This window comes from Martes martes (genome assembly GCF_963455335.1).
Source record: "Martes martes genome assembly, chromosome: 5".
NCBI lineage: Eukaryota > Metazoa > Chordata > Mammalia > Carnivora > Mustelidae > Martes > Martes martes.
The window spans coordinates 165,094,412-165,161,835 of NC_137892.1; the positions used below are offsets into that span (position 1 = coordinate 165,094,412).

Sequence of the window (67,424 nt, forward strand, 5' to 3'; positions counted from 1 at the left end):
GCCGGGGGTGGGGGGGCGGTGGGGGCAGAACCACGTGGAGGGGCTCTGCGGGCCCTGGACGGCCGGGCCGGCTCTCTCAGCCCCTGGTTGGGGGTGGCCTCTGCTCCAGCCTCAGCCTTCGGCCCCGTGGCCTTGCTTTGCCGGGTCAGAGGGGCGCACGGGCCGCGAGGCTTTAATCATTTACGTGGAGGGTCCTTCTGCCTCTGTTCCCAAGGTCAGCTGCCAGGGGCGTGGCGGCTGGTGGGTGGGGGGCGGCCAGGGCCCACCCTGAGGGGCGGGACCCGGCGGGGCCCCTCCCCCCTGGCGTCGGATCAGTCCCCCCACCCTCCCCCACAGGGCCTGCAGAAGCCCTGGGCAGGTCCCCACCTTCCTGGGCTGGTTGATGTGACCTTGAGAGAGGCCGTGGGTCCCCTTATCTGTGCTGCGGATAATAATAGGATAGAAATCGCTGCCTGGGGCGCGGGAGTGTGACCTGCTTATCTCTGGGCAGCAGCTGTTTAATTGAAATGATAGTGAAGTATTTTTGTCCGGGCGCGTGGGCTTTGGCCACCGAAGCAAAAGGTCCCGGGAGCATGTCTGTCCGTCCCGTCTCCTCCTGGCCGGCTCGCGTGGTGTGTGGCCCGTACCTCCGATGTGTCTGTGCCTCCTTAGGTGTGTTCCCTGGACGCGGTCCGCCTCGCTCCATGCAGGGACATCATTTAGTGAGACAAACAGTATTCACGCAGCCGAAAGGTAGCAACAGCCCCAGAGCCCACCCCGGACGACTAGATGAACAAAACCCGGCCCGGCCTCACGCTGGAGTGTCATTCAGCCTTACGGAGAAGGACACGGACACCCGCTGTGGCGTGGCTGGGCCTCGGTGAAACCGGTGGTCACCTGGACAAACGCCACGCGATTTCGCGTCTGTGACGTGCTCAGTCACCATGGTCAGACACAGAAGGAGGCCGTGGTTTCCGGGGGCTGGGGCCGGGGCTTAGTGTCCCTGGGGACAGAGTTCATCTTGCAAGACAGTGAGCATTCTGGAGACGGACCGTGGTGGCAGTTTGCAGAACCATGTGTTCAAAGGTAAACTGAGGCACGTTCCTATGTTTTAAATGTTTTTAGGAGTTCATCTGAGCAAACCTCAATGGGGCAGAAGTGGCTAGGAGTTTCCCCAGGAGCGAGATGGGTTTTTAGAAATGACAAAGCAAGGAGAGGGCCTGACTGGCCATAGCCTGAGCGGCTGGCTCGTCCGGGACGGCCTCGGGCTGTTCGCAGGTCCGGTCTCCTCCCGGCATCAGGGCCACGCCAGCCAGCGGCCTCCTCGAATGTGCTAACACTTGTGAGCCTCCCTAATGCCACCAAGCTACACAGTTAAATATGGTTAAAATGGCCAATTTAACATTCTGTATGTTTTACCACAATTAAACAAAAACAGTTTTGTTTTGTTTTTTTATTTGACAGAGAGAAATCACAGGTAGGCAGAGAAGCAGGCAGAGAGAGAGGGGGAATTCTCCCCACTGAGCAGAGCACCCGATGCGGGGCTCGATCCCAGGACCCTGGGATCATGACCTGAGCCAAAGGCAGAGGCTTAACCCACTGAGCCACGCAGGCGCCCCACAAAGACAGATTTTTAGAAAAGGAAAGAAAAGTCAAAACCAGTGACATTTTTGTCAAGGACCCAAGGTTGAGTGGAGGCCCAGCACCCACGGCACCAGGACTCAGAACCCCTGTGACCACGGGGCTGGGCGTCCCACACACGGTCACGGTGCTGCGGGGACGGCTTCCACCCCCAGTGACTGTGTCTGAGGTCCCAATGCCAGGTGTGGTGCGAGGCTGCCCCTTTCCCGAGAACGCCTCACCCCCTTGTCACCACAGTGCGTGGGGATCCTGTCCTCAGAGGGGACGTTGGTATGGTCCCGGGGACTCCAGGATGACCCAGTGACCTTCCCCCATGGGACTTGGGGACCGCAGGGGTCACCACGGGCTCCTATGGACGATAGCCGGAGGCTGGCACAGCCCCGCCCAGGAGCTTGGCGGCGCCGCCCCACCCTTGGCGTTCCGGAAGACCCTTCGGGAGCCTCGGGAGGGCCGGGCTCGCGGGAACGGGGTGCCCTCACCGTGGGCCTGAGGGCCAAGCTGCGGTACCAGAGCAGTCTCCAAAGTGACGGCCCCGCCCGGGGCTGCCTGGAGACCCCGGGGCAGTTTGGCCCTCGCGGTGGCCCTCCCGGTGTACAGCCCGAACAAGGGACGGGCCGGGGGTGGGGCGGCAGGGCTCCTCCTTCGGCCGGCGGTGGGGGTGGGGGTGGGGTCCTTGGACGGCGCCCTGGGGGTGGTTGTGCGAGGACTTCCGGGCCGTACTCGGCCTCCCTGGGATGAGGGTCCTGGGAACAGACCCCCGAGGGACCAGGTCCTCTAGGACCTCCTCTAGGGCCTGGTGTGCCCCATCCACCCGCCTCCCTGCATTCCCGGTGGCCTCCTGTCTAGCTCCTTATGCCATTGTCTGGTCAGGGAGACCTTGAAGTCGGCTCCACTTGGGCCTGGTCCCCAAGCCGGCACCCCTGCAGGCCTGTGGCCAGGGCCTCATTCCCCTATGGGGCCGCCCCCCGAAGCCCTAGATACCGTCCACCTCCCTCCTCAAGGCCTGCGGACCTCGCCTCCTGCGCAGACAGAGCCTGGGATGCGGGCCCACTTGCCCACTTTGTGGGTCCGGGTGTGGCCACAGGGCCTGGCACGGCGGTTCTCAGGAATGGAGCCTTGAGCCCGTGGAGGGACTGGTCAGCCAAGGAGTTGGCCTGCCCTGGGGGCCACCTGACCCTTACCCTCGCCCGCCTGTCGGGACACCACCACCCTTTCCTGGGAGAGCCCGCCCGGCTTCTGAGGGTGGCCTGTGGACGGGCATCCGGGGCTCCGCGCCTCGGGGCCTGGGCTGGGCGTGGGTGGGCAGGGGGCTCGAGTCCCGGGAAAGGCAGAGCTCAGTCTGGGCCGGCGCTCACTGCCTGCCGGGCTGTGGATACACCAGCTTTTGCTGCCTCCTCTGGTCGGGGCCCCGCTGGGTGCTGGGTGATGTCTAGCCTGCCGAGGGGCTTCTCTGGGATCCCTGGAACGGAGGTCGTTATCGTGCCCACAGATGGTTGTCTTTTTCTTTCTCCGTGACTAATTGGGGCCACCCAGAAAAAGTGGTGCCTGATATACGGTGAGTATTGGGCGAGTCCCCACGCGGGGCTTGGGGTCAGGATGAGGGAAATGAGCACCCGGGGTCCGGACGTCGGCCTCCCCTCCCCCACGAGGCTCTAAGCCACTTGAGGGGCAGGTGCCTGGCTGTCCTCTTGGCCTCGGTGCTGGCCCCCGTCCGGGCCGACCATCCGTGGGGCTCCGAGCCCACCATCCGTGGGGCTCCGATCCCATCGCCTGCGCCCGCAGGATTCCCACCAGGGATCTCCAGGCCTTGGGACCGTGTGGGGCCAGACGGAGCTTTTTGGAGATGTGCTGGTGGTTGAACAGTTGTTTCCGCTGGCCCTCGTTGGCAGAGGTGGTGGGAGGCATGGCCTGGGCAGACCCCTGCGTGGGGAAATGAGGGACTCGGGCAGGGGAAGGTGCGCCGGGGGGCCCGGGGCTCAGGTGCTGCTGCCCCGTCCCTCATGGAGTGGAGCCGCGTCCCCGGGCATCAGGAAGGGTGGTTCTCTCTCCCACGAGGCGTGGCCTGCACTGCGGTGCCCTCCTGGTGTTGCACTGGTGAGCTCTGTGCCCCACGCCCGAGCAGGCGCCCCGGGGCTGTCGTCCTGACGCAGGCCTGCACTGGCCCTGCCTGCCCCGAGCTGCCAGCGCCACAGGTCACACAGCCTCCTTTCACCAAAACGTGGTCGGCCCCTGTTGTGGACACTCTCGTCCCTCCTCCCATCGTGTGGACGGGCTCGTGGTCCGCCTCCACCGTGGCCGACAGGAGCGCGCTGCTCCGAGCACCCCAGCACGTGTCCTTGGTGCCTGTAACTCCCTGCGGGGCGGAGGACCGGGGGTCCTCGCCAAGGCATGTGGGGGGTCTCCCAACATGGCTGCACGCTTCCCATGTGCACGCTTGGGCTGGTGCGTGGCCGTGGGCCGACATCCTTGCACGTGGCAGTGGCTGCCCTCTGCGCCTTCTTACTGATCTGTGGGGTGTCCTTACGTGATCTGGACACGCCTGGCCGGCCGCCTGGATGATGGTCTGGGCGCCGTGGGGTCCACGTTTCTGCTCTGTGAGGATCAGAAACCACTTTGGCACTTTCTTCAGGAAGGGTGCCTTCGAGGCCACGAGGGAACGCCTCAGCCACCATTTTTAGGGTAAATCTGTCTCGCGGCCCCTGACTCGAGGCTGTGCTCCCGCAAGCTTGGGGTTTCCCTGATGGCGTCCCCACGTACCCAGACCCAGCCCAGCGCAGGGGTCCCCTGGCGTGTCCTGCAGGACTGCAGGGGGCTCTGTGGCAGCCTGAGGGGTGAACCCCGGCCAGCCCCATCAGATCCCGATGGACCTGGGAGTCACTCCGGAACCTGGGGGTCGCGTGGGAGGCCTTCAGAGGGAGCAGTGGCTGGGAACTGCCCGCATGTGGACCTTGGGGGGACAACGAGGCGTTTGTGCCTTGAGGGAAGTCAGAGCGCCAAAAGCCCAAAGCCAGACCCTCTTGTCCCCACCTTGCCCATTCCCAGGAACTCCCTGGGGGACGTCCAGGGGAACGGGGCGCTCCTGGCTCCTTGACAGTCCCCGAAGCAGGAGCCATTCGGGAGCCACGCGGGAGCCACGCGGCAGGGCCCAGGAGCGTGGGCGTAGGGCCCCGGGGAGCAGGGTCTGGGGGAGGGGCGGACAAGAGAGTCCTGGTACGAAGCCCTGGTGTTGAGGGTTTCCGCGGCTCCTGACCACCGTCCGTGACCCTGCTCCCGCGGGAGGGGCTGAGGCCAGCACACTGGGCCTCGTGGGCCCCAGGACATTTGTCGTGGGGAGACGGGCAGGAATGGATACAGAGGTCCTGCAGAGGCTATGCGGCTTCAGACATTTCTGCCGGACATGGGTGGGTGAGGGGGGGTGAGGGGTGGGGGGGTGAGTGGGCTGCTTGCACCGCCCAGCCGACGGCCCTCAGGGGCCTGGGGAGTGCCATGTGGGTGCCGGGAGGCCTGAAGGTCCTTGCCTGGGCCTGGTGCTGGCTTAGGGCTGTGGGTGCCCTGCGTCCAGGCCGCGGTGGGGGGGTATGGGGAGGAGGTGGCCGCGGCCGTCAGGGGCCAGCATCTCAACTCGGTTGTCCACAGGCTTTCAAACCCCACCTGTGTTGCGAGAGGCTTCTCGAGTTTCCACCAAGATTTATCTGAAAAGAAGTGACACGTATTTGAAAAGAAGTGACGTGCGAAACCAGAACAGGGTGTGAGGCCAAAGCCGTGTTTTGGCGTCTCTCGCTCTCAAGAGTGGGAAGGAAGCCTTTGTTCTGTGAACAGCGAGGTGGGAAGAGGGGCACAGGGTTCCCAGCAGCTCCCAGCAGAGGGGGGCCCTGGGCGCGGTAGGAAGGCCCCCCGCCAGCCAGCCATGGTGGGGTGCCCGCGGCTGCGGCTCAAGGGGAATCGTGCTCTGTGAAAGGCTTGTAAAGCCTGGTTCGCGCTTCCTAACTCCCAGGGCCTCTGGCCGTTACTGGCTTATCTCACAAAACACAGCCCAGCACGGTCTCCGGAGCTCAGGAGGTGGGATGGCGGCTTCCTGGCTGCGGGTTCCAGGCTGCAGGCCCTCCCTCAGCACCGCCTGGGCCGGTGGCCCCCGAGTCCCCCGCAGGACGTCCTGAGGTGGGGACGGCTGGCAGCGGCCATGAGAACCTTCCAGGGGGCCGTGGAGGTCATGCAGAGCTTAGTGTTGTTAACATACAGCCGTTTGTCTCTTGAAAACCAGGAGATTTTCCTAGAGCTGCAAAATTACCTTATTTTTTAAAAAGATTTTATTTATTTACTTGACAGAGAGACAGAGATCACAAGTAGGCAGAGAGGCGGGCAGAGAGAGAGGAAGGGAAGCAGGCTCCCCGCTGAGCAGAGAGCCCCCCCCCATGTGGGGCCCGATCCCAGGACTCTGAGATCATGACCCGTGCCGAAGGCAGAGGCTTTAACCCACTGAGCCACCCAGGCGCCCCTAAAATTATCTTATTTTGAAAGATTTCCAAGCGACAGAAAAGTGCAAGACTAGTGTGAGGGCCGTCACACCGCCCAGACGATCCCATAACGTCCCTCACAGCTGTCCCTGGTCTGGCCCGGCCGGTTCTTGCTTCAGTGTCCTCAGGTGACAATGACGTGTTGGAGGAGTCAGGCCATTGTTTGCAGAACCCCAGACCGGTTCAGTGCTCGGGACAGAGAGCCTGCCCCGCCCCCCTCAGGGCCGGAGTCGTGTCCCCGGGGCAGGCTGCAGGGCTTTTGAGCCAGGAAGCCACCCAGATGCGGGCGGTCACAGGGCTGGTCACAGGGTGTGCGCTTGGGGCCGAGGGCTCCTGCGGCAGCCGGGGCGGGGGAGGGGCAGACGCCGGGCTCCGGCCTGCCCCTGTCCGCCCCCCTGCCACGGCCTGCGCCCGCCCTGCACTGCCGCAGCCCCCTTCCGGAGCCTCAGCAGGCGGGCCTGGGTGGCGCCGCAGGGAGAATGCTGCCCGCCCTGCCAGCCGGGAGAGTCCAGTAGCCCCAGAGCCATGAAAGCCTCCTGAAGTGACCTCTCCCGTCCCGGACTTCTGTCTCCTGCTGTCCTTACACTGTCCCGGCCAGGGAAGAAGACGCTTGGTTTTAAGTGAAGGGATCTGCCTCCCCTCCTCCCGCCTCTTGAGCCTCTCAGGTTCCTTCTGCTCGTCCCTCCTTCCTGCTGCCTCCCCCCTCCCCTCCTTTCTTCCCTGCCCTCCTGGTGGGCTTGGCAATCAGTCCAGGAGTGTCGTGGGGCATCTTCCCCCTTTGGGGCAAGAGGTAGCCTTTTCCTCAGGACTGGCCCAGGCCCACACTTCCTGGGAGAGGTGGTCTCAGCCTCCCAGGGCTGCTGTCTGCCCTGGACCCCGGGGCAGTCAGCACCCCGTCCCTCGCCCATCCTCCCTGGTGGGTCCTAACAGCACGCTCCCAGCTCCCAGCCGGGAAAGATGAGTGAACTCTGGGGCCGTGAAAGCTGGAGGATCTGCCATAGGCTATGAACAAGAGAGGAGAGAGTCCCCCCACCCCCCTGAGAATGACCCTGCACCTCTGGGCCTCATGTCTGCATTCTGAAGTGAAGGCTGGGCCCCTCTGGGGCGCTCCTGCAGTCACCGGGGCTCAGGGCCAGGCAAACCTCCATTCGCACACGCCTGCCCTTAAGCACTGAGCTCTGCAGTCTTGCTGACGGACCCCAGGCTTCTTCAACAAAGCTGGCCTTCCCCGAGCAGGACACCTGCAGACCCTTCTGTACTTTGGGGGGGGTGGCGTTCTCCCCAGCTTTCTTGCTGCTACCCCAGGAGGGCAGCTGAGGGCACCTCTGCCATCTGACACTCCCAACCCCTGCCACGGGACCGTATCTCTCCGTGGAGGCTGGGGCAGGAGGGTTTCCGAGTGCAGTCCCGCTGGCCTGGGCGCCCTGGGGAAGCTGGTGCTGGTGCCGGCTGGGGCGGGAGCCTGGGACAGAGCGGGAGCGCGGCCACCTAACCGGCTTCTTTTGTCTTTGATTGAGGATGGACTTTCTGAATTTGGCTTTATAGGGTTTGTTGTGAATACGAAACAAATGCAGAGAGAACCCAGGCCTCCGTAACCCGTAACCCCGAGGCCCAGAGCCCCCAGCCTTCCTGCTGGCTGTTCCAGGCACATTTTCCAGCTGTGGTCGGCCCCTCCTGGTCATCGGGTTACTGGTGTGGTGGGGCCTTGCTTGCCCTCCCACGTCTCTGCTTTCTGGCTGGGAAACCCTAACCCTGACCTGCGTTTTGGGCTCACTGCACCTGGGCGCCATCGCGGCCCAGCTGGGCCGCCAGCTGACTTGCACTTTGATGGACGTGGTATTATTCCCTCCTTTCCATGTGTCCTTCGCTCAGGGGCGCGCCAGGTGTTCTGGGGGTGCGCGGTGCCTGGCTGGGGTCCGCAGCCCTCCCTCGCCTGGCCTCCCTTCCCTTCCATGGCTGCCCCAGCCTGGCCACGACGAAGGAAAGGGAGGGCTCCCCAGGAGAGAGGCTGGGAAGCACTCCCTTGAGCGGAGGGGAAAGGCCTGGGGTCCTCTGTGGGCCAGGACCCGTCTCAGACCCTTGGTAACTTGTCTGGCTTATGTCTCTTGAGGACGGAACCCCCACAGCAGCCCCGACGGCCGCCCGCACAGTGGCCTCCGCTCCCCACCCCCGGCCCCCGCGAAGCACGGCTCCCTCGGGTTGGAAACCCCCGCGTCGGGGGCGCCTGAGCCAGGCGCGGAGGGAGAGGGGAGACCCGATCCCCGCTTGGTTGGGTGGGGGGTACCCTGCGGGCAGGGGCCAGCGCGGGGGGCCGCGGTGCTGGAGAGCGCCGGGCGGGCGAGGGCCTGCTCCGGGCGGGGCCACGCCGGGGCAGGGGGCACCCTGGGGGCGCGGGCGGTCCCGGAGCGCAGGCGGGGGGAGGGGACCTCTGCGGGAGGCGCCCGCCCCACCCCGCCCCGCCGCGCGCTAACTTTTCCGGAGGCCGAGGGGCCGGCAGGTGAGGTCACGTGGCCGGGGGCGGAGCGAGCCGGGCCGGGGGCGGACCGCGCGGACCCCGCCCCTGCGCCCAAGTCCCGCGGCGCGTCGGCGGAGCGCGGGCCGGAGCGGGGCGCGAGCGGGCAGCGGGGCGCGAGCGGGCAGCGGGCGCCATGCCCACCAACTTCACTGTGGTGCCGGTGGACGCGAGGGCGGACGGCGGCCCGGACGAGGCGGCCGCGGCGGCCGAAGGGGCCGAGGGGGCCCAGGGGGCCGAGGGGAGCGAGGCGCCGGGCCCCCCCGAGGGCGAGCCCGACTGCCAGAGCCCGGGTGAGCGCGGCCGCACCTGCCCGCGGGACAAAGGCGGGGCCGGGCTTCGCGGGGCCGGGGGACGGCCGGGAGGAGGGGCGGCCCGGGCGGGGTCTGGGCAGGGTCTGGGCAGGGGGCGGCCCGGGCAGGGGGCGGCCCGGGCGCGCTGCTTTCCACGCACCGTCCGCACCCCGTTCCGTCGGGGTCCCCCGGCGGCCCCCTCCCTCCCCCCGACGTCTCAGCCCCGCGAGCCCGCGCTCGACCCCGCACCCCCGCGGCGGCCTGTACAGCCGCGTCCCCGGGCTCGTCCTGGGGCTCCCGGGGCGGCGGGTCCGAGCGCCGCTCCCGCTGGGCCGCCGGGTCCTTCCTCCTCGCTGGCCGGGTGGGACGCGAGCGGGGCCGGGACGCCCGGGGTAGCTATGGAGACGGGGAGGGGCCTCGCCCTGCGTGAGAACGTCCGGGCCCCCCGGGTCCCGGGCGGCCGCGGCCAGGGCGGCCCCGGTGCCTTCCTGCTTCCTTCCTGTTGCCTTTGCTCTGCTCTTGCGCGCTGGGGCAAAGGCCTCCGGCCCGATAAGCGCCGGCCGCGCGCCCAGCTGTGGGCACCGCCTGACTGCCCGCGGACCCGCTCTTCGCGGGGTCATCGCGCGAAGGTCGGCCGGTCCCGGCGGGGCTGGGGGAGGGGCCGCCCTTCCCAGCGGAGCTGTGTTCTGGCCCAGGGTCCTTCTGCCCGCCTTTGTTTCTGGACCCGGGAGGTGCCCGGCGCTTTCACTTTCTCTTGGGGGGATCCCCCAGGTCCGCTACTTCTGTCCTCCAGGCTCCAAATCCTTGGGTCCCCTCCGGTACCTACTCTCTAGAACTGGGTCGTGGGAGAGCAGTCCACAGCCACGGGTCTCCGCTGTGTCTGGGCAGAGGCTCCCCGTTCCCATGGCCCAGACCCCTGCAGGCCCCCTGTCTTGGCTGGCAAGGCCAGCCCTTCTGAGAGCACCCACCGCCAGGTGCACCCCTCTCCCTCCGTGTCCCTTCCTGCCTGTGGGGTGAGGCCCCCATCCAGCTCTCTGTGTGTGTCCTGGGGCCTGGGACAGGTGGTGGCCGAGGCCTGGCTTGAGGGCTCCTGACCGGAGGCAGGTGAAGGCGGGAGGGTCTGTGCGCGTGGCCTCTCCTTGGTTCTGAGCGCGCCCTGACATCGTCCTCCGGATGAGCCGTGTGCTAGCGGCCTCCAGATGTGCGTCGTGTTTCCAGAGGAGGCTCCCTGTTGGCCTGCCCCGTTCCCCGTCCATGGCCCCTTCTTGGGCGGACTGTGTTCTTTCTCTCCAGATCCGGAGCGCGGCTTGTTTGATGCCGGGTCGTTTTCGTCTTGCTCGTTTCCTTGTCCGTCCACTTAGGAGCTCTGTGCCGGGCTCTGGGCCTGTGGGCTTGGAGCCAGGCGCTGCGGCTGCCGGGAGGACTGGGCGGCTTGCCCATCCGGGCTGGTGGGCGGCCGGGCTCTGAGCCCCCGGCTGGCCTCGCTGAGTGCCGCCCGCTCTCTCAGGCTTTGCCCCTTCCCTTCCTGCTGAGGGCTCTCCTGGGATCTCGTGGCCCCGCGTGATGTCTGGCCCAGAGCGCGGGCACATGCGGACGGGGGCTTCACGCCAACCCCCCTCCTCCCGTCATGAAGCCTGCCCTGTGAGCCGCACCTGCACAGAGGTCATCTGGGTTTGACTTTTTGTGCACTACGATCTTGTTCCTCGGACAGGGGTGGGGGGGGGTGGTGTCCTCTGCGTGTCACTGCATTCGTCTTTTGGGGCCTCTTCTAGGGTGAGCATCGCTGTTTCCCCTAAGGTCCCGGAGTGTAGTTGGGGCTCAGAGGGACCCTGTGACTGGCACCGAGTCACCAGCATGACTGGGGTCTGGGGAGGCCAGGCCGGAGCCCGTCCGTGCACCCTGGGGTCTCCCCAGCGGCCACATCTGGCCCCGTCGCAGGATCGGCCAGTACCCGGGGAAGGTCCTGGCTTTTCCGGGTGGGCCTCCTGGAGTTGGTGAGAGTGAAGTAAAGTTCAGGAGGCCTTCCTGGGGTGTTTCTGGAAGCCCTGTGTTGTCTGGAAAGAGGAGTCCTGACACCCTGGAGAGTGAGGGCCCAGGGTGTGCTGAGAGTGACTGGCCAGTCGGGAGGAGCGGCACTGCCCTCGGTAGCCTGACAGAGCTGTGCGGGACCGTGGGGTCTGCCCTGCCTCGGTGAGGACTGGTGAACCATGGACCAGAGCTGGAAGGAGCCCGAACGCCGCCCCCGCCCCCGCCCCCAGGCTCCTGCTCCACACACCCCAGGCGAGCGCTGTGTGTCAGGCGCAGGGTGAGGCCCGGTCCTGTCTTCTGGCCGTGGGAGGCTCCCCCAGCTACAGGCCTTCAGTGCCGAGGCAGGAGGAAGCCGAGCACTGACCTGACTGGCCCTCTGCAAGCCTGTGGCTGGTGCTTCAGAGCCGGGAAGATGGGAAGCACAACCCGTGGGGCTTCGTGGAGGCCTGGGCGGAGGGAGGCTGGGCACGCGTGGGAGGTGGAGGCAGGATCCGCAACGGCTTCCCCACCCTGGGCCAGTGGGGTGGGGGCGTGTTCCGGAATGACAGCTTTGCCTTCCTGGGGTCCCGCGGGTCGTCGGGGACATTCGTCCTGCGTTTGCTTGTGATCAGTGATCGCAAGTGGGATGGGTTCTGCGACCCTCTGTGCTGTGTTTCTTGGAGAAACGCCTTTTGGAGCGGGGGTGGTGAGGAGTAGGTTGTCTTCCTAAGTCCCACGCGTGGGGTTTTTAGCCGTGTGACCGGTGGGCCTGGGCGGAGGCCCTTCTGGGCCTTGTGGGTGGGGCCCTGGAGCTGGCAGGTGTGCAGTGAGCCGTGGCCACAGGCTGTGGGCCTGGGTGGAGGTCGGGGGCTCAGCCTGTGGAGGCTGGACTGGCTGCCCTGTGTCCGCCGTCCCCAGCCGAGACTCTGTCCAGCCTCCTTATCCTGTTGGTGACTTCTCTGTGGCTCGGCTCCTCTCGGGCACCCAGGGGTCTCTCCCCGACTCTCTGAAGGGGGCAGGACCCGTGCTTCCCGGAGGCACTGACCCAGAGGGTCCCCGGGAGTGTCGCCCATGCGCTGCCGGGGTGTGTGGCAGGCGGCCATCGTCAGTGCGGGCCGCACTCTGAGGTCCCGGCCCCGGACCTCACGCTGTGGTTCTGTGAGTGTGTGGCCGCTGACGGACTGGGCAGGGGCGTGTGCGAACAGCGCGGTGGGGGAGTGAGGACCGCGGACCGCATGGCTTCCTCACGGTGTGGTCGTGCTGGGCGAGGACGCCGGGTTTCCGGAAGGGAGGGAGGTGTCCCAGCGGCCGTGGGAGCAGAAAGGACCGTGTTCCTGCCATTCCATTGACAGAGCCTCGGGTGCTGGAGGGAAGGCAGCGCCGGCTGCGGGGCACAAGCTGTTGTGGTCCCCGGGCTGTGTGGGGAGATGTCGGTGATGCCCGCGGGTGGGTCGGGGCCGCCACAGCGGCGTTCTGTGTACCAGATGCGGTTGTCAGTGGCAGCGGAGCAGGGAGTGGAAACCCCGAGCAGAGCGTGCGGCCGAGCGCTCGTTCCCCTGTTCTCCATGCACCAGGCGGTCCCCGGGGACAGGCGCTCCTCTTGAATAATTCCCCCCCTCAGAGCCCACGGGTGTGTGCCTGTGTGTGTTTACGTGTGTCACACACGGGTCTTTGGGGTGCATGCCTATGTCTGCTGCGTACACACGTGGGTCTGTGTGTGAACGTGTGCGTGTGTGTGCATGTCCATGGAGGTGGGTACAGGGGCTTGGTGGTCCCATGGTGTTGGGCTGTTGCCCGCAGTGGACCCGTCCTGCGGAGTGGCTGGAGGTGCGCCTCGGGGGGATCTGGTCGGGCTTCGGAAGCAGTGGTGTGTCTGTGCCTCTGATCTGAGATCTGTTCCCAGGACCTGGACGAGGAGCCTTGCTACATAGATCTGGGTCTGTGTTGTTCTGGAAAGTTCTCCAGATCTTCTGAGTTTGATACCTGCTGTGCTGGAGCAGGTAGCTGAGCTGTGGACACCAGTGGTGGTGGTCACTGCTGGGCGGGGGCAGTGTCTGCCCTGAGTGTGGGCACGAGGGACGCCTCCGAGGGTCTGGCTCCCAGGACAGCCACGCACCTGGGGGGTCTGCTGGGCGCTGGTTACGGCCATTGCCGTTTGTTCTTTGAGCCCGTGGAGTCTGCAGCCCGACAGGTCCCCCATGGCCTTGGGTGCATCAGTGAGCCGAGCAGTCTGTGCTCGCCTGGGGGCACAGAGGCTGCAGGGACCGACACGTGATCTACGGTGCACTGGGAAGACGGAGCGCCATGAGGTGCTGTGCATGGGGGTGCCCCAGTGAGGGTGGCCGGAGGCAGGGCCAGGCCCCTCGGGAGACCATGCGCTCTGGGGCCTCTGTGGCACCTGGCTGTGTGGCTTCCGGCCTTCGGGGGCGTCTCTGGGCTGCAGCCCGCCCGTCGGGTCGGATGTTCTGGAGCCTGGAACTGGGCCGTCCTGGGGATCCCACCACCACCCGTTGCTGCTCTCGGTGAGGGGAGCTGTGGCCGAGAGCGGGAAGCGGCTGACCCCACCGGCGGAGCCTCTTCTCCCTCAGGTTCTCTGGTGACGTGGGCGCGGGGGGGGGTGGCTGTCCCCACATTCAGGAGTCAGACGGTGGGATGGTGACGGGACCAGCAGCCTGCCCCCTAGCGCCAGTCGGTGGGGTGAGCCTGGCCCCAGACGGGCGCGATGAGTCGGGCGCTGCAGCCACGCGACACTGAGGTGGCCCAGGGGAATTCCGTGGAGGGGCCAGCGGGGGTGGGGCCTCACCGCCTCATGAGGGGCGCGGGGTGTGCAGCTCCCAGGCCTCTGAGGCCACTCACGCCTGTTTCCAGGGAGGAGCAGGCTCTGGAGCGACAGGGCTTGGGTGTGGAGGGGCTGCCGTGCTGTGTGTCCTCCGACGCCCTCCCCTGCCTCTCTGCGCTGGCCAGACCGGTGGGGCCGGGTGGGCCTGGGGAGCCCTCTGGCGGGGTGTCTTGGGTCTTGTCGGGGCAGGAGCCCCTCCTCGCCCTTGTGGAGGGTCTGGGAGCCACGTGGCGTGGCTCATGCCCCTCTCCACGGTGGAGGAGCTCGTGAATTTCAGGGAATTTCTTTCAAGTAAATGGCCCCAGACGTTTCCTTCGTAGAGGTGTGGGGCAGGCTCCCCGCGGGTCTCGGGGTTGCGGACGGGTTCTTGGGGGCGTTGCAGGGGCTGGTGCCTTGTGTGAGCGCAGAGCTGGTCAGGGCTGAAGCCACCGGGAGCGGGCAGGGCGACTGGCCCAGGAGTCTGTACAGCAGGCCAGTGAGGCACGCGGTGGCTGCACCGGGTGCGATGGTGCGGTGCCGGGTTGGACCGTGCAGGTGGCCATCCTCCGCTCCCAGCCCAGTGGAGTCCCCTCTGTCAGGGTCACTGCAGGGTGGCTCTCAGGTTGGCCCAGGCTCCTGCATCGGGGACAGGTGACCTTGGGCCAGGGATGCCTTCCAGGGCCACCGTCCTCACCACGGCCCCCGTGGGGGGCGGCAGCAGGGCCGGGCTCGGCGAGTGGGGAGGACGTGGGACGTTGGGCGCACGTCCTGTTGGTCGTGTACGTGCTGCCGGCCTGTGTCGGGGCCTCCTGCTGTCCCCCAAGTTGGGACATGAATTCTGCCATCAGCTGCTGCAGACAACGTGCCCAGAGAGCAACATTGGACGTTAGGTATTAACTCCTGATCCCGGGGCCAGGCGCTTTCCGTCTCCGCTGGCTTTGCGAGCTGAGCCCTCCTTGGGTCGTGTCCACTGCTCCCGTGGCCCCAGCTGAGCTGGGCAGGGCAGGTGTGTCCACACGGCTCCGGGAGCACAAGCCTGCGGGGACGATGACAGGGGTGGGGAGCCTTTGACGAGAGCCCAGGGGGGCACGTGTCCCGAGCCTGGGAGTTCGGGCCTGGGGCCGTGCAGGCTGTCAGGCAGCTATTTGTGGGCACCCAGGGGGGACCCTAGGCCAGTGCTGTCGCTGAACAGGAGAGCACAGAGGGTTAATGTCTTCCCCTTATGAGAAAGAGGGAAGTTCCCTCTTCAGAGCAGAGGTCTGGGCTGTGCAGATAAAACAGGCAGCTTCAGCAGGACCGAGATCGGGGACGGACGAAGCCGGGCCCCCTGGCCACCTGTCCTGTTTGCACCCCTGCTACTGCCATGATGTGGGTCCTTGAACCTGCCAGGAGTCCTGGTGAGCAGGCCCCTGTGGTGGGGCCCAAGAGGTGGCCCTGTGTCCTGGGGGGACCGGGGGGGCCTGCGAGGCCGCATCTGCGCTGGGAGGGGAGGTGTTAGGGCTGGAGCCTTGGCGTGGGTCTCTGGCAGGCCCTGGAGCCCTGGCGTGCCTGGAGCTTGTTTCCTTTTCTGCTCTTGGGTGGTTTCTTGAACGGTTGGAGGCGGCGGAGGTGCTGTCCTGAGCCCTGCGTGGTCTGGGCTGGGTCACCGAGCGGCGCGTCCCGGGGTGTGGCCCCCCCTCGCCCGGTGTGGCTCACGGCCCACGGCTCTGTGTTGGGGAGGAGAGCACAACGGCCGTCTCGGCCTGTTCGCCACTTAGAGCTGCTTTCGCTTCTGCGAAGCCGGAGGCTGCTGTGGGCTGTGTGCACAGCTGGGAGCTGAGCCCGTGTCTGCTCAGTGGCCGTGGCCTGGCGCCGCCCGCGAGGTGGGGGTAGCTGGGCGCTGGCACGAGTGGGGACTTCCCTTATGGGCACTGGCTGTCCCACGCCCTGTGTGCACCAGCCTGTGCTCCTGGGGGCCCTGAGGAGTGCCCCTTGTGCCTCAGTTTCCCTGTCCAGGAGCGGGCTTGTCCCCGAGGTGGCTGTGACCTCTCCGCTCCCTCTGCCTGCGGCGCCCCCGGGCCAGCTGCTTCCCAGGGAGCCCGGATGGTCACTGGGGAGGGATCGAGTGGGGCCGAGATCCGGAGGAGCCGCAGGCCAGTCTCGGGTTTCCTCCTCCCTCTGCCGTAGGGGCCCAGCTTGGCGGCCGCCAGACAGGAGCCGGCGTGCGTAACGGGAGCTGCCCCAGGGGCAGGGGGAGGGCTCAGTGCCCCTGGCAGACTCGCCACCGCCTCCTTCGGGCTCAGCGCACCAACGGCGGGTCCCGATGTAGGAAAAGTCACGGGAGAGGTCATGGGAGAGGTTGGACCAGAATCGGTGCAGACGGGGGACTGATTGGGGAGTGGGGTCCCCCGTTTCCGGCGCGGGGGACACACCCTTTGGGGGAGAGTCTGGTGAGGCCTTCAGGGTGCGGGTCCCCAGAGAGGCCCCACATCCACGTGTATGAGAACATGTGTGCGAGGAAACGTGCGAGTGTGTGTACATGTGCAGTGTGAATGCACGCGCGTGTGTCCAGCCCGCGCGATCTTCCGGGCCCGGTGTTTCTGCGCTACCGCCTCTCAGTAACTGAGCCTGTCCTGGGACGCCCCCTCTTCTCTGGACCGAGTCACATGTAAAGGAAACGTGTTGCCCATGGGGCCACTGGCTGGTCTTGGGGACCGAGGGCTCTGTAAGTGGCAGTAGTGAGTTGCCGTGGTGGCCTTGGTTTGTGTGGGAAGGTGGCTGTGTTCCTCCAGTGTTTGGAACCTTCCCAACCCCTTCTCCCAGAGGTCCCCAAGCTGTTTCCCAAGGGAGCCTCCCCCCGGAGTGGGGGACGGTGGGGAATGACGGGAGGCCCCTGGACGCAGTGGGCCTGGAACCCGCGGCCACGCTGCTCTTTGGCCATGAGGCTGCTGGCGGGTGGAGGTTTTGGGTCACTCCTGCCGTCACAAGTGTGCTGGGTCAGGAAGCTCTTCATGCTTTGCAGGTGAGGCTGTGTCCCTGCGGGGAGGCCTCTCGGAGCAGCACACAGGCCCAGCTGCCCCTGCGGGCTGGACGTGCCCCTGTGGGGTGCTGGGCTCCGCGAGATGCTGTGCACACGTGGACATCCCTTACACGTGGGTGGACCCTGGCGTCATGGCAAGCCGTGCCTCCGTCCCGCATCAGGGACCCCAGAGCAGAAGCGCGACAGGGCCTTACGTAAAGGGCCTTGTGTTGGGGGAAGCGTGTGGGGTGTGGGGCGTGGGGCACAGGAGACCAGGTTTAATGTGCTGACGTGACACCGTTGCACGGAACTTGGGGAAGAGCGACTCTAGCGTCCTTCCCTTCCCTGTGGCCCCAGGGGTGGCCGTGCAGGCCCCGCGCACCAAGGAGGCCCTGGGATGGGCTGGTGCTGGGCTGGCAGGAAGGGCGTCCCCTTTCCCGTCAGCCCGAGTTCCTCTCTGCTTCCTCGCTGGCCAGGCACACTCCCAGGGACGTCCGTCCTTCTGCTTTCCCAGAGCCCCGGCATGGGAAAGGCTTGTCCGTCCTCCCCGAAGAGGGGGCCGTGCGGTGTCCGCGCAGTCTGTGCCGTGGGCGCTCTGAGGGCTCTTTGCTCATGATACTTGCTCTGATTTTGACACAGTACTTCTGTTCTAGCCATAAATCTGCCATGAAAGTCATGGGGACTCTGACCTTGAGCCTGGCAGTGGTTTCCTGGCCTGAAGGCAGACGTCGTTCTGCCCCGCAGGGGGGTCCCGCTGGCCCGGATTTCAGCTTCTAGCAGTGGTCCTGGATGTGGAGCGTGGTGCGGTGGGGGTGTCAGAGCCCACTGTTGGGGTCGTGGAACCTAGAAACGCTTCATTCTGGCTGGAACCACTTCAAAGACGTCTGGCCATTGGATGCACCAGGGGGTCACCTGATGGGACTCCATCCTGGGGGGGGCAGGAGGGCGGGTGGATGCTGTCCCGCCGAGGTCCCTTCTGCCGCTGCCTTGAGAGCCGTCCTGCGGGAGAGGTGGGGGACATCCCATTTACACACGCAGAAGCGGAAGGAGCCGGGGAGTGATGTCTGGCTCACTCCAGAGGAGGCGGGGTGGGTGGACAGGCGGACGGAGGCTGTAACCTGAGAACGGCCCTGAGAACAGGCCCGAGATGGGAGCCCTTGGTGCTGCTTGGGGCCGTAGCCATCCGTGGGAACGTGGGCTCTGCACAGGCCTCAGTAGCAGACTGCCAGGGCCACGGTCGCTTCCCTGCCTCTGCGAGCCCCCCGCTCTGCCCCGGGGCCTTGCCTCCCTCCCGCCATCGGACTCGCTGTGTTTGCTTGGGAACGGGAGGAATGCACATGCTGCTTTCAGGGACGGGGCGCTGGGCTGTGCAGCGGGCAAGTCTGGAGTTTGGGGTGTGCCCAGAGTCAGGCTTGGGGGAGGGGGGGCGCAGTTGGCCAGGATGACCTCGCCCCTGGTCATGCCCAGTGTTCACGGCCCTCACGGTGAAGTTTACATTTCGTGGAGTCAGAGATGGGTGTCAGAACTGACGGGGGGCTCCCCGGGCTCTCTGTCCCTGCGGGGTCAGGGACACGGGGCACTGGTCCCTGCTGTGAGCTCAGATGGGCGTCAGGATGTGTGTCCACGCTCGGGGTGCCGGGGCTCTCATGGCCCGTGTGGTGCACGTTCTGTAACGAGACAGCAAGGGGAGGCCGTGGTGGTTCACCCAGGCCCTCGCACCCTGTGCCCACCGGTGCCCCTTCCAGGCTCCAGCTCCTTCCTGACACCTTGCTTTTGGCCCAGCAGATGTCACGTCTGGTCTGTTCCTGGGAGAGCCTGTCTGTGGTCTCTGGGTCCCGGGCCTGGAACAAGTGCGGAAGGTGTGCCGCTGGCCTTCCCTGAGAACCCGGGGAGACCGGCAGCCATGCGTGGTCCCTGTGGTCTCTTCAGGGTACAGGGAGGAGTGCTGCGGGAGGCAGTGGCTTTCCACAGAGGTCTCCAGGCTGAGGGGCTTTGAAAGGCCGATCCTACACGCTGTGAGGTGGGCAGAGATCACTACCGAGGCTGGGGACGTGGCGGGGCCGGCAGAGAAAGGATGGCCGCTTTCCTGCTTTGTGGCCACACGAAAACAGCTGTGTGCTGAGAACCTGCTCCGCTCCCGGGCTCTGCAAGCCAAGGCTTGGCTCTTTGTGTTTGTCAATAAAGTTTTATTAGCACACGGCCCTGCTGTTGGGCATGTTCACACAGTCTTTGGTGCTCCACGTGCTTGTGGATGGCAATGTGGCCTTTTACAGTGGAAGCTTGCTGGCCTGTGTCTAGAACCTTCTGCCACGTGCTGTCCTGCTGTCAGCACACTTGAGCCATGTGGGTCAGGAGCCTTGTAGAGTACCATAGAATTTCTACGTGGCCGTTTTTGTGGGTATAAATTCATGAGTATACATTTCATGGGTATAAATTGCAGGAGAAATGCTTTGTGGTGTTGCTTTCTCATGAGGCTGTGGGCTGAGGACCCAAGTGCTCAGAGGGTGGTGGCCGTGGGGCAGTGGGGGAACGTGGGCTGTGGCTGCTGTGGGGCGCTACAGCGTCCCCTCTGGGAAGGTGCTGTCAGGTCGCGGAAAAGCAGGTCTGACGTGGGACCACCTCCGAGTCCTTGCGGCGAGAGCCCCCGCAGCCGCAAACCCACTGCCCACCGGGACGGGTGCTGGCTTCTGGAATTCGGCACACGAGCCCTGCCCCTCCTGGTGCCGCTGCTCGGGCGCATGCTCCCTGGCCCGGTTCTGTGGGTGGCTCCCCACTTCTCGCCCTCTTAAAGGGAGCTCCCTCTGTTCTGCCAGCGTCCTGGGCACCTCCTGTGCGCCGTTCCCACAGCTCTGCCCTGCCCGCCCTGGTCCCCATCCCGGTCTGTGGTCGAGCTTGTGGGAAGCAGCCCACGCGGGGCCGGGTGCATTTGTTTCCCACGGGAGGTGTGGGCCAAACGACCGGTAAACCCAGTCTGTCCTTGGTGAGCAGAGAAGTGGCAGTGGCGGGCGCTGGGGGATGGCCCTGGGGCTCGCCCTCCCGCCCCGAGACCCGTGCTCCATGGAGGACCGTGCACTCCTGTGGCTTTGGGGTGCTGCAGGTCGCTGTGCGTCGCTCTGAGGGGATCTCGGGGCTCAGCAGTGTTGGGAGTTCAGTGCCACAAGCAGGCGGGTACAAGGAGCAGGTTCTCAACGGATTTCTGTGAACAGGATTCAGTCCTTAGGGTGCAGGCGAGCCCCACGTGGGCTCCCCGCAGCAGGAAGGGAGAGGAGCCTGCCGTGGGCGGTGTGGGGACCGGTCCTGTGACTTTGCGCGGCGGCCGGCCTGGCGGGCTGTGTGCGCTGCTGTCCCTCCGCGGGGTCCTGGCAGGACGTGGGGCCGGGCTGCCGTCTGCCCAGGCTTTTCCCCAGGCCCCTGTCCTTGGGCACACGGTCTTGGGCGCGCCCGACGCCCAGGGACGACGCGGCGTACTCAGGCCGCACCTGCGGGGTTGCTGAGGGGGCGGCAGGCCCCGTGCGGTTGTCAGTTTGGGGGGATGCGCGGGGGGTCTTGAGCCGTCGGCCCAAACGGCTGGGCTTCCCCTTCGGGGAGGGCCCTTCTAGAAGCAGTTTCCTTTCCGTTTGAACAGTTGTCTTTAAGCTTGACTTTTGCCTCGAACGCGAGTTGGGAGGCGTGGGGAGCACTCGGAGGATCCCCGCGTACCCGTTGGCCCGGGTTGCCCGAATGCCGACACTTGCGGCGTCTCTCTGTCCCCTTCTGCCCCGAAGGGTGTCCCGAGCCGCCGGGAGGCGAGACCGCTCTTCCTCCGGCCTCACCAGCCGGCCCAGCGCTGTCCTTTATCAGAGGAACCCGGGCACATGCTGCTCTCCCCCTTCCCGACACTGGTCTTCCGGCTTCCAGAACCTTCCGCGCCTGTCTTTGTCTGCCAGGGTGCGGCGTACCTGAGGTGCAGCTTCTCTGGGGGTCCCTGTCCGGGTCGCCTCCGGCTTCCTGGAGTCTTTGCTGTCTTTTCGCTTCCGGGTGTTGGCTGGCTTGTGACCCTGGTGTTGACCTTGGCCTCACCCTGACCTTGGTTAGGTGGGTGTGCCTGCCCGGTGACGGGGAGCCGGTGCCGCGGCCCGCACCTCCTGTCTGCTTGTGGGTCTGGTGCACGCGGTGCCGCCGTCTACCGGACCGCCATCCTCGGCCGGTGTGCCTGCCCCTGTCCTGCCGCGGGGGGTTTTGGGTGTGTGCCGGGACCTTTCACTCCGACGCTGCTCGGGGGTTTGGGAGACGCCGGCCCTCTTGGCAGGGGGTGTGGGTGGCGGAAGAGCCCCCCGCCAGGCAGGGAGCCGCGGCCGCACCTGGGGCGCTCGCTCGCGCACAGGCTGGTCTTGGGCGAGCTCACCCCGGTCTCTGCCGGGGCACCCCCGCGGGCCCCTGGTGTTCCGGGGTGGTTACTGCAGGGTTTCGCCTGCGATCAGAGCGTGGGGCCGTTTCCTTGACCCCGCGTGCGGTGGTGATGGCGTTCGGTTGGAATAGGGTGGTTTGTACTCCGCTTGGTGTTTTGTCCGTCCTCCTGGTCTCTTCTCGGTGTGGGAAACGGGTGCAGTTTAGGAGCCGTGCAGGGGCCGAGGTCCGGAAGAGGCCGTGTGGCGCTTACCAGGCAGGCAGCCATGGTTGTGGGGGTGTGGGGGGCGGGTGTCACGGCTGGGACCCTGAGGGTCTGGGGGGCTTTGGGCGGCTGGGTATGCCGTTCAGGGATGGGGTATGCCTGGATTTCGGGGACCGCTCGGCTGGGGAGGGTGGGGGGTTCTCTCCTGTGCCCAGCATGGCGGCCCGCGCTCACTAACCCTTGTCACCTTGAGCTGCTGTGAGGACGCACTGGGGACCTCCCCGGCCCCACCCCCGAGTGTCTGGGGAGGACGGTGACCAGATCCTGGCGGCTGACAGGTCTTAACAGTGACCCTTGAGCCCGGACACCGTGCAGCCCAGACACAAGCACAGTGCCCACACGTGACCCTTGAGGACCGGCTGTCCCTACGGCGGGCCCTCACAGGACCCCTGATGCCGGCCTACCTGCTTGTGAGGCCCTTGTGGGAATTCTGTCGGGAAGTTGGAGCGACGGTCCTCGCCCAGCGCCGGGGGGGGGGGGTGTCCCGGGGCCTGAGAACGCTGGTTGTGGAGACTCGCCCCTCGCTGGGGAGCCTTCCAGATGGCATCAGTGGCCACAGGTCAGAGCCCCAGGTGGCCCGAGCCGGTGCTGTGGGCTGGAGGGTCTCTTGCCTCACTGAGGACTGGACCCCAGGGGGGTCCTCCTGCATGCGGGGTGTCTGGCCTTCCGTAGCGTGGCCTCCTTGAACTCTGGACATCCTGGCATGAGCACCCCCCCTTGGGGGGGGTGACTCCAGGCAGGTACGGTGGTGGGGGACGCAGGGGGTCCCAGCAAGAGGGTGCGGTCCCCGGGCTGCTCACACCACCTGTCCCCGTCCGTGGCTTCTGCATGTGGGGCAGCGTCGCCATCCTGGGTGGCGTGGGGCCGCGATGGGGCTCCTGTCATCCAGGAGTTGTAGCTCGTCCCTCTGCTTGCATTTGGACCCCATGATGCGGTGCCCGGTCTCGGGGTCTGGGTAGTGAGTCCACGGACTGGGTCAGGACCTGAGCACTCCGTGCTCCTGCGTGCCTGGCCGGCGTCGCTCCTCCTCATGGCCCCGTGTGAGCACGCATGCTTTCCTGCTGGGAGCGGTTCTGGCCGGGCCGTGGCCGTGAGTCCCCAGGAGTCGGGGGGCACCGTGGGGCCCAAGGGGACAGCTCAGGACTTGAAGTCCCTGAGGGGACGGTGGTCCCGGGGCCCTCTCCCTGACCCCCCGCGGATAGTGCTGGTGCCGCCTGGGTGCCCGGCACCCGGGAGTGGGCGCTGTGTGCTTCTCGGAGGCTGAACCCCCATGACGGACCACATCCTGTTCCTGCTTCTCCCCTGACAGCTGTGTCCACCGTGGTCCCTGTCTGAGATCAGCACAGAGCCTTACCGTGTCCCGAGCCACATCTAAACGCAAGTGCCCACTAACGGGCCATGAGGTGCCGGGGTTTTTCCTGTTCTGATGAGCACGGGGTATCTCGGGCTGGAGGTGTCTGGTCAGCTCTGGGGTCTGCAGACACGGCTGTGGCGGCTGCAAGCCCGTGCCGGCCTGGAACCACCTCGCAGAAATGGGAGAATCAGCGGCCATGCCTCGGGGCTGGGCCTGACCCGTGCCACGCTGAGGTCACCTCCTTCCTCCTGACGGGCTCAGAGGCACAGGGCGATGGCTGTGCCGCGGGCAGGCTCTTGGCGGAGGGTTGAGGGGATGCAGAATCCTGGGGGGGAGGCTGTGCCTATGAGCAGGGCACCGGGTGGCGGGGCCGGGACCCCGCCTTCGGGAACAAAGGTCAGCCCCGGGCAGTGGGGCTCCTGCAGACCGCTGGCTTGTCTCGCACGGGGACGCACCCCACGCGCCCATGTGTGGGCTGCTGACCCGGCTGATGGCTCTGTGGCGCCTCAGCCCAACCCCAGGGCCTCTGTGTGGGCGCCGCGGCCACAAGGTAGGCTGTCTCCCTGCGGTCAGGCCGCTGTCCCAGCGCTGGGGGTAAATTCCGACCCCTGACCCTGGCATCCAGTTTGGGTCTCCAGGAGAGTCAGTGGGGGCTCAACTTGGATGGGGAAGCACAGTTCGGGGGTCAGGCGGTCCTGCTGGGGTGGGGGTCCCGCCAGGGCGTGAATGGGCCAGACCTGGGTCCGGCCTACGGGATGGCGTGACTTTGCCCTGTGGGGGTCTGATATGGGGGGATGGGACACAGGGCCTGACTTGCTGTCACCACCTGTCCCCACCTGGGCCACCGGTTGGCAGGGATGGGGCCCTGAGCTCTACATTTGCTGAGCCCACTCTGCTCCCACGTTGGCCTGGGCTCACATCCATGCCTGACCTCCCCTTGCCCTGGGCACAGCGGCCCGCCCTGCCCCAGCCCTGCCCCAGCCCTGCCCCCCCAGGGACAGGGTGACCCTTCTGCCACTTGCTCTCTTTGTGTTTTTCAGTCTTGTCTTACAGGTGGGGAAACTGAGGCAGGGAGGGCTGGGTTGCTCGGGCACAAGCAGCTGTCCCAGCAGTCAGGGCCACGACCCCGAGGATCCTCGCTGGCGGGGTCCCAGGCACGGGGTCACGTCTGCAGGTGACAAGTGCATCTGTGTTCTCGGGGTTCATCGGCCGCCCCCGTTGCTCCACACCTGGCTTAGGGGAGCCAAGGGTTCTAGTGTCCCCGAGGGCCCCCCTCAGGCCCTTGGGCTTGTAAGACTGACCTGAGTGGTCACTCCTCCAGGAGATGGAAACCCGCGAGAGAACAGCCCGTTCATCAGCCACACGGACGTGGACCAGGAGAGCTTCCTGGAAGGAAAGAACATGGCGCTTTTTGAGGTGACTTGCACTCCCTCCTACGGGACACGTGAGACCTTGTGGTCAGCTGAGGAGCTGGGTGTGGGGCGGGGGGCGCCCGCCTGACTGGACGCCCCACACAGCGGGAGCCTCCGCGGCCACCGCCTGCACGGGCCGGGCCGTCTGGGGAGCCCTGGACCCCCCGGCTTGGGCCCTGGCGTGCACGGGGCGGGTGACATGGGCCCACCTCAGCCCCGTGGATCTCGGCTCTGGAGCTGGAAGCGCTGGGAGCCCCGAGGAGCCCCAGTGGGCGTGGGGACCCGGGGACTAGCCCTGCCTCGGCCCCAAACAGGAGGAGATGGACAGCAACCCCATGGTGTCCTCGCTGCTCAACAAGCTGGCCAACTACACCAACCTGAGCCAGGGCGTCGTGGAGCACGAGGAGCACGAGGAGGACAAGAGACGCGAGGTCAAGGTGCGCCCCGCCCCTGGCCGGTCCTGCCCCTGTCCCCTCCCCCATCCCCCTCTCCCACCCCATCCCTTCCTCTACTTCTTCCCTGTGTCCCCGTGTCCCCCTGTCCCCACCCTCCTCCATAGCTCTGTTCCCTCCCTGGGGCAGTCCTGGAGTCCCGAGTCCGGGAACGTGACTCTTTCCTCTCTCTTGCCCGAGGCTCCAGTAAGAGTGGAAACTGGCCACCTCCACGAGCAGGGGCGAAGGCAGCATGGGGAGCGGAGGTCTGAGTGGCTGGCATTGAGGGGTCAGCGTTTCTGCGGGGCCCCCGCCAGCTGGCGGGGGGTAGCACGGGAGCCGGTGAGAGGTCTGGCTGTCCTGATGGCCGCTTCCCTGCCTGCCTCTCCCTCCTCTGTCCACCCTGCCTGTGGTGCCAGCCTCGTGCCCGAAGTGCCGGGCCCTCGGCACGCACAGGGGTCCGCCTGCTCCCGGAGCGTCCGTGTCCAGCCTGACCTTGACCGTTCGAAGGTCAGGCCATAGAAGGGATTTCTTACTGTAAATTCAGCGGGATAGACGCTGGGTTTCCCCGACACTGGGGCCGTTTGCTCTGCGTTCGGCACTGAGCGATAGACCCGGGGTGTGGAGACTTTGGCACAGCTTCGCCCTGGCCGCCTTCCTGGGGCAGAGAGGGCTGTGGGGACGTGGGCCCAGGTGACACCGTGTGGGGAACTGACAGCCGTGGGTGCTGTGGCATTGGGCGCCATGCTTACGGCTGAGATGCTCACTGGTGTGTTTCTGGGGTTTTGCTCCGTCCTGGGCACTGCCCATGGCTTCTTGGGCTCTTCTCGGGCCCCAGATGTTGGGAGGCGCAGGCCTTTCCCATGCAGCGGGCACACGTCTGTCCCTCTGTGTGCTGGAGCTCGTGTCCCAGGGCGCTGTCCACTGGCAGGAATGGGGCGTTCCTGTGGGTGGCCTGGGTCTTCTTGCTTCTTAGAACCTCCTGTGGCCCCTGCCATCTCCCCCTGCTGTCCCCCACTGCCCCCCCGCTACCCTGCAACTGCCCCCCTGCTGTCCCCTGTTGTCCCCACTGTCCCTTGTTGCCCGGCGCAGCCCAGCACCGTGTTCAGAAGTGCACCCCTAGGCTTCTGGGCATGTCTGCAAGACGTAATCGAAGCGTCCGCTGGGGTGAATCTGCAGAGCACGTGGCTTGGAACCGTGGCCACACTGGGACTGGGAGGCCCTGTCCCTGAGGCAGGGGCCCTGTCTGGTCTCTGTTCCCTGGGGGCTCAGGGCCAGGGCTGCGGTCAGGGTCACAGAGTGGTCCAGCACAGCCGTCCTGGAGACAGGCAGGTGGGTTCTAGGTGGGATGAATCAGCCCCACTCGGGGCTGACTAGGTCCTCGGGTGTGGGGACTGCCCTTCCTGTCTCCGGTGTCCCCCTGGACACAGGAGCTTGTGCCCAGAGACCAGCCCCCACTGCAAGGTACCATTTCCAGGCCTCCTCACGTCAGCAGGGTGATCCATCAGAGTTGCCTGTAGGAGAGAACAGGAGGCCTGACCTGCCTGGTGACTTGGGTGTCCCCTGGGACCACTCGAGGAGCTCACACAGAAACAGGCGCCCCGTGGGGGGGCAGGTGTGGACCGGGAGCGCCACACAGGCCCTGCAGTAGGAGCCGAGCGTCCCACCGGGGGATCCCTCTGTGCTCAGTGGCCCTGCCCCGTCCCGGCGCACGGGGACAGGCGTTCTGGGTGCGCACCAGTCCTTGGCCCTGGGAGGCCCGCCTGCCTCCCTGAGAGTGGGTGCAGCCTGCCGGGGCCGGCACGCACCAGCACAGTCGTCTCCCACGCCCTTGACGCCCCACGTCTTCTATAGCCCTTCACTGGTGGCAAATGTCTCCAAAGCAAATACCTGGTTGTGCGGATTCTGTCCACCTTCCCGTGGGGCATCGTCTCGCCTTTTCCGGTAGCTTGTCAGCCCCGAGATCTTGGGTGTGCCCCCTGCCTGCGGTGTCTCGCCCGCTGCAGGGCAGGGCAGGACAGGGTGGGACCCGGCATGGTCTGCCCTCGTGCTGGCTTCTGGCCTGGTTGCCCCCCACCCGGCTGGTGTGCCGAGCCTTGGGCCCTCCAGGATCTCAGAGGACGCCCTGTCGGGCACCTCCCAGCACTGCGTCCCAAGTCCCCCGGCTCACGCGTCCCCTCTGAACTCTCTCCCACGGGTTCAGGATGCGGCAGACTCTGCGGGACTTGGCTGTGCGGGGCCCGTGACGTGGTTGGGGAGCGGCTGCCCGTCTTCCTTCTGCGTCAGTGGCCACCTGGGCCTCTGCAGTCCTGAGCTGCTGTCTGCTGGATGGGGCCTGACGCGTCCTGCTCTCCCCTTCCCTGACATTGCCGTGGCTGCCCTCGTGGCGCCCGGTCCCGCTCCCTGGTGGTGTCATGGCCTCAGGTCTTCCCGGAGCCCACGCTCCAGAGGATTTCTCCCAAAGCCTCCCTCCTGGGGTGGCCTGGCTTCCTCCAGCACAGCTGGAGCGTGCCGCCCGCGTCCCCGGCCGTGGTCCCTGGGCCTCCCGGGAACCGCTGTGCTCTTTTCCAGAGCCCGCGCATGGGCACCTTCATCGGCGTCTACCTGCCGTGCCTCCAGAACATCCTGGGGGTGATCCTCTTCCTGCGGCTCACGTGGATCGTGGGCGCGGCCGGCGTGCTCGAGTCCTTCCTCATCGTCTCCATGTGCTGCACCTGTGTGAGTCGCTGGAGGCCCCGGCCCCTGCCCCCCGCCCCGCCCCGTGGCCCCGGCACCTGCACCCTGTGGCGCTCACGGCACCCTGTGCCCCCCCCCGCCCCCGCTCCTGGGTCGGCCGTGACTCCTGCACGTCCCGGGCTCCCCTGCCTCGCTCTCGCGGTGGGGAGCGGACCTCGGCCCCTCCGGTCCCCAAGGCATCCCCTGGAGTGCTCCGGCCCAAGGGTTTAGGCCCCACGGCCTGTCCCTCTGCCGCTTCACGGGCTGTCTTCGTGGGTGGGGCTGTCTGAATGGCGTCCCCTGGCAGTACTCTGGACGTGTCTGGAGAAATTGCCATAAAACCAGAGAAAATGCGGGGGGAAGACCAGGGACTTCTTGACGCAGCAGGCATGCCCGCTAGGACCCCTGGCCAAGGCTGCACCCGGCAGGACCGCAGTGACCACGGAGGCCCAGAGCTTTCCCGAGGCCGTTACTTTGGCCCTTCGGTTGCAAACTGCCCACCAGCCTGTGATGTGGCCGCGTCCTGAGCTGGGCCAGGGGCTAGAGGCGGCCCCCGGGACAGCTCTGGATGTTCTGCTTCCATTGTCCAGAGCAGGTGCTCAGATGGGGTCCCCCACGCGCCCCAGGGGAGCACCCAGATGGGGTCCCCCACCTACCCCACGGTGGGTAAGCATGCAGATAGGTCCCCGCACCCCACAGCACCCAGACGCGGTGCCCTGTACTCGCGGCAGACGGGCGCCCGGCCTTTCTTCCCAGGTGGGGTCTCGAGTTAGGTACTCCCCCGAGTTAGGTACTCCTGGGTGTCGTGTAGGAACTCAGCTTTGGGAGTTGAGGGGGAGAACAAGGGCAGCCTTGAGCGTCCTAGAGCCCGTGTTCCTCTCTGTGCGACAGCCTGTCTGTGATGGGGCCAGGTGTGGCCCCAAAATGGTCTCTCTTCTGAGAGGATCACCTGTGTCTTTGCAGACGATGCTGACTGCCATCTCCATGAGTGCCATCGCCACCAACGGTGTGGTCCCAGGTAAGGGTGCCAGGGCAGGCCGCGTGGGGTCCCGAGTTGAGCCCTGCTGGGGACCCAGCCGGTGGCCTCCACTGAGGCGGCCGGCATTCTGCCCCAGAGGGCCCCAGTGCGCCCGTGCCCTCACCCGCCTGCCGGCCAGCCCGGAGAACGGACCTCCACATCTGGAGGGCAGAGGTGCGGAGAGGCAGGCGGGCTGGGGACGCCCTCAGCACAGCCCGCTCTGCCGGACGCCCCGTCCACAGGGACCCTGCCTCCAGGCGGAAGTGCTGGTGGGTTCCCGGGTCTCAGCGGCACGCGGACGCACCGAGAGCTGGTGTTTGGTGTCCTGGGTGTCTTCCCCCAAGGGCACAGTGGGCCGTCCTAAGACCAAGGCGCACCCTTGTCCCCAGTGCCTGAGCCTGCACTCAGAGCTGCTGTGACGGTGTGACTCTGCCCCTGCGGGGACGGCGCTGCTTTAGGAAATCCCACGTCAGCTCTGGGGTCGGAGACGCTTCCTGCTCCTGGTTCTGGAGTTAATTTCTCCCAGACCCTCGTCATTTAGAAACCAGCCGAAGCGCCACTGTGGGTGGGGACAGCCTTCGGTCTGTGGGGAGCTACCTTGGCCTCGGAGCCCTGGTGGCTCTGCTGCCCGTAGGGACTGCGGCGGCTCGGGTGAGCGGGAGCTGCAGGCCAGGACAGGGAGGGACTGTGCTGCGTCTCCAGGTTCTGGGGAGGCTGCCGGTGTGGACGGTGTGGATCCACAGTGGCCGTATCCTCGTCCACTGGCCGAGCCGCCTGGCCTTGGGGTCTGGGGTCGGCCATGCTCTGGGCAGATGGTGCCCAGCAGCCACAGACTTCGTGGCCTCTATGGGGCAAAGCGCACAGAACCGCGGTGTTGGGCTCAGCGCGGGCATCACAGTAAAGCGGGTGACGCCAACCGCTGCTCCTTGTCCCGTTGGCAGCCGGTGGCTCGTACTACATGATATCGCGGTCTTTGGGGCCTGAGTTTGGGGGCGCCGTGGGCCTCTGCTTCTACCTGGGCACGACCTTCGCTGGGGCCATGTATATTTTGGGGACCATTGAGATTTTTTTGGTAAGTTCTCGTTATGGGTTGGTTTTCTGCACCCCGAGGAGTCCCTCCTGAGGCACACGGGCCCCTACAACCGTCCCCCTCACTCTGACACCTGCCTCCTTGGGCTCTCGGGGCCTGGCTGTGTCCCTCTCTCGGGTGCCGGGCCGTGGATGATGGCAGTGACCCGAGGTCCGTCCCTTGGCTGCCTCACTCTCCATGCTGGGCCATGGCTGGTGGCGGTGACCCAGGGCCCCCGCTGCCCTTGGGTTCGGCCGCCAGGGCTGTTGCCAGGCGGACGTCCGGGTGTGTGATGGGCTGCAGGCCCGACTGGAGGGCCTGCCGGGAGACGGCTCCTCAGCGAGGAATTGGTCCGTCCTGTTGCGTGCACGCAGTACAGCCCCCCCACCCCCCCCGAGACGAGCTCACTCCCAGGTTGTCAGGTCGTGGTGGCCTCCGGCCTGCAGGGTGAGCTGAGGGTGCTGCCCAGGGGCCGGCCTCCACAACACGGGCTGCCTTCCGTGTCTGTCTGCTGTCCAGGGCCCACTGTCAACGCGTCTGGGCAGGTGGGCCCACAGCAGGGGCGGGCCCAGCCTTGCAGACAGAGGCACCGGCCCTGCGGGGCCACCGTCCAGGTGTGGGTGGTTGGCAGCCCTCCTTGACGCCCTTGGTGCTCTGCAGACCTACATCTCCCCGAGCGCGGCCATCATCCAGGCGGAGACGGCGGAAGGCGAGGCCGCGGCCATGCTCCACAACATGCGTGTGTACGGGACATGCACGCTGGTGCTCATGGCCATGGTGGTCTTTGTGGGCGTCAAGTACGTCAATAAGCTGGCGCTGGTGTTCCTGGCCTGTGTGGTGCTGTCTATTCTCGCCATCTACGCCGGCGTCATCAAGACCGCCTTCGACCCGCCAGACATCCCGTGAGTCCGGGGCCTGGGCAGCAAGTTCTCCAGCCTCGTGTGTGCCTGTGACCATGTGGGCAGTCTGGGTGGCAGTGCTGGGGGTGCGGATGGCCCTGCTCTGGCCCGGCTCTGGCCCGGCTCTGGCCCGGCTCGGGGGTGAGCCCACAGGTTCTCGTGCGGCTGTGCCGTCTGCACAGGTGGGTTGGGTCTGGTGATGGTCAAGGTGAACGGGGGCTACTGACCCCAAGGGCAGCTGAGCTCCTCATGGGGTGGCCCATCCCCCCGTGCCCCCTGGTCCTCCCAGGAACCCCCGTGGGTTCCTTTCCTGTCTGTCCTCTGGATGTGGAGCCCGAGTCCCAAGGAAGGGGGTTAAGGTCACAGAGCAGGGGAGCGGGCTGGGGTCTGTCGGGTCTGTCGGGTCTGTCGGGCTGCGGTGTGTCGGGCTGGGGCCTGTCAGGCTGGGGCCTGTCGGGCTGGGGCCTGTCAGGCACGGGGCCTGTCGATCTGTGGTCTGTCGGGCTGGGCACGTGGGTCCCACACCCACAGGGTTGACGCTGCAGGGCCCTGGCCAGCTGGGTGGCGGTCAGTGCCGACCCCTCCCATTTCTTTGTGCGGAGGGAGACGCTGGGATCAGACGCTGCAGCTTGTGCTGAGCTCTGCACCGCACTGGGCTGAGCCTGGAACGGGAACAGGGTTGCGAGGGGCCGCTGGGGTCCTGCCTCGGCACCCGCCCCGCACAGCTCACATGGCCTTCCCGGCGCCCAGGGCGGAGTGACAGAACTGGCTTAGCTGCGCCCAACCGCAGCGGCCCGAGCAGGGCCCATGTGCCCCCTCATGCCAGACTGTCCACCTTAGGGTCTGTCTGCTGGGGAACCGTACCTTGTCCAGACGTGGCTTCGATGTGTGTGCCAAGTTCCACGCTGCCAGCAACGGCACGGTGCCCACCGCACTCTGGGGCCTCTTCTGCAACACCTCCATGCCCAATGCCACCTGCGACGAGTACTTCGCCCAGAACAACCTCACCGAGATCCAGGGCATCCCTGGCGTGGCCAGTGGCGTCCTGCTGGGTGAGCGCTCTGGGTTCCACGTGGGGCCGCGGGCAGCCGACCCTTCCTTTCTCAGGGTTTGCTGCCGGGCGCGCACGGGGTTGTGGTGGGGATGACGGGGCTTGTCTGGTTCTCCTGGGACAGGTCGTGTCTCCTCCCGTCGTGTGGAAGCCCGTGGGAGCTGGTGAGCCGTTTGCCCTGCCGCCTTCCGGAATCTTATCACGGGCCTGTTGCTTGCAGATAACCTGTGGAGCACGTATGCGGACAAGGGAGCATTTGTGGAGAGGAAGGGCTCGCCGTCCGTGTCTGTGTCGGAGGAGAGCAGGACCGGGGGCTTGCCCTACGTCCTCACTGACATCATGACCTACTTCACCATGCTCGTTGGGATCTACTTCCCCTCCGTGACCGGTGAGGCCCCTCCCTGTCCCCCTGCCGTGCACACCTGCCCCGGTCCCATAGGCAGCAGGCCTCGGGGTCTGTGCTCCCCGCATGCTGATTGGGGTGCGGGAAGGAGCTTTGTCCCGAGCACCCCCCGTGGAGCAGTGTCACTCGAAGTCACAGACCGTGGCAGCCTCACGTGGACCCTCGGGTCGTCCTGATGCCACAGTCGGCAGACCTTCTGGGGCAACCCTTGGCGCGCACTGGTGCCTGGCCGCCGCCTGGGCTTCCTCTCCACGAGGCGGAACCCCGCGGCTCAGGGGCCGGGGGCGGGTTCCGGGTGCGTCTCTCCAGTCCCGCGGCACCGGTGCCTCCCTGTGAGTCGTGGGCTTGGCGGGCGGCGTTCGGTGGGTTTGTGGTCACCGTGGGCCCTTCGGTGGTTTCTTCCAGGGATCATGGCGGGCTCGAACCGGTCTGGGGACCTCCGGGACGCCCAGAAGTCGATCCCCACAGGGACCATCCTGGCCATCGTGACGACATCCTTCATCTGTATCCTCAGAGGGGCCGAGGCGCGGGAGCCCCTGCTCTGCCCACCGTCACCCCAGGGGTGAGGAGCAGCTGGCGTCTGCCTGCTGGAGGACAGTGAAGACGCCACAGGGACGCCATGCTCTCGGCTGGCCGCGCACGAGCCGTTCTCTGTAAATTGCGGGTAGCCCTCGTGTCATCAAAGCTGACACGTGACTGCAGTCACGTGGTGCGTGGGGCCCGTGTACAGTCACGGCGGTGGCATGCTGGCCGCCACGGTCTGTCTCTTCTGGGCGTCCATGGCGGTGATGCTACGGGCCGTGTGCAGCCTGACCCACGGCAGTCAGGGTGGGGCAGTGAGGAGGTCACCCCGAGGGCTGTGGGGTCACAGCAGTGGGCCGGGCGGGGGCAGGACGGGCGCAGGCCGGTCCAGGCGCATCTGCAACCAGGGCCTTGTGGATGACGTCAGGTGCGCCGTTTCCTTGACACCCGACGCAGACCTGTCCTGCATCGTGCTCTTCGGGGCCTGCATTGAAGGCGTGGTCTTACGAGATAAGTATGTTGGTTTGCATTTGCGGCTTCTGCAAGCTTCCGAGTCAGCATCTGTTTTCTTGTAGACGATGGTAGCGTTGAGCTTGGGGCCTCCCCCAGGATTTGAGGCTTTGAGGGGAGAGCAGGAAGGCCCGTGGCCCCTCTTGGGGGCTTCTGTTCGGCTTGTGGTGTGTGTCCTGGCCTGCTTCAGCCCAGAGCAGGGGAGCTCTCCCCTGAGTGTGGGGGGATTCTGTGCAGTCCCAGACAACAGGGCCGTGCCAGCGCCCCTTTTTGGGAGTGACGTGGTTCCCTGCTCGTGAGAGAGGACGATTAGGGTGGTAGTGCCCTCGTTCTGGCTGAAAACGTGGGAAGACGTTTATGTTTTCAGCTGGTATCTGAAAGCCTGCCCGCCTGTAGGTTCGGGGAGGCCCTGCAGGGGAAGCTGGTCATCGGCATGCTGGCCTGGCCGTCTCCCTGGGTCATCGTCATCGGCTCCTTCTTCTCGACCTGCGGGGCCGGCCTGCAGAGCCTCACGGGGGCACCACGCCTGCTGCAAGCTATCGCCCGCGACGGCATCATCCCCTTCCTGCAGGTGAGCGGGGCGGCCACCCAGAGAGCAGGGCCCCGCGGGAAGGGCTGTGTCTGCGGGTCTTGAGTGTGTGCCCAGAGCTCGAGCTTCACGGTTAACAGGGGGAACCCGCATCCCCACTGCCAGCCCGGCAGCCCTGCCCCAGGTGGTCACGGGCTGAGGGTGCAGGTTCGTGTGGGAGCGGGGCGGGGAATGGCCCCTCTCCCCCAGGGCTGTGGGAGCAACCCAGGGGAGCCCCCGCCTCCTGCAGGGCCAGCGTCCGTCCTGCTGGGATGCAGTGTCCTCCCCCGAGGATGGAGGCTTCTGGAATGAGCTCGAGGGGCTGATGCCTTAGTGTCTTGGGGCCAGTGCCCCAGAGGCCACAGGCTAGGGCTCAGACAACACATGATTTGCTCACATTCTGAGAGCAGGAAGTTCCAGACGTAGGTGTGGACAAGGCCAGTTTGTCTTTGGCGTATAGACACCACCTTCCCCAAGTGCACACCTGGCCTTTCTGTGCTTCCGTCTCCGCCTTTTCTCACAAGGACATCGGTCATCTGGATTAGGGCTGCCCCGGCGGGCTGAGTCACTGTAAAGCTCAAACATCTGCAAACAAAAGTTGAGTCCCTTTTAAGGGGCTGGGGCCGGGGTTTCTCTGCGGGGCTCTGGGCGCGCGAGGCCCCTTTGTCATCTGGGCGTGGGGCCGGTCTCCTCGCTCTGGGGTGCAGTCCTCGCCTCCGCTCCCGGGAAGGTTCCAGTAGACTTTGCAGCTCCCGTCCGTGGGCTTGGGCGCAGACAGGGTCACGTGCTGGCTGCCCCGGGACCCTGGATCGGGCATCGCTGTCAGGAGGGAAGGTGGCAGTTGCGGTGTCCCTGGTGCCCCACCCCCCATGTTTGTTTCTGGGCTCTTTATACGTACGTCTCTGCAGTGTGCTCTGTAGGTCCCTCCCCGGAGGCCCCAGGCAGCAGGGACTGTGCTAGAAAAGCTTTGGAAGCTGGAGTCCTGGAGACAGGCGTGGCCTCCACCTGGTCCTGCCTGTGTGGCCATGGACGAAGGGTCCAGGCTCCTTGCAGGGGGGTCCTCATGGAGTTCTCCTGGGTACCTGTGCCGCGGGGACCCTGTATCTCCCCCTGCGAGGCCAGCCTTAGGGTGCCCGGGAAGCCGCCGTCCAGCACGTGGAGGGGTCACCTTCACCCCCCACCTGAGCGCTGGGAGGCCTGGTGGTGGTCCTGGATGCTGGGTTTTCCTGTTGCCTGAGCTGGGGAGGGTCCAGGGGGCTCCGTCCTGTCCGAGCCGCGCTGGGGCCGCACGTGAGATGCTTCTGGAACGCGGGTTGTTGTTCCCGTGGCATCTGCCCCGTGCCCGCAGCCCCCCTGCTCGCTCTCTGCAGGTGTTCGGCCACGGGAAGGCCAATGGGGAGCCCACGTGGGCGCTGCTGCTCACGGCCCTCATCTGCGAGACGGGCATCCTGATCGCCTCCCTGGACAGCGTGGCCCCCATCCTGTCCATGTGAGTGGCTGTGGGCACAGCAGGAGGTGCGAGGGGGCGGGCCACGGAGACGGGGCTGCCGCTTGTCCACAGGGAGGCGTATGCGGCCCTGCTCTGGGGAGAGTGGACGCGCACGGTCATGGGAGCCACGTGGTCCTCCTGCAACGGTGCCGTCGGGAGGGGGAATGGGAGGGACCGTGCTGTAGTGGGAAGACCATGTGGCTCCTGCAGGCTGGGACCATGGGACCTGACCTGGCTTCTGTGGTCCTGGCCTTGTGCCTCCAGGTTTTTCCTCATGTGCTACATGTTTGTGAACCTGGCGTGCGCTGTGCAGACCCTGCTGCGAACGCCTAACTGGCGTCCCCGTTTCAGATACTACCACTGGTGAGCACGCCCACCGGCCACGGGGTCCTGTGGTCTCTGTAGAACCGGCTGCGGCCGAGCTGGGGAGGTCCCAGGGCCCGTGTGGGTCACCCGGGCCCCTCAGGCATCCAGGGGGACGTGGTCCCCGCTCAGGGGCCCAGCCTCAGCACCGGTGACTGTGGGTCGCTCTGTCTCCATGCCGCCAGGGTGCGTGGCGGATGCGGGAAGCCCGTCGTGCATTGTGGCCCGTGGGGTGCTCGAGCGTCCTGGGAAGGGGGGCGGGGGGCACGTGGTCATCAGCGTCACTGCTGCCTTCTCGTCGTAGCTGAGTGGGGTCCTCGTTAAGGGGTCCTGGGCGTGGCAGACGCGCGACTGTGTGTCCTTCCAGGGCGCTGTCCTTCCTGGGCATGAGCCTGTGCCTCGCGCTCATGTTCATCTGTTCTTGGTACTACGCTCTCGTCGCCATGCTCATCGCGGGCTGCATCTACAAGTACATCGAGTACCGCGGGTGAGCACCGCGGCCGGGGGCCGGGCTCCCTGCGGGGTGTCTGCGTGGGCTCTGCGTCACCTGGTGTGTGGGGGGTGCGGGGTGTCCCCATGGGGTCGGCGTAGTCCAGGGGATTGGGGACCCTCACGGCGAGAGTCAGACCCCCGTCCCAGGGCCCAGCCGGGCTGCTCTGTCCAGCCGCATGCCTCTGTCCCAGCAGGGGAGACCCGCATTTGCTACTTTGAATCGATTCCTTGCTACTTGTGACACTTCTGAGAACTTCGAAATCCAGTGACGTGTGATGGGTTTCAGAATTTCCCAGCAGTGCACATCCCAGAACACCCGCTCCGTCCCTGTGGCGTTTCTCTGGGGGGGCGGGGTCAGAGGGGTCCTGGCCGCTGCCCGGAGGCCCCCTTCTAGCACTTCCCAGGAGGGTCAAGGAGTGTCGGGATGTGCCCACTCCTGGTGAGGCCAGGGCCACCGAGCCAGCTGCGCTCGTCAGTGTCCCCCGTGTCCACACAGACCCCACGCCGGCTGCTCAGGGAGGCTGCCCCGTGAGGCCTGTGGTCCGGCGAAGCTCTGGGCCCTGGCCCTGGGGTCCCTTTCCGGGTACCTCACTGCTACCCCTTGCTCGCAGGGCCGAGAAGGAGTGGGGTGATGGCATCAGGGGGCTGTCGCTGAACGCAGCCCACTACGCCCTGCTGCGTGTGGAGCACGGCCCCCCCCACACCAAGAACTGGAGGTGAGCACCCCAGCCTCCCCGACTGGCCGCGCACCCTCTGAAGGCACGGAGTTGTCCTCTCCAGCGTTACGCTTCAGAGACAAAAGCCATTGCTTCCTCTTTTGGGGGAGTGGTTATTTCGGGAGCTTCTAGCACTTTCCCTCACTTCACGGTGGTGGGCCGGGGTGTGGTCAGCGTGCCTGGTGGGTGGGGCACGGGGTGAGTGCCCGCCATGGGGTCCTGCCAAGGAAGGGAGTGACCATGTGGACAGTCAGCCGCGTGTCCGTGCTTCTGGGAGGACGGGGATGATCTCTGTGCTGAGAGGCTCCCGGAGGCTGGGCTGGCCTGTCCCCTGCTGGAGAATGCGGGGTGACCGTCGCCCATGCCGCAGGCCCCAGGTGCTGGTCATGCTGAACCTCGACGAGGAGCAGCGCGTGAAGCACCCCCGCCTGCTGTCGCTCACCGCCCAGCTCAAGGCCGGCAAGGGCCTGACCATCGTGGGCTCCGTGCTGGAGGGCACCTACCTGGACAAGCACGTGGAGGCCCAGCGGGCCGAGGAGGTGGGCAGGCGCGGTGGGGCCGGCCGGCCGGCGGGGCAGGGCGTGGACGATGGGCCGGTGAGGGGGCGGCCGCTGCCTGCCCTGCGCAGGGAGGTTGGTCCAGCAGGTTCTGCACGTCCGACGCTCTACGCCCGTGAGCACGGCTGTGTGTGTTGGCCCGCCGTCTGGTTTCGTGGAGGACCATGGTTTCTGGGTTCGGTCAGGACTGCACTGAGATGTGGGGCGGAGCGTCTGCAGGTTGGAGGCCCTGGCCCTGGAGACGTCTGCCCACCGGCCCGCTCCCCTGTGCCCCCCACGGCTCGGCCTGGGCTCTGTCCCCCGCTGGCCCGCGCTCCCCTCTCACCTGTGCAGGCTGCGCAGCTCAGTGTCTTGCTCTTGGGTGCGTCCCTGCCGCCGGATGGCGGAGCAGCCCCGCGTCGGGATGGGCTGCTGTGTGCACGCGTCTGTGTGTCCGAACCAGGCCTCAGCCAGAGTCTCCTTGGGTCCGAGCAGGGCGTGCAGGGTGGTGGCATGCGACCCTCCTGATGCCGCCCTCCCCTAGACGGCCAGCTCCTTGCCATCGCCGGCTTGCGGGTGTAGCTCGGCCCCGAGAGGCCACGGATGTGCTCGGTGCTCCTCACCTCCCCGAGGCTCCAGTGTTCTCCATGGGACCCGAAGCCTGTGGGCTCTGGCCTGGCGGTTGCTGACCACAATCTGTGGGTTCAGATGTTGTTGTCCTTGTGCTATTCACGCTGTCGCGTCTTTGGCGGGACAGCCACTTCACTTGGTGCCTTGGCCGCGTGGATGGCCTTGTGAGTGTGGCGACAAGCTCCGGCCCCGAGCCGCCGTGGGGTGCAAGAGGCCATGGTGTCGGTTTGGAGGACGAGGGCCGCAGGGTCACCGGCTGCAGCTCCCCCCCCGCGCGGGGGCTGTTCTGGGGAGCTGTGGGGGTGGGGGGAGCCCGCAGCCTGGGTCACTTGTGGTGTGGCTGCATTCCCTGTCCATTCCCCTTGTGAGACCAGGGACTGCCGTCCGTGCACATGCACAGTCCCGGACTTTTCTGGTTTTGCCCACAAAATTGTATTTCCCACGGCGTTGCTGGGAGACGCCGGTTTCCCATGTGAGCGCGGCGTGTGTTGGCGTCAGCTTCGCGGCTTGTGTCGTGCACGTGTCCAGGCTTCTGTGCCTCGAGGCCCCTGCGCTCACGCTGGGAGGGTTTCTGGGGTCTCCGCATTGTGAGCGGTGTGGTAAGTAGCCCGCGGACTCGTCTCGTTTGCCGCGGGATTGTTTGTAGGGGGACGTCGTGGGGTCCGTGGTGGGGCGGACTCCCGGAGTCTGCGCCAGATTCCGCTCTTCTGGTCCACCTGGCAGTCTGCGTGGGCGTGTCTGAGGGACTGCCCTGAGGGACTGCCGTGGCCCCGCTCTGCCGTGTCTTGGCGGCTTAGCCCTGTGCTGGCGCCGGGAGTCTAGAGAGCACATGTGAGGTGGTCCAGCTGGGTTTCGCCCCAGACATGCAGCCCCAGCGGGGGCCCAGAGCCACGGTGTCGCCGAGGGGAGGGGAGCCCCATCTGCGGGCCTGGTGGAACAGCGGCTATCTCGGGACGAGGACCCAGGCTTGCCACCGTGGCCCGATTCCTGGACTGACCAAGAGCATCTCAGTAGGGGGGGCACATGGCATTCATCGCGCTGTGTGAGTGGCAGCAGCCAGCTGGGCCTGACCTTGTCCCCCACCTTTCCCGCCATTGTTTGGTGTCCCTGCTTGCTGAGCGGGGAGCTTCTCCGGGAAGGGCCGGGCTGCTTCCCGCTGGGATGTGGCCTCCGTGGAGCTGGCTCGTGGGCCAGCCAGCATGTGGGGAGGGGGGAGCTCTGTCCTGTCTCCCAGGGGCACGAGCGAGGTGGTCTTCTGGAGGCTGGGGCCATATGCCGTTGGCCCCCCAGTTTCCCGAGAAGGCACCGACCCAGCCTGTCTCCCCAGAACATCCGCTCTCTGATGGGCGTGGAGAAGACCAAGGGCTTCTGCCAGCTGGTGGTGTCCTCCAACCTGAGGGACGGCATGTCCCACTTGATCCAGTCGGCCGGCCTGGGGGGCATGAAGCACAACACGGTGCTCATGGCCTGGCCCGAGTCCTGGAAGCAGGAGGACAACACTTTCTCCTGGAAGAACTTCGTGGGTGGGTACCGCGCTCAGGCCCGTGGGCCCCGTGGGGCCCCGTGGGAAAGCACCCCGTGGTGTGGTAGCCTTGCTGCCGTTCGGGCCGGCCCTGCGGTGTGGCGGTTCCCGGGGGTCCCACCCGCCTCGGGCGGGTGGCACCGTGGCCGGCGGCGAGAAGGCTGCCTTCGGCGTGCGGCCAGTGGGGGCTTCACGGGGACCCCGGGGCCTCGCCTGTCTCCCGTGCTGGCCGGAGCCCGCAAGTCCACGGGGCCATCTGCCTCTCCGCAGAAACCGTCCGAGACACCACGGCGGCCCAGCAGGCCCTGCTCGTGGCCAAAAACGTGGACCTGTTTCCACAAAACCAGGAGCGCTTCGGCGACGGGGACATCGACGTGTGGTGGGTCGTGCACGACGGGGGCCTCCTCATGCTGCTGCCCTTCCTACTGCGGCAGCACAAGGTGGGCGGGGCCTGCGGTGGCGGTGGGGGGGCTGGCCCCGGGGCAGGACGGGGGCAGGACTGGTGGGGGGCGGGGCCGTGACTGCGCGGGGGGCGGGGTCTGGGGCGGGGGCGGGGCTCGCCAGCCTCGCTGATGCAAGCCCCGCCCCTGCCCCGCCCCCTGCCCCGCCCCGCCCGCAGGTGTGGAGGAAGTGCCGCATGCGCATCTTCACGGTGGCCCAGGTGGACGACAACAGCATCCAGATGAAGAAGGACCTGCAGATGTTCCTGTACCACCTGAGGATCAGCGCGGAGGTGGAGGTGGTGGAGATGGTGAGGCGGTCTGCGGGGGTCCCAGGGGTGCCGGCCCGCTGCCCTCGTGGCCTGCCCAGGACCCACACTCCCCGGCTCCTCTGGGCCGAGGCCAGTTTGCGGAGCTGCGGCGCGTTGTGTAGACTGTGCCTTGGTTTACCCTGGCCGGGCTCAGGGCTGCCCTGGGCTGACGGGTTTAGGGCAGAGGGACCCCGAAGGGATGCCCCCTCCTCACCGTGTCCTGCGGGCAGCCATGGCAGCCGTGGCAGCCGTGAACCTGTGGTCCAGGCTCTTGGTCTGCAAATTCCCAGGGTTCCCGCCTGCAGAGAGTGCCCTGGAGCGGGCCCCCCGGGGCAGGGGAGCGCTCTCCTGCCAGCAGCATCTCTCCGAGGGTGTCTCCCCCGGTCACGTCCACGTGGACTCACGCGACCTCCCCACCTCAGGCCTTACACGGGACCATGTGGTGGTTCTGTTGCGTTGTGCTGCCGTGGTCTCCCTGGCGTCTTTGAGGTGGCTCCTGTGTCCTTGTGTCCCTTGCGGTCACCCTGCCAGCCCTTCCCGTCCATGTTCAGTGCCTTACGGGCAGCTGGATAGGACCGAGGTGGAGGCAGTCGTGGGTGGCTGTGGCAGGTTCACACCATGAGGCACGAACTCGCGTGATTTTACGGTAACTGTAGTTGTTCTTTTAATTTTTAAGATTTAAATTTTATTTACTTGAAAGACAGAGTTGGCGAGGAAGCACGGGCAGGGAGAAGAGGGAGAGGCAGATGCCCTGACGCAGGACTCGATCCCAGGACCCCGGGATCGGGACCCAGGCCGAAGGCAGACGCGTCGCTGCAGCCCCCCAGGCGCCCCGTAGTTGTGTTTTAAAGATGCTGATTTCACTCGGGTTCCCAAGTTGTACTTGGTGCGTTAATTACTTGTGGCAAAAATCCGTGGCCCTGCTTGATTTCAGTCACGACTACAAGTTTCGCTGGGAGTGGCGTTAAGGGACGCAGCGCCTCTCTTTCATGAGACTGGGCCACCGTCCTGCCGCACGAGACCACACGCGCCTGTGGGAGCCATGAGCAGACCGTGGCTGGAACCCGCCCCTCCAGGTCCTTCCACTGGGAGGCGGGCAGCGTCCCTGCGCTGCTTCTGGGCCAGCCTCCACCCCGGGCCCTGCTTGCCAGCACAGCCCTCCCACCTCTGTGGACAGCGAGGGCCCAGGGCGCTGTCCTTGGGAGGCAGGGAGCCCCGTGGCGGAAGGGGAGGCCAGTGTCGAATGCCAGCCGGGGTCCCTAACGAGGAAGATGGCTTTGGTCAGCATGGCTTAGAAAAACCCATCCGAGCCAGGGCGTGTGGGCAGGAAGGGTTTGGGCTTATCGTTAACACCTGTTTTACAACGAGCGGAGTTTATAGATCTTTTAAGGAGCTCCAGGGGAGTCAGGGTCCGTGCCTGTCTGGCTGGCAGAGTTGGTTGTCTGGGCAACAACCAGCCCCCGTGAATGTCCCCAGAGGTCGGCAGTAGGCAGCTGCCCACTCCCTTCTCCCTTTTTGGAAAGCTGGTGCTGGAGCCCAAGTGTCGGAGGCAGGAGATGTTTGTGCAGACGATGTCCCCCAACTATCGGGAAGACCCGAGAAAGTACTGAGTTCAGTAAGGTGGATTGACACAGGAACGATGCGTCAGAGCCTCTCTCCTCATGTTTGTGGGATGGGATGCCGGACCGGAGCCCAGAGCTCCGTGGAGGGTCTCAGGGCACTCCCTGCTCTTGGGCCCAAGAGGGCAGAGGTGGTGCTCGCCCGACGCCGACCCCACCCGGGACAGGCGGGAGGACCCAGGACCACCTGCCTAGGGTCAGGCCAGGGGCTGGAGAGAATCCTGGCCCTGTGGTCACTGGGCACACTGAGCGCCAGACACACCCCGTGCAGGCCGTCGGTTGCCCTGCTCAAAAGACAACGTCTGTCCGTTGTGGTGCCTCCTGTGTGCGGGATGGGGCGTGGTGCGCACTTGGTGTAGGGTTCCAACAGGCCGTGGCGCATGTCAGGAGTAGACGCAGGAACAGATACCGATGCAGCCATGGTGGTCACCCACACGCACCATTTAGGGGCCTCTGGGGCTGAGGGCGGGGGGCAGCCAGCACAGGCACCGGGTGCGGCTGGGGACATGGGTGGGGGCCAGGGACACCGGGTGCAGCCGGGACTTGGCAGAAGCGCTCAGCAGCCCGAGCACGTGTTCACTTGTGCGCTTCCCCCGCCGCCCAGGTTGAAAGCGACATCTCGGCGTTCACGTACGAGAAGACGCTGTTGATGGAGCAGCGGTCCCAGATGCTGAAGCAGATGCAGCTGTCCAAGACGGAGCGGGAGAGAGAGGTGCGCGTGCAGGGTGGGGCGCCTGGCATCCCTCCCCCCAGACGCGGCAACAGTCCCCCTGAGCCTCATCTTTGGAGTGTCCAGCCGCACCGCGCAGGCCCGACCTGCAGGACGAGGTCTTGGCGATCGCGGGAGCGATCTGTCCCCACGCCTGGTTTTCTGGATGTCTGGGAGGCTCGATTCTGCCCCTGCTACCTCTCCCTGCACGTGTCCTCACGGGCCCCTGTGATCCACACCCAGGCTAGGGTCGGGGTCCCCGTCCACTCACACGGGTCTGCTCGGAGCCAGTGTCCTCCGGCCACCCCAGCCCTGCTCCTCCCCGAACCGCATTGGCCCCCACCTGGCCTCCCTCCTCCCTCCTGTCCCTTGGCCCACCAGGAGCCATGGTGAGCCCGAGGGCCGGCCCCCTGAGCCCTCCTCCGGGCTCCATCCTGGACCTCCCTTACGTCACCCCCCGGTTTCTCTGTCCTGGGTCCTGTCATCCCCTCGGGCCCAGCCCCCTCTGTGCACCTCTGGGTCACGGTCTTGTTTGCATGTGGCCTGTCCAGCCTGTCCTGGTGACACCAGCATCCTCATCGCACCTGCCCCACCCGAGACCGGGACTCCCTGACTTTCTCTGTGCTGTTGATGAGTGAGGGGATGGGTGGTGGGGGCGATGGGAGGTGGGTGGACGGAGAAACGGGGGACAAAGGACTGAGGGACAGAGGGACAGGTCAGGCAGGCTGTGTGTGTGGAGCCGTATCAAGTACAGACTCGGGTGCAAATGTTCCCTCGTGTCGTCACGGAGGCGTGGGCCATTCTCAGTGGCCTTCAGAGCTGGGGCAGGAAGAGGGCTGAGTCTGGTGTGGATGCCCAGGAGGAGGGGTCCAGCTGGGGCTGGAGTGGCATCGTGTGGCCTGCGAGGAAGGGCTGGTCCCTGGGTCCTGGCGTCTCCTCCTCCTGTGTCTTCTTGGGCGTGAAGGAGAGCGCGGAGGTCACAGAATGGGTCTTGTCACCGTGCCCTCCTCTCCCGCCAGGCTCAGCTCATCCACGACAGGAACACCGCCTCCCATTCCGTGGTGGTCACCAGAACCCAGGCCCCGTCCACCCCAGACAAGGTGCAGATGACCTGGACCAAGGAGAAGCTAATTGCGGAGAAGTACAAGAGCAAGGAGCCGGGCGTTTCCGGGTTCAAGGACCTCTTCAGCCTGAAGCCGTGAGTGTCGGCCCATGGGCCCCGGGGGCGGGGGATGGGAGGGTTCACGGCCTGGTACTGGCTGCAGGCACTTCCCGGGGACACCATTCACGGGGATCCGGGCGTCTGTTTCTGCTGGATCCCAGCAGCGGGCGGTCAGGGCTCATGGGGGCTGGGGACCCCCAGCTGTGACCCCGCCGCCTGTGCAGGCTGCCCACGGGGGCCAGAGTTCGGCCCGTGGTGTGGGGCCAGGCCCCCCCAGGGCTGGCAAAGTGGGGGGAGGGCCCCGGGGGTCAGACCCCCTCATGGAGAAGGACCAGGAGGGTTCGGGGAGGGCAGCGGGGATGTGCCCAGTGTTCACGAGTGTTCCTCACGTTCACTCCCGAAGTAACTCGTTGTTTGTGTTTCTTTCCTGCCTAGAGAGTGGGGAAGCCTGTAAGTGCCCTCGCTTATTTAGGCTGCTTCTCAGACCCTCCCTCGCATGCTTGGCTCACGCGGCTCTTGTGAAGCGTGTGCGCGTGTGTGTAGCCGTGTGTGCGCGTGTGTGTACGTGTGTGTAGCTGTGTGTGCATGCGTAGCCGTGTGTGTAGCCGTGTGTGCACGTGTGTGTAGCCGTGTGCGCGTGTGTGCAGCCGTGTGCGCACGTGTGTGTAGCCGTGTGTGCGTGTGTGCACGTGCCTGGGGCGTAGTTGGGCCGCCGCCGGCTCCTGTCTGTCCCGACGGCTCAGGGCACAGCCGGGCTCCGTGCTTGCAGGAGGGCACGGACCAGTGCGGGGGGGGGGGGGTCCTGAGCCGGCGCCCCAGCAGAGAGGAGCGGGCACGCTTGGCGGCTCCGTCCGCATCTGCGGGGCTGAGCGTCCCTGGGGCTCGAGCATGTGGGTGGTCTCTCCGCTCGGGGGGGGGGGGGGGGGCGGGTAGAACCTCCTGCTATTGGCCCTGCGTCCTCTTCACCCGGGAAGCTGCTGGCCGGGCGTGGGTGGAGCGTGTGCATGCTGTGACGCTGGGGCGCAGCTGGGCGGCAGGAGGGGGACCTCCCTGAGGCCGCTGTGCCCCCTGCCCCCCAGCACCTGCGGGCGTGTCCCCTGCGGAGGGGCGGCGGGCGGCTGCCCTCCCTTCCGTAGCCCTTGGCGCCCCCGTGACCCACCCCGGAAATGGGCGCATGTGGGCGTGGAGCGTGTGAGGCTGCGCGTGTGGCGGGGTCTGCGGGGCGGGCGGGCGCACAGTTCCCCGTCTGCTCTGGGCACCTGCAAACCAGGTGCGCTCCCCGCGTGACCCCTCAAGGAAACAAAAACAGAGACGCGAGGACGGGGTTTTCCCCTAAAACACCGTGAGCGGCGGGCCTGCTGACGCTGTCGCCGGGGTCTGTGGGGGCCGCCGGTTGAGGGCTCGGCTGGGGGAAGCTTCAGGAGGTCGGCCTGTGGGTGGCGCGGCCTGTGGGTGGCGGGGGTGGTTGGCGGTGCTCTGGGGCCTCTGTCCACACGGCTGCTCCTCTGCTGCCGCCCCCGCTGTGCCGCGCGTGCCGGCACATGGCCGCTGGCCCCCGCTCGGCCCCAGGCGGCCACCACCCCCAGAGTCCACTTGGAGGCTGTTTCGAAAGTGCTTCGGTGGCACACTCGGTGCGAGGATGACCAGTCAGTCCCCTTACTTGGTGCTTTCTCAGCCGGCTGCTGGGAGCGGAAGCAGGTTTCTGCTGGCTTCCTGGACACACGAGGCCCGTGCTGGCCATCTGCACGCCCCTGTGGCCTCCGCAGGGTACGTCATCCTGGAGCCAAGGGCCCTTCGAGCCAGACCCAAACCCCTGATTTTAAGATTATATGTGTTCTCAGACTTGTAGCCATAAGGGATCCTTCGGTGTTACACAGACGTTCATTTCTGGAGTGGCTTCTGTCCCCAAACACCGGTAATTGTGGTCTGTCCAGGCGGCTAACTCGTGGTTCTTGTCATGGAAGGTCCCTGATTGTGCCGTGGACAGGTGCCGAGTCTGTAATTTTATCAGGAGAAACTAGACAGAAAGGGGGCCCGGCTCCCTGTTTTCCTCCTGGGAATTGTTGGTTGTGATAGGCTGTGTTGGCGGAGCCAGTGACAGGGTGTGGCCTCCCCGATGGACACTGCAGTGGCCTCTGTTTGTCAGCCCGTCTGGAGTCTGGGGCGCAGTGACCTCCTGTCGGCAGGGCTGCAGCTGGGCTGCCCGCGGATCCTGACGTGTGGCTCACTCGGGAACTGGCAGAATTTCCAGGGTTTTCCAGCTCAGGGCGCGGCAGACGTCGTGGGGGCAGTCGGCTCTCCGTGGCAGCGTCTCCTGAATGCTTCCTGGGGGACACACAGTGCCGCGGGGACCCGTGGCCGTGTGGTGCACGCGGGATAGACAAGGACAAGGCCCCCTGGGTGCCTGAGCGCCAGGGCGCGTGGGCAGCAAGCAGGAGTCCGCCAGGCACACTTGGAGGAGCATTGGTGCACAGCGGGCGCTCGGCCTGCGTGGTCGGGTGCGTGGAGCCACACGGTTGGCGAGGTCAAGGGGCAGGAAGCATGTGACGGGGTTGGAAGTGCTTGTCCGTCCGTCCTCAGCCGAGGGCAGCAGTGTCCAGGCGGCCAAGACCCGGTGTGAGCCCTCATGGCTTCATTTCTGACCGGAATCCCCGGCCTGGGCGCCGGGTGCCGGGTGCCAGGTGCCTGGGCTGCTGCTCCCTGGCGTCTCGGGTCTCCTGCGACCCCGCCCTTGTTGGGTTCAGTGAGGAGCCCCCGTGTGCTCCGTTGAGGGGGCTTAGCTCAAGGCTGCGTGCGAGGCTGGGCCTGGCCTCCTGGCTGGGGTGCACGAGTGAGAGCCCCTCACGCCCAGCAGCGCGTGGTGTCTGATGGGGGACGCGCGTAGGTGCAGAAGCCTGGGGTCTTAGTGTTGCCCCCCCAGAACGTTCAGAGACCAGGGCTTTCTCGTGGGTGGGTGACATCTGGTCGGGGCTCCCCAGCCTCACACATGGAGGCTCCTCCCCTGTGGGTCTTTGTGGGGAGCTGACCCCACTTGACTCCTGTGTTTCCCCGGGGCGGGGCCGGAGCCCTGGGGGACCCTCTCCCGCAGGAACCAGTCCAACGTCCGGAGGATGCACACGGCCGTGAAGCTCAACGGCGTCGTCCTCAGCAGGTCGCGGGGCGCGCAGCTGGTCCTGCTCAACATGCCGGGGCCTCCCCGGAACCGGCAGGGGGACGAGAACTGTATCCTTTGTGTGACAGCCGGCCCCCCGGGGTGGGCGGGCGCGTGGGGCAGGGGCGGGGGGCCCAGAACGTCCACCCCTGGGCTGGACCCTGCAACCTCGGCGTCATGGGGAGCAGACTCGCCCCCGACCCCTCGTCTGGGTGCCAGAAAGCAGCGTCTGGGGGCCCCAGGTGAATGGTTCTTGATTGGTTTCAAGTGTCCATAACTGTGGGGTGTCCTGGGCCACTCAGACCCTCCGTGGAGACCCTGGGACGCGTAGGACCCCGGACCATGGGTGAGCCGAATGCAGACATACAGCCCTGGCCCCGAAACTCCCACCTTGGGCCCCGTCACCACATCCCTGACCCAGGACCCCACCCGCCACGGCACAGCAAGGACCCCTGGTCCTGGGACGGGTTCTGTGCTGGCTTCAAGCTCCTGCCTGGCCACGCTCCCACGCTGGACCTCGTCCTTGAGATGTGGGGCCCTATGTCCCGTTTGTCCTAGACAAGCCACAGTACACGTACACGTGGTTCCCCAGCCCCCAGCCCCTCTCAGCTGGGGTCCCTCCTGGTTGGGTGGAGGCTGCCAGGCCTGACTCTGGAGGTCACAGGTTGGCTCTACCCCGAGCTGCGCTCACACCGTTAACCATGTGTCCTCCGGGGCACAGACCCTGCCCTCCCCTCTGACACTGGGAGGCAGGGGGAGGGGGCCCAGCAGGTGGCTCCTGGGCTTCGAGCCTTGATCTGACCACAAGCTGGAGGACTCTGGGCCTGGTTGGTGACCAGACTGGGACTGGCGGGCCTGGTTGGGTTCTCAGCAGACCCTTCTGTCGGCTCCGGGAGCCCCTGGGTGTGAGCGGCCTCCCATTCCCAGTTGGGCGGGCGGGGGAGCTGCCGACCCTGAGCATCTGTGGGGCGCCTGGCCTTGGCCCGTGCTGGCAGGGTTGGCGTCACAGGCTGCGTGGCAGGGCCCTCTTCCCCACGTGCTGACCTCTCTCTGCGGGGGACTGCCATTGGCACGGCCAGCTGTGTCCTTAACTCCAGTCACTCCAGATATGGAGTTCCTTGAGGTCCTGACCGAGGGGCTTGACAGGGTCCTTCTGGTCCGGGGCAGTGGCCGGGAGGTGGTCACCATTTACTCCTGACAGTCAGCGCCCCCAGGAGCACACTGGGCAGGCTGGGGGTCGTGCCACACGTGGCTTCCTACGGAAGTTTCCAGAATAGCCCCACAGCTCTGCTCCCTAGGCCGAGAGCCAGCACGCAGCTGCAACGATTTCCTCGTGTGGAGGGGAGGCGTGGATGCCCTCAGCACGCCGTGTGCCCCCGAGGGAGGCTCGTGGTGACGCGGGACAAGACCAGTAACACTGGCCACACGCTCAGACTGGGGGTTCCGAAAGTGGTTTCTATGGCCGGGCCTACCTGGTTGCCATGGTTACGTTTAAGTTCTGCCTCACCCAGGACACTCACGAGAGACTCCCACTCAGACTTAGGGTCGTCTTGGGCCACAGGTCTGTTCAGGAAGGTGGCCGAGGGCCTCCGTCCCTCGGTCAGCCTCCTCAGCACCTGTCCCTGTGAGCGCCTGTTTGTGTTCCTGTAAGTTAACGGCCGGGGAGAGCCGTCTGTGCGGCCTCAGCTAGGTGGCCTTGGTCAGCATGCCTGCCCGGTGCAGGAGCGTCTGCAGGAGGACGCGGGTGGTCATCACGGGTGGGCACGTTCTGGGAGTCGGGGTCCGGGAAGCGGCCTGAGCGACAGAGGCCCAGGCTGGGTCTGCAGCTGGGACGTGAGGCGCGTTCTGCGCGTTTGCCGCACGGCTCCGGACCGGCACGTGCACGCCCGTCGCCCCCCATCGCCATGTACCAGGCTCCACGGAGGGGCTGCGGGGCTGCGTGAGGTCGTGGGGGACTTGAGCCGGAGCCCGCGTGCCTGTCCCCTCAGGCCAGCACGCAGGACGGTGACAGCCACGCACAGGGCACTGGGGGCCGTTGGGATGGTCCGTGGCTGTCGACAGTCGCGGTCACTGTGCCTGGGCCTCGCTGCAGGGTGTACTTATTTATGAAAGCACCTCGGGGCTCCGGTGACAATTCGGGGTGTCCGTGAAGAGACTGGCTCTGTGAACGAGCCCATGGCCGCGTCCTGGCCTCTCCCTGGCGGCTTTGGACCTCCAGGGAAGTCGGCCAGGTCGGTAGATTTCAGGTTGGGTGGAGGCTAAGCGTGTGTGTCCAGACGCTTCTGAGGCGCCATTGGGTGGCACGGAGGGCCCACGTCAGAGTGACCGTGGCCAGAGCGTGTGCCAAACCAACACACCGGGCTCGGGGCGTCCATACTCATCCCCGCCGTGGGTCTGCACCGGGGTCAGTGGCGAAAGCCACCTCCCTGGCCCTCGGTCCCTCGGTCCCTCTCATGTGTCGGGGGCGGAGGCAGGGCCCCGGGACCCCTACCCCTGTACCCATGACAGACCTTGTGCGGCTGCGGGGGTGGGGGCTCAGCCGCATGCACCCCTGTCCACACTGAGCCTCGAGGAATCCTGCGAGCCGCTGGTCAGGGCCCCACGGGGTTCCGTAGCTGCCTTGGCTTTGTATGATTTTGTCGTTAGAAGAATAAATGGTACAAAACCTGAGCCGGTGGACGGGTCTCGTGTAGACGGGCTGGCGGGGACAGCGCCTGGGTCCCCGGCCCGCGGGCGCTCGGGTCTGACCACAGCTGTCTCGGCGGCGTCGCTGGTGCAAGTGGAGGGAAGGGCGAGGCGTGGGTCCGAGAACATAGACGTCTGCGCGAGGATGGGACGCAGCCACGTGCCAAGGCCGTACCTCCTGGAAGGGTGGGCTCCACGGGCAACACCCGGCATTGGAGGGGACCCCTTGTGCCAGCGTCCAGTCCCAGGCGTGAGCGCTTACCACGCTGTCCCGGAGCCCGTCCTCGTGGCTGGGGGCGTGTGCAGGCGCCGCTGTTCCTGAACCGCGAGAGCCTCCCGACCCCGCTTTGCTGCTCCCAGAGTCGCAGCCGGGAGACCTGGTGTCCCCGTGTTCACAGCAGCCAAAACGTGCAGATGCCCGGCATCAACCCCTGGTGAGGGGGAAACCACGGGGTCCGTGCGTTCCAGGGAACGAAGTTCTAGCCGCCTCAAGGACGTGGGGTCACGCGGAACGAGCCCATCAGGGCACACGTCCTATGCTAACGTTCACGCGCGATGCCCGCCTAATGGATGGGGCCAGAACCGTGCTGGTGACCACCCCCTGGGTGGGGCACGGGGCTGCTTAGGGGGTGACGTAGGTGTGCCACGGGGGGTGTGAAGTCTGCATGTTCCGAACAACTAAGATGCCCGGCACCGCGGGGAGTGACCCTCCCTCAGTCCCGCTGGGAGCCCTGGCCTGGCCCTTGTGGCCGGGGACCGAGATGTCACAGGCACGGAGATGGTGGGGTGGAGGGGATGCTGGTGGAGATGCAGGGAGAGGACCCGGAAGAGTCCGGGGTCCTGACTCCGCCTCTAGTGCCCGGTGGCCCCGGGGCAGTTCTGTAGCTGCGGGAGTCTGGGCAGTGTGGGCAGCAGAGCAGAGCGACTGCCCTGGGACTTCGGACGGCGTGTGACGGCGCCTCAGAGAAGGTGGGCGAGCCCTGTCACTGCCAAGAGGGATCCCAGCCCCCATGAGCCGGAGTGGCCACTGTGCCCTGAAGTTGTGACCGAGACGCTTCTGCACAGCCGCGAGTGCTCAGGCTTCTGCCCGTGGCTCGGGGAGGCGGCCTCAGCCCCCCGGTTGTGGGGAAGCTGGGACAGTTGGCGGAGGAGAGCGAGGGTCAGATCCTCTACGCACAGGCAAGGGCAGGGGCAAAGGCCCTGAGGTGGGAGGGGCTCCAAGGCGGGACGCACCAGGCAGCAGGAAGCCGTGCCTGCGGTGTGGACGTTGGAGGCTGTGGTGTCCACGGCAGGAGGCAGGGGCCCTGCTGGAAGCAGGTCAGGGCGGGGCACAGCAGGGCAGGGAGGGGCCAGACTTAAGCGTGGGGGGGGGGGTGGGGGGGTGCGGGGGTGGGGGGGCAAGGCCTCTGGGCCCTGGGCACTTGGAGGGGCTTGAGGGTCCTGGGCTTTGGGCGCTCGCTGCAGGCTCTCCCCTCTGACCTGTGGTCCCAGGCGGGCGGGACGGGACGGGATGGGACGGACGGGAGGCCAGGGCCGGTTGGGGGACGCTGGCCTGCACGGTGGATGTGGCCCAGCCAGCGGCACTGGGAACGTGGCTGTGTGCACGGGGCGGGGTGGTGAGGACAGGGCTGTGTGGTGCTGGTTTCCAGCGCTCCTCCCGGGCGGAGCCGGCCACAGCGGAGCCTGTGTCCTCAGTGGAGACCATGAGGTCCCCGGCCCGCGTGAACTCAGGATGCGCGTGCGGCTGCTGCGGGGACCCCAGGCGGACAGGCGTCCCCCCCTGGCAGGAGTGAGCTGGGTGGCACCGCCTGCCGGGGGGGCATCACCCATGCCCGGTGCTTCTGGGGCCCCTTCTTCCCCGGGCCGGACCCTGCATGCCGCCCTTGCGGGCCCCACCCCTCGCCTCCCGCACCCGGGGGCCAGGCGGTCCCCACACTGTCACCAGGACCTCGACAGGCGCTCAGGCGCTCGGGATGAGACGGCTCCTCTGGCTTTTCTTTGCGTTTGGTTTTTTTTCACCCTGCGGTGACCTCCGCTGCCCCGAGGGAGGGGCAGGGGTGAAGGTGAGGGGAACGGGAACAAAGAGGTCCCAGTCTGCTCCCCCACCTCCGTGGTCGCTGGCGGGTGGGTGGGGTCACGTGGCTGGGAGACACGTCTGCTCCGGGTCAGAAACACCTGCATAGACGCCAGCCCGAACTCTGGTGCTCCCGGGCAGAAGGTGTGGGGAGGGTCTCGGTGTCCAGTGGGGACTGTCACTCGCCGTGTGTGGAGTCTCTCTGGTGGTTCTGAGTCGTGGGTCTGGACCAATGGCATCGAGGTGCCTGGGAGTTTGTCAGGGACGCCGGTCGCAGCCTGGCCATGACCCAGGTCCTGGGGATGAGGTGTGCTGCGGGGAGTGGCTTGTCCGCGGTGCTCCTCCCTGGGGCAGCGCCGCCCTCCCCCTCCTCCTAGGCCGACCAGGAGACCGTCCTGCATCTCGGGTTCATCCTGGGCGGTCCCTCTGCCTTCCCCAGGTGCCTGCCCCTACCCTCCGCCTGTGCTCCGAGACCCCTTCTTCCTAAAACCACGGCTCTTCCCCAGAACCTCTGGCCGAAACCCACCCAGCGCCCCACACCCTTCCTGACACTCCGGGCCCGCGTCCACCCGCCCCTGCTCACAGCCCCCGCTTGGAACCCTCAGCCTGTGCCCGGCTCTGCGGGACGGGGGCGCCCGTGTTCCCGAGCCCCCTGGGGCGGGGCAGGCGAGACACCCTGACGCCCGCCCGCACGCCGGAGTAGCGCCCGCGCCTCCCACCTTCCCTGGACCCCTGGGCCCGTCCTCCCCGTCCTCCTAGCCCCTGGGGGCCCTTCCCACGGCAGCCCACGCAGGTGCCAGAGGGGGCTCGCCTCGGAGCGCGGCTTCTCGCAGGCACGCGCTCTGGTGCCCTCGTTCCCTCACCCTCCGGGGCCCTCCGGCTCCTCCTGTGTGTGGTGAGGTGTCTGGGCCCGAGGACAAGGCGTGTGGCCTCGAAGCTCGCAGGCGGGCACCCGGGAGCAGAGGGAACGAGGTTCCGGGCCGCAGGGGTGAGGCTAGCGCGCTGCTGCGGACACAGGTCTCCCCAGGTGAAGAGACACGCGTGGGTGTGGGACAGGAAGGAGGAAACAGAGGGTGGTCCCCAGGGGTTGTGGGTGGCCTGGGGCCTCCCAGGGACGGGGAGTGTGGCGGGGGGCTCTCCCAGGGCAGGGGGCCAGTGTGGGGCGAGGGGCTGTGGAGGCCCTGGGGAAGAGAGAAGATGGCTCGGAAATCCCGAGGCTTCTGGAAGAGCCCGGCCCGGGGTGTCAGGAGGCGGGTCTGCGGCAGGTGCCGCTCCGGCCTCTGCAGCCGGGGTCCTGCTGACGTGAAGTGCCGTCTCCCTGTCGGCCTCGGTGTGCGCCGCCCCAGGTGTGGCGCCCAGTGTCCCGTTGCCATGAGCCCAGTGTGGGGCTTGGGTGTTGGGGCTTCTGCAGTACAACGGGGGAACGCTCATCCCGCAATACGGAGTGTGCGTGTGTGTGTGCGGAGGGGCCGACGCCCGTGGGGCAGCCTGCTCGGCACACCCGGGCCACCCACGGCGGCACAGGGGACCGGACGCATGGGACAGCTTGTTGGGGCACAGGCACGACACAGCACAGAACGCGTCTGCGTGAGCCGGGGGGGGGGGGCGGGCTCACGCGCCAGGTCTTCCCCACGAGGGCTCCAGAAGGGTCCACACAGACCTGCCCGTTGCCGGCCGTTGATGTGACCCTGGAATAGGGAAGCAGCCACTGCCCGTGCCCCGGGGCTCCCTGCGGGTCCCCGCCGGTCTGCTGCCCCTCTCCTCCGCCCCAGAGCAAATCCTGGCTCCCCGAAGGGGAGCTTCACCGAGGCTGTGCCCGAGCATCTCCACGTCCGTGTCTGTGTCCCCCACGATGAGAAGACTGCTGTCACGTCTGTGTCCCCGAAGATGCCAGGGGCACCCCAGTCCAGAGGCTGCCTCCCATGGGCCCTCAGCCCCTCTCCACTGCCTCCCGCCACGTTTCCTGACAGCTCCCTGCCCCACGGGGCCGCCCTCCTTCCGTCCATCAGGGTGTGGGGGCCGCGTGGCCTCTGAACTCACGGGGGACAGCTGCCCGGAGCCCAGCCCCTCTGACCTCATCATGAATAAATTACAGGGAGGGCTGCCGAACAGGGAGCCCTCGCCACCCCATGCACCCCGAGCACACGGCGCGTCTGAGCGGGGCCCCTCCACGCTGCGGCCTCGTTTGAATCCAACAAGCGTGGACACTGGGTGTTTTCCAGACTCACGTAAGGATTTAACGGTTACGTCCCCGTGTACCTCTGGACCCACGTCCGTGCGGAGCGCAGAGGGGAACGGGAGCGGAGGGGGCCCTCCCCCCGGCAGCCGCCCCCGCCGAGGAGCCCCCGCCGGCCCGTGGCGCCCGCGCTAGGGTGGGTGGTGGTGCCGGAGCACGGGGCCCGCTAGCCCTCCCCGGCCAGCACTGCCCGCAGGTCCCGCACCACCTCGTGCTCCAGCCCCACAGGCCGGCGGGGGGGCCCGGAGTGGGGCAGCTGGCGGGACATAGCCGGAGCTTCTCCCGGGCTGGCCTCCGCTGGGCGCCCCCGGCGGCCATCCTGAGCCCCCGGGGGCCCTGAGCAGCGACTTCTCCTGCCCCTTCAGCCAGGGCTGTACGTCCAGGGCCCGGGCAGTGCGCTGTGTGGCCGGCGGGTGGCCGGCCAGCACCTGGGACCTGCGCTGCTGTGCGGGGTGTGTGTCCGGCTCCTGCCGGCAGCATCTGCCCTGGGGGCGCACGGCCTTGCCCTGCCGGCGGGGGCCCTGCGGAGACCCGTGAGGCCGTGAGACCCGCGCAGGCTCCCGACATCTCGCCTCGGGGCAGGTACGACCCCCACACCTGAACGGGGTTCATGGCTAGGACCCGAGGACCCTCAGACAGGGCTCCGGCTCCCGACGGCCTCAGACCCGGGGCCGGTCTCCAGCACCAACCGGGCCAAACTTAGACGTGTAGTTCTCGACTCCGGCCGGGTCGGGTAGTGATTTCTCCCCTCCTCATTCTCGTCTGCGCGGTGGGGGCCCTGCTCGCAGCAGGGCTGGGGGGCAGCGCCCAGCCTCCTGTGTGTCGTGCAGGGATGGGGGCCTGAGTTCTCGCTGCCGCCTGAGGCCAGAGCGGGCACTCGGAGCGGCAGGGAAACCTGCAGTGGGCGGTCTCAGGGTCCTGGACGGGGACCTTAACCAGCGCCCACTGCCCCAGACGCAACAGGACGAAGGTCATCGAGGATGGCACAGCCCCCGGCCAGCCCCGGGGGCCCCCAGCAAGATCCCAGCACCGCCATCAGGGGTGCCCTGCAAGAGTCAGGAGAGCTGCAGCATTACTGCCTGTGGCGGGGAGAGGGTCAGCGCGGCTGGGACAGGGTCAGCGCGGCAGGGACAGGGTCAATGCGGCAGGGACAGGGTCAGTGCGGCTGGGACAGGGTCAGCGTGGGTGGGACAGGGTCAGGGTGGCAGGGAGAGGGTCAGCGTGGCTGGGACAGGGTCAGCGTGGCAGGGACAGGGTCAGCGTGGGTGGGACAGGGTCAGCGTGGCAGGGACAGGGTCAGTGCGGCTGGGACAGGGTCAGCGTGGGTGGGACAGGGTCAGGGTGGCAGGGAGAGGGTCAGCGTGGCTGGGACAGGGTCAGCGTGGCAGGGACAGGGTCAGCGTGGGTGGGACAGGGTCAGCGTGGCAGGGACAGGGTCAATGCGGCAGGGACAGGGTCAGTGAGGCAGGGAGAGGCCAGCGTGGGTGGGACAGGGTCAGCGCGGCTGGGAGAGGGTCAGCGCGGCTGGGACAGGGCCAGCGTGGGTGGGACAGGGCCAGCGTGGGTGGGACAGGGCCTGCGCGGCAGGGAGAGGGTCAGCGCGGCTGGGACAGGGTCAGCGCGGCTGGGACAGGGTCAGCGTGGGTGGGACAGGGTCAGCGCGGCTGGGACAGGGTCAGCGCGGCTGGGACAGGGTCAGCGCGGCTGGGACAGGGTCAGCGTGGCAGGGACAGGGTCAGGGTGGCTGGGATAGGGTCAGCGTGGCTGGGACAGGGTCAGGGTGGCAGGGACAGGGTCAGCGTGGCAGGGACAGGGTCAGCGCGGCTGGGACAGGGTCAGCGTGGGTGGGACAGGGTCAGGGCGGCAGGGACAGGGTCAGCGCGGCAGGGACAGGGTCAGCGCGGCAGGGACAGGGTCAGGGTGGCAGGGACAGGGTCAGGGTGGCAGGGACAGGGTCAGCGTGGCAGGGACAGGGTCTGTGCGGCTGGGACAGGGTCAGTGCGGCTGGGACAGGGTCAGCGTGGGTGGGACAGGGTCAGGGTGGCAGGGACAGGGTCAGTGCGGCTGGGACAGGGTCAGCGCGGCTGGGACAGGGTCAGCGGGGCAGGGACAGGGTCAGCGCGGCTGGGACAGGGTCAGCGCGGCTGGGACAGGGTCAGCGCGGCTGGGACAGGGTCAGCGGGGCAGGGACAGGGTCAGCGCGGCTGGGACAGGGTCAGCGCGGCTGGGACAGGGTCAGCGCGGCAGGGACAGGGTCAGCGCGGCTGGGACAGGGTCAGCGGGGCAGGGACAGGGTCAGCGCGGCTGGGACAGGGTCAGCGGGGCAGGGACAGGGTCAGCGCGGCAGGGACAGGGTCAGCGCGGCAGGGACAGGGTCAGCGCGGCTGGGACAGGGTCAGCGGGGCAGGGACAGGGTCAGCGCGGCTGGGACAGGGTCAGCGGGGCAGGGACAGGGTCAGCGCGGCTGGGACAGGGTCAGCGCGGCTGGGACAGGGTCAGCGGGGCAGGGACAGGGTCAGCGCGGCTGGGACAGGGTCAGCGCGGCTGGGACAGGGTCAGCGTGGCAGGGACAGGGTCAGGGTGGCTGGGATAGGGTCAGCGTGGCTGGGACAGGGTCAGGGTGGCAGGGACAGGGTCAGCGCGGCTGGGACAGGGTCAGCGCGGCTGGGACAGGGTCAGCGGGGCAGGGACAGGGTCAGCGCGGCTGGGACAGGGTCAGCGCGGCTGGGACAGGGTCAGCGCGGCTGGGACAGGGTCAGCGGGGCAGGGACAGGGTCAGCGCGGCTGGGACAGGGTCAGCGCGGCTGGGACAGGGTCAGCGGGGCAGGGACAGGGTCAGCGCGGCTGGGACAGGGTCAGCGCGGCAGGGACAGGGTCAGCGCGGCAGGGACAGGGTCAGCGCGGCTGGGACAGGGTCAGCGGGGCAGGGACAGGGTCAGCGCGGCTGGGACAGGGTCAGCGGGGCAGGGACAGGGTCAGCGCGGCTGGGACAGGGTCAGCGCGGCTGGGACAGGGTCAGCGGGGCAGGGACAGGGTCAGGGTGGCTGGGATAGGGTCAGCGTGGCTGGGACAGGGTCAGGGTGGCAGGGACAGGGTCAGCGCGGCTGGGACAGGGTCAGCGCGGCTGGGACAGGGTCAGCGGGGCAGGGACAGGGTCAGCGCGGCTGGGACAGGGTCAGCGCGGCAGGGACAGGGTCAGCGCGGCTGGGACAGGGTCAGCGCGGCTGGGACAGGGTCAGCGCACTGGGACGGGGTCAGCCTAGGCCCTCCAGACTGCCCAGTCACCGTGACATGCCCAGGGTGCTAGAGCAGGCGGATGGAGGGTCTCGGGGCCAGTCCGCCACTGCCCTTTGAACCTCGCCCGCCTCTCAGCCACCGAGGACACACAGCTCCAGCCAGAGAGGTCCCAAGACGGTGCCCTCACCCCGCCGGCCGGCCGTGCCCCACCCCTCGACCAGCAGCCCGATCTCCGCGCCCAGGCGCCCAGCTTGGGGCTCTGTCCTGAGGGCGCAGCCCTGAGGCCCTGCAGGCAGCAAGCGGTGGGCGGGCTGAGGACGAGCCGGAGGACGGAGCCGGACCCCAGCCCCTCACGTGACGTGTGCGCACGGCCTCCCGTCGGCCCCCCGGGGTCCTCTGTGAGCTCAGCCTCCGGCCTGCAGCGAGGGGGTCCCGGGCTGAAAGAGGGACCAGGCGTCCCCCCGCTCACCCACTCAGCCGCTCCCTGACCACGCGGACATCTCGCTCTCGGGATGGGGCACGGGCCGGTAACCAGAGGCTCGGGGAGTGCGCGCTGTGGGGACAGGGTGTGAGGGTGGGGGCTGCCAGGGTGTCTGAGCAGGGGAGCCCCCACCCTGGCCTGCGGGGCGACTCTCCTTCCTCCCACGGGAAGACTCAGGGCTGACGGTCAGTTCCACACGGAGGGTCTTGGTGCCGCCACAGGAGCGGTGCACGGGGCATCGACGGCCTGGTGGGTGGCGTGCAGCAGGCTGGACAGGTCGTGGGGGCGGCCACGACCTCACTGATAGGTGGCCTGGGCGGGGGGCCCTCTGCTGCCTCTGGGCGACTGCCCCCACACACCCCCGTCTCAGCGACCTTTCGTGCCCCCGGACCCAGCTACGTGCGTGCCCCAGGCCTCCCGGGCACAGCCGGGCTGTTACTGGGATCCCATCTCGGGATGCTTACATTTGAAACCGAATCCGTGTTCAGAGCCCTCAGCGGTCAGATGTCATGTGCTGCACAGGCTGGTGGGGGACAGTGTGCCGGTGCCCTGCGGCCTCCCCGCCCGCCCCCGGGGAATCCATCCTGAGCCAGAGGCCTGGGGGGGGGTCTGTCGGAAGCGCGGACAGTGGCTCCTGGAACCGCCTGCCTCCTGGGAGAGGCCCTGGCCTGTCCTTCCCTCCAGAGCCTGGGCAGCAGGGGCCGCCCGTGGGTGGTGGGCACCTCACTCCCTGGTGGCCTGGCCACTGTGGTCGAAGCTGTAGAGTGTGAGCGTCCACTCCTGGTGGCTGTCCTCCCCCACAGGGATGTCACACTGCAGCACCTGCAGGGACACGGAGGCGGGGGGGGGGTCACCCTGGGGTCCAGGGGCCTTTCTGCCCCCCACCCCGGAAGACCAGCCCTTCTCCCAGCTCCAGGCGGGTTTCTGTATCCTTCCCACGCCCGGGAAGCACCTCGACTTCTCTGGTGTCACGGTGCCCAGTTTTGACCGAACCCACAGTGACACACCCGCCCCCGCCGCCCGCGGCCTCCCGAGGGCCGGTCAGAGCGAAGACCTACGTTGACGCCGAGGTGCTTCTCGTCCATCTCTCGTGGGCCCTCCCGGCTTGCTTTCTCTCCATCGAGCTGAAGATCTGTCCTGCACCCCTGCGGGTCTCAGCCTTCCCAGCGGGGAGCGCCACGGGAGGGAGGAGAGCGCCGGGAAGGATCCCTTCCAGGCCCAGATGTGGACGCGGGCAGCAGGGGCAGTAGGTGTGGCCGGAAAGCCACAGAGGCCTCGCCAGCCTCTGACCCCCTCCACCGAGGCCTGACCCGAGAGCCCACCCTTCAGAGCCACGGGCACGGCAGTCTCCTCCGGGCTAGCCCGGGCCAGGTGTGGGGGCCGGGTGTGCCATCCCCGCGCGGCACAGAGTGGGAAGGTCCCTGGCAGGCCAGTCCCAGGCTGAGGGGCCTCTGCGAAGGCGACTGCCTTTTCCGGCTCCCCCTCCCCACCCGCACGGTCCAGTTTCCCCTGGACGCCAGGACCCAGAGGTGTGTCCGTGCGGTGCGTGTCCGCTGGGCAGCACCTCGTGCCCAAGCTCTGGGGGTGGGCGGACGGCCAGTGCCCGTTTGTTCTCTGGGACAGGAGCTCAGGCCCGTCCCGGCTCAGCAGGTGCTGACGTGTGCTCACCCTGGTGGAAGTGGGGAACCGGCTCCGGGCCCGGGTCCCTGGCGGGGAGGGGCTCGGAGCCCGGAGGGTGGCCTTCTGGTCAGCCCCCCTGCATCACACACACTCCCCCGTCACGCTGCACAGGGACACCCAATGCCCCGCAGACGCACACGTGCAGCAGGGACCCCGGTCGGCCCGCGGTTCACACGCTGACCCTCAGGCACGCACGCCCGACCCGTGGGGCCCCGGACGGCTCTCGCACGAAGCCCGTCCCACCGGCGTTCCCAGGCTCACGGGACTCCAGAGGCTCCGGCACCGGCTCCTCAGATCCCCTAATTCGTGTCCGGAGCCCCAAGAGAACTGCATCTCCTTCGGGACCGGATCGCCTTTCAGAGGGGCCCGTGGCTCGCCCGCGCTGGTGTGGGCTGGGGCGCGCTGCGGAGTGGGGTCCCCCTCGTCAGGGCCCGGCTCGCTCTGAGGGCAGCTTCCGGGCGTGTGCTCCGGACACGGCCCGTTTCTGAGGTCTGGGGAGGAGGACTCACGCTTGAGGGGACACGGGTCCTCCCAGAAAGGCCCCTTCTCCAGGTCCGGCCGGCTCCTGCAGGGAGACTGGAAGGCTCAGCGCTGAGACCCCGGTGCAAGCCCGGGCAGCGGCCCTGGACTCGGGCCCCCTGGGCCGCCCGGCGCTCTCAGCCCAGGCACACCAACCGCTCAGAGTTCACAGAGCAACCCCGTGTCCGGGCCCGTGGCTGCCTGTGGCCACGCAGCCGCTGCGTGCGCCGTGCGTGCGTGGGGCGAGCGGCTCGGCCTCTGCGGGGCGCGGCGGGCACAGGGCAGATGCCAGGCTGCCCCCGGAGGCCCCCCGGCCGCTCGTGGCATCTCCTGAGACAGCAGGGGTGAGGGCTGAGGGGTGCCAGCCAGGCCTCCTCAGCCCATCTCAAGACCAGCTCCAGAGAGATGGGAGGGATCCCTGCCCGTCCGGAGGGTGGTTTAGGGAGGGCAGCCGCAGAGGGAAGGTTCACATCTCCGAAATGATGCACAGATGTGGGCGATGTGGATAAAGAAGTGGCCACGGTGCGGTCAGGGAGGCCCCCTTGGGTCAAAGAGTCCCCGGTGGCGTGGGTGCTGGCCACCCCAGGAAGCAGAGCCCTTCCCAGGGCGGCTCTCGGGTGGCTGGGTGCCCGGGGCTGCCCAGACGTCTGTGGCTCTGAGCCGGCAGAGGGAGGAAGGGGAGGCCGCGTCTGCGTGCGGACACGGGCCCCTGGCCTTGCGGCCGGAGTCCTCGGCAAACTACAACGGCCGCACCATTTCTGCTGACGGGCCCCGGGGCCCCCATGTCTCCGGGGCTGCAGACTCCGGCCTGGGGTCCAAGTTGGCAAGGAACCCAGGGACGCCCCCCCAGGAGGGCACCCGACGCCCCCGGATGTGCGGGCACCCCAGCAGTAACAGGGGCGGAGCGGGCCTCCGTCTACCACGGCCTGGTTAGGGTCCCAGCAAGGGATGGTGGAAGGTTCCTGACGGACCCACTGCCACCCCCAGGCCATGGGCAGGGGAGGGGACAGGACCCCGCTCCCGTCCGCAAATGGGCCTGAAGTCAGCGCCGCAGTGGTGGGGGAGGGGCCCCACTCCAGCTCTCCTCCCGCTGCCCAGACAGACGGGGGTGAGAAGCCTTCCCGCGGGGCACTCTGGGCGACGACCCGCTGGCCGGGGCACGTCGGGTGTGGGCAGCTCGGGGGCCACCGTCCGCCACCGAGCAGCCTTGTCCCCGGTCCCTCGCGGTGTGGTCAAAGCATCTGGAGCCCCCAGGGATGGCCTGGCGGCCTCCTCGGGCTGGCCCAGGCCCATGGGAACGACAGGCGCCAGCCTGAGGCGCCGGGCTCCGCAGGGAGCGAACGGCCCGTGCGTGGGTTCTGGCTCCCCAGCCCCTGCCGCGCTCTCAGGTCGCCCGGCGAGAGGTCCGGTGCCGCCAGCCGGGCCCTTCCGGCACCCTCCCGCCCGCACCGTCGTGGGTGGCCTGTGTCCACCAGCAGGCGGAGAAGGGACACGGGCCGTCTTCGAAGCTGGAGCACGTAAGGTGTCACGCCTCTCCAGCGTCCGCGTTCTGCACGCGAGGCCCAACAAAGAACAAAGCAAAAATCATGAAAAAACCTGGAACGTTCACCCACATCTACAGGCTTCAGCGGGAGGTGCTGAAGAGAAACGTGAAATGCACCGAAAATATTTGGGCCCAGGGAAACAGAGGCCCCCTTCACCCTGGGTGCCCACTGGCCCGGGTTTGGGGAGGACCAGCCCAGACGGCCCCCTCCACGTGCAGAAGGGGGTCTCCAGGGAGGGCGGCCCAGAGGGACATCCGCGGGCTGGGGGGCAAGTGTACGGCAGCCGCATCTGGCCGCCGGGAAGGAGCCTGCCCCGGGCTGACAGGCCACGGGGCCGCGGGCAGCATCCATGTGCTTCAAGCGTGGGGTCCTGGCAGGACCGGCTGACCCCGCGGGACGAGCTTCGGCTGCAGTGCTGGGGACTCCAAGAGCGCGTGGGGCCCTTGTGCTGCTACAGGGGGTCCCGGGGGCCCGAGAAGCCCGGCCTAGCTTCACCTGCGGCACAGGGCTGAGCTCCCACCCCAGTGGACGTGAAGATAGATGCCAGCCACTTCCCCAAACCTGGTCTGGGGTTAACCTTTCTCTGCAGGACAGAGCAAGCCATGAGGCTGAGGCCCCGCCTCTGTGACGCACGAGGGGGCGTGGGGCATCCCGGGACGTGGCCCACGCGGGGCTGGCCTTCCCCGGCGAAGGACCGGGCACCGGACAGTTATGTCCACAGAGCGTGAGGACAACAGAAATCGTGTCACAAAGGGTGGTTGGCTGAGGCCCCATCAGACGTCCCCCGCGGGACCCGGCGGGGTGGGCAGGAACCTGCCCGCTGGAGGGTCCCCGGGGCTCTGACCGCCCTGCTCCACGCATCCCCCAGGGTCCCTGCCAGGCTAAGGGTCCGCGTGCTCAGAACCGGTAGGATTCTAGAGGCTTCTGCCATGACCCGGCCTTCCGCTCATCCTGCTACAATCCCGGAAGTAAAGAGGACAGCGGGACCCGTGGCCCGTGGACAGGAGGACAGACCCAGGGCGCACAGCAGCTCCGCAGAAGGCACTGACGTCCCCCACGAGGCAGCCAGAGCCCCGAGTGCCTCCACGGCCGCACCGGAGCCCACAGTGGGTGGCGGGCGTGGGATCCAGAGGCCGGAGCACAGACCCTCGGCTGGTCTCCCGCGGGAATGAGGTCGTACCCCAGGAGGGACGCGGTTGTCACCAGTGGGGGTGGCACCAACATGGGTGCCATGGCATGGGGCGGCCACACCGGCTCGGCCACCTTCCGTGACAGAGCTCCTTCCATCCCGACGCCAGAGCCCACAGGAGCCCCCCGGAAGCACGGAGGGGGTCAAACGGAAAAGCGCGTCCTTTGTGGGGAAAAGTAACGATTCTGGTCCCTGCGACTGACAGCTCGAGACAGATTCGTCCTGATCACAAAGGTCACACCAAACCTTCCATCCCCGCTGCTCTGGGTAAACCGAGGGCCGAGAGCTTTCACTGGGACGGATCGAAACTCCCATCACCCCTGGCCTGTCACCGCCTGCCCCGCCTGGGGGGACCGAGGGCCGCGTCCCGCAGCAGCGCCCTCCCCAGCCTGCGGGGTAGCAGCTGCCCACCCAGGCCCTTCGCTCCCCACAAGGGGCCCCGGTTTCCTGCAGATAAACATGAGGCCCCTCTTCCACCTCTCGCTCTGCTTCCCCTGCCCACCCGACCGGCTCCCGTCTGCCTTGGCCACCCCTGCCCGCTGGCCCCCTGCACAGGGTCTCTGCACGCTCCTCTTTGCTCCCGTCACCAGCAGTGGCTCTGTCCCTGCCACAGGGGCCTCTGGGGCAGTTCAGCCCACCCAGTGCTGGCCAGGTCTCCTGCTGACCCCAAGGAGAGCTCTCTCCCAGACTCCGCTCCTGCCTCTGGCTGCCAACCATACGTCGTCCAGCACCAGCCGGGCACTGCTGGCCACTGGGGACAGGACCAGAGCCTACCCTGAGGTGTCACTTGCCCGGCTCGTCCCTTACAAGTCACAGGTGGGTGGCTGCGGCCTCGGCCACCCGTCCCCCCGGTGCCATCCCCGTCCCTCTCACCCTGTAGGGCCTGTCAGAGGAGGCCCCCAGAGGCCACCGTCCACATCGGCTGGGGCTCTGCACTGAGCTCAGTACAAACCGGAGGTCCTCGTCTTCCCTACAAGCGGCCCCTGGCCTGGATGGGTCCTGGAGGGGCCCAGATTGCCCCCCCGAGCCTGCCAGATGCTCTGCCAGCCGCCCGCGGGTGCACAGGTGCGGGGAGTTTGGGAGGGAACTCTCCGCTCCGGGTCTGCCCTGAGAAGCCAGATGGTCCAGCCGCACGTGGAGCCCACGCCACGGCCCCTGCCCCTCGGAGAACCCCCCACACCCCCGGAACCGTGGCAATGCCGGCCATCCAGGGGACCGGCCCTATTTAAGGCCACGTGGGTGTGGGGGTGATGGGGTCACTGGAAGGAGAGCCTTTTGTGACCCAAGCGACCCCCCGAGAGTGTGCCTTTCCAACCTGGGCGTCCTGCACCTGTGGTTTTCGGAAACATACTCCTGGGTCTCGAGAGTGGTCTGTTTTCTTGGAAACCCGTTTCCCAGACTCCCGGGAAGACGCTGAGGGAAACTGCACAGCCGAGTGGCACGGGCCTAAGACCTCTTCCTTCTCAACCCGTGAGAGCATCTGGTTCGAAGCCCGCTCTCTGCAGACCAACACTGGGCACCCTGGACCGGTCCGTTGTAACGCAAGGCCCCGTGAGAGTGTCCTGAGCGCGACGGGGAGACGCCCCCTCCCCCGTGAGAGTGTCCTGAGCGGGAGATGGCTCCCAGAGACTCTAAGGGGACTCCCCGGAGAATCCGGCTTTCCCCGGGGCAAATGTTTACTCCTGCCCGGAAACCTGCTCTGTGTGCTGAGTCGGGAGGGGCGGGAGCAAGGATCCAAGGACATTCTGTCCTGTCCCCATGGAGAGCTGGGCTGCAGGCGTGGGGGGAGCCTCCCGCCATCACTGGGGAGCCGCACCTGCCCGCTGCTGCTCTGGGAACTGCCCCTTCTTTTGCGTTAAAAATTGCCCAGTGGCCCACTCAGTGGGGTCCACGGCTCCCTCGTGGCCTGGAGCTCCTGGGACTCCCAGGAACTAGAATGTAAGGGGCAGGCCTGGGACAGGAGGTGGGCTGGGGGTGGGGCAGGGAGTCCAGGCAGGGGTGGAGGGAGGGAGAGATGGGGGAGGGGAGGAGAAGGTGGGGGAACAGGGGCAGAGAGGGAGAGGAAGACCCAGATGGGGGAGGGGAGGGGAGGAGGGAGGGGCCCTGGTGGAGGGGAGCAGGGGGCAGGGAGCTCAGGTGGGGGGAGCTGGGCTTCAACCCCAGGCAGGTGTGTTGCTGGCCACTTTCCAGAACCAAGTGCTCCTGACTTAATGGACACGGGGGCCTCCCGGAACCTCAGGGAGTGTGGCCCGTAACACAGACGCCGCCCAGAAGCTGCCGTTCACCAGTGTCCCCGTGAAGTCGGAGCGCCTGTCCGCGGCTGTGCCGCCGGCTGCCCGGCACTCCGCCAGCTCAGCCCTCCCTGTCGGGGCCTCCCACGGGCCCGGCAGGCTTTCTGACCTCCAGGCATGTAGCCCAACCTCGCCCCCCGTCACAACAGGTGCAGCTGGCGGCTGTGTGTGGCTGCGTGGCTGTGTGGCGTGGCTGGGTGGCAAGGAGCCACGACGACAGCCTGACCAGCCTCGGAGCTCCCAGAAGCAAAGGGCTGCTGCGTGGGGAGCAGAGGACAAGCTCTGCTGGGGCTCGTCCTGCCAGCAGCGGCAGCCCCGGGTGCCAGGCGGAGGGTGCTGGGAGCTGGGTGCCGGGTGCCAGGCGGAGGGTGCTGGGAGCTGGGTGCCGGGTGCCAGGCGGAGGGTGCTGGGAGCTGGGTGCCGGGTGCCAGGCGGAGGGTGCCGGGTGCCGGGTGGAGGTAACTGGGTGCCGGGAGCCGGGTCGAAGCCACGGCAGGGAGCCGCCCGCAGGAGATGGTGGAGTGACAGTGCAGGGGAGGGCCTGTGGGTCTTAGAGAGGAGGCCGAGGGCTGCAGAGGAGAGGCCCAGAATGGGGGTTTCCCCCCGGCGGCCCCCAGCAGGCTTGTGCTGCAGGTGGCCAAGGCCACTGTGGGGCAGTTTGCGGAGTGCCTGGGCTCCTGCTTGGGTTGTCAGGGTGCAGGAGGCGGGGTGGGGCTGATGTGGGGTGACAGGTGGGGGTTTGGGGTCAGTGTGCAGAGCTCGACCTCCTGGGGAAGGGCAAAGAGCAATGCCGGGGTCCCCGGAGGAGTGAGGACAAGCTCCAGGGCCGGCAGGGCCAAGGTCAAGAGCGCAGGGCAGGGGCGGGGCAGGAGGCGGGCTGCAGGTGCGGGGAGGGGACAGGAGCCGCACCCACAGGACGGGCAGGGGCCCCTGCTTCCAAGGCTCTTCAGTGAGAAGAAGCCCAGCCCCACCGGCCAGGCACCCGAGGCCGTTTCCAAAGCCACCGGGTGGGAGGCTGGGGGCGCCTCTGCCGCGCACATGTCAAAGGACGAAGGACGCCGAGGCCGGGCTCCTTGCAAGGTCTGTTTGGACAAGGAACCCGGGAGACGGAGGCGGCCGGGTGCGGGGGGCAGCTGTGGGATGGGGTCTGGCTCGGAGGATTGGCCAGGGCTGCTTGGCAGCCTGTGGCTCTGTTTCCGCGGCGGGACAGTTTCAGACGTGCTGAAGCGGCGGCCGCTCGAGGTCCCCACACCCGTGCGCTCGGCCCTGAGGGACCCCGGGCTCCGCAAGCAGCCATCCGGCCCCGAGACCACAGCTGCCCGGGGAGGCGGGCGGCAGGCTTCCCCGGTGCGTGCAGATGCCTTCCGGCTCTCGCAGAATTACAAGGCTGCAGGCTCCGAGAGGGGTCTTTCCGGGTTCCGTCCGTCGGTACTTCTCCGTTAGGGCTGTTTAGTCAGACTGTGTAATCACCAAGTTTGGAATTTATGTCTAGAAACGCAGTAATTTGGGGATCAAAGGGTCTCCTGAAATAAACATGTCCGTCTGTCCACACACCAGAGCTCTGCTAGAACTTACTTCCCGAAAGAGGCAACAGAAAGGACCCCCGCCCCGTCTCACCCTTGGCGTGATTCACCACGATTTGGCTTGTTTTATTAAGGAAAGATGTGGATGTATTACAAACCCCACTTACCCTGGTCTAGGGAGATTAACAGCACCCACTCCACCCCCAAAACACCCTGACCCCTGAGAGTCCCCAAGGACCCCACACGTGGACCTTGCTGGGGGGTGGCTGCCCAGCGTGCGCCGGGAATGGCCGAAAACCTGCAACACGGGGGTCGGGAGCGCCCACCCGGGACACCCGTGGGAGACTCAGCCCGGCAGCCCTCCCACGTGCGCCGTACCGAATCGGTGCGCGCGCTCCCCGAGACATCAGGGAAGACGTCCTCACCAGCCGTCGGTGAGAAGTCGGCACAGACACCCGGGGGCCAGGACCCCCCACACACCTGGAGACAGGTGCTCGCCGAGCCTGACCTTCCCAACCCCGCTGCTATCCTCTCACCTTGCCGGCCCCAGAGGGCCCAGAACACAAACAGGGCTCCCGTCCCCCAAAGGTCTGGGCCGTTGCCTCCCCTCCCCCGCCGACCCCCCTCCCCGCCCCGCCCTGTGCAGACGAGGTTTAACCACCAGGTGTCACGTGCGGACCCGGAATCCAGCCCCCGGACTTCTCTTTCCTCTCATTTGTATCAGAGCCTGTTTCCTCCGGCAGAGGAGGACGAATTCCAAAGTCGATAGGGAACCCACGCATTCTAAGTCCGTTTGTTGGGTTTTTGTTTGTTTGCCTTCATTGAGAAGGCTCCACGGGTCAGGCGCGGTGCGTGCGCGGAGCGGAGAGACTGGCGGGAAAGGAGGAGGGGCTCGCTCCCGTCACAGCTCCAGGACCCCGAGGACCGCACTGCCCTGGGAGAGGCGACCAGCACTGTTCCCTCCTATGAAAGCACCTTCCTAGCGTCCTGGGAGACAGCGGCTTACAACCAACCCGGGGCTGGGCCCGCCCGCCCCTTGCCCCCCCGCCCCCCGCCCCCCTGCTCCTTCCCGCCCCTCCCACACCTGGAGGACCCCCAACGCGTCTTCCTTAAGCCAAGATCTTGACTCAGAAAAGAGACGGCAGGTGCCCAGGACGAGCCCGGAGGGCAGGACCCCCGCGCATGCAGCCTCTCCCGGTCATCTGGGAGACGACACAGGACGGTGACCGCAGGGTGAAGACAGCGGATCCCGCCAGGTCACAAGCCCCCCTGACCCGGGACGGATGCCGCCTGGCTGCCCGGTGCCCCGCTCGCTGGATCGCTGCTGCCCCGGCGCCCTCCTGGCCCGCTCTCCCGACACGAGGCCGGACCGTCTTCCTCCTCGGGCCGCCCTGGAGCGGCTCCTCTTATACAGGTTCCAGCGATCTGATTGTCGTCCACACACCCGGACGTGCTTTTCT

The 67,424-nt window shown here is 67.1% G+C and overlaps 1 protein-coding gene across 2 annotated transcripts; it reads left to right on the forward strand.

The window, feature by feature from the left end:
- Positions 1–8,721: 8,721 nt before the first annotated feature.
- SLC12A7 (solute carrier family 12 member 7) lies at positions 8,722–49,173 on the forward strand. Of its 2 annotated transcripts, none has more exons than XM_080803322.1 (24): positions 8,722–8,939; positions 24,089–24,183; positions 24,494–24,616; positions 27,182–27,328; positions 28,289–28,343; positions 29,285–29,415; positions 30,073–30,314; positions 31,152–31,363; positions 31,583–31,750; positions 32,171–32,269; positions 32,744–32,801; positions 33,194–33,368; positions 34,736–34,854; positions 35,119–35,217; positions 35,585–35,704; positions 36,321–36,425; positions 36,796–36,964; positions 38,919–39,114; positions 39,384–39,553; positions 39,733–39,864; positions 42,088–42,195; positions 43,212–43,390; positions 46,443–46,576; positions 47,612–49,173. In XM_080803322.1, exons 1-24 carry the CDS (start codon positions 8,783–8,785, stop codon positions 47,701–47,703), a joined length of 3,285 nt encoding a protein of 1,094 aa, XP_080659448.1. In that variant the 5' UTR covers positions 8,722–8,782; the 3' UTR covers positions 47,704–49,173. The 2 variants fall into 2 exon arrangements, with proteins under 2 accessions (XP_080659448.1, XP_080659449.1); XM_080803323.1 differs by having other exon boundaries at positions 24,494–24,610.
- Positions 49,174–67,424: the final 18,251 nt, after the last annotated feature.

Coding starts and splice junctions, on each gene's coding strand:
- SLC12A7 (XM_080803322.1), top strand. CDS start 8,783: ATGCCCACCAACTTCACTGTGGTGCCGGTGGACGCGAGGGCGGACGGC. Junction 29,416..30,072: donor GGACCATTGAGATTTTTTTG/GTAAGTTCTCGT, acceptor GGTGCTCTGCAG/ACCTACATCTCCCCGAGCGC. Junction 39,115..39,383: donor CTCCTGGAAGAACTTCGTGG/GTGGGTACCGCG, acceptor GCCTCTCCGCAG/AAACCGTCCGAGACACCACG.